The sequence below is a fragment of the Delphinus delphis genome, chromosome 9, assembly GCF_949987515.2.
Source record: "Delphinus delphis chromosome 9, mDelDel1.2, whole genome shotgun sequence".
Classification (NCBI taxonomy): Eukaryota; Metazoa; Chordata; class Mammalia; order Artiodactyla; family Delphinidae; genus Delphinus; species Delphinus delphis.
The window spans coordinates 91,895,579-91,967,667 of NC_082691.1; the positions used below are offsets into that span (position 1 = coordinate 91,895,579).

The 72,089-nt window shown below is 39.6% G+C and overlaps 1 protein-coding gene across 2 annotated transcripts; it reads left to right on the forward strand.

The window, feature by feature from the left end:
- Window positions 1-5,070: 5,070 nt before the first annotated feature.
- AKR1D1 (aldo-keto reductase family 1 member D1) lies at window positions 5,071-36,432 on the forward strand. 2 transcript variants are annotated; one of them, XM_060020965.1, is made up of 9 exons: window positions 5,072-5,233; window positions 12,846-13,013; window positions 16,481-16,597; window positions 19,981-20,058; window positions 24,005-24,127; window positions 29,509-29,618; window positions 30,302-30,467; window positions 33,647-33,729; window positions 36,248-36,432. In XM_060020965.1, the coding sequence occupies exons 1-9, from the start codon at window positions 5,141-5,143 to the stop codon at window positions 36,288-36,290; spliced, it is 981 nt and encodes a 326-aa protein (XP_059876948.1). In that variant the 5' UTR covers window positions 5,072-5,140; the 3' UTR covers window positions 36,291-36,432. The 2 variants fall into 2 exon arrangements, with proteins under 2 accessions (XP_059876949.1, XP_059876948.1); XM_060020966.1 differs by lacking the exon at window positions 12,846-13,013 and having other exon boundaries at window positions 5,071-5,233.
- Window positions 36,433-72,089: the final 35,657 nt, after the last annotated feature.

The following is a 72,089-nucleotide window of genomic DNA, read 5'->3' on the forward strand; positions in this document are numbered from 1 at the left end:
GAAAAGAAGGAAAGAAATGATCCAAACCTAACAGACCTATGAGACACCATCAAGTATACTGACATATACATACCCGGAGTCCCAGAAGGAGAAGAGAGGAAGAAACAAAAAGACTATTTGAAGAAATAATGGCCCAAAGTGTCCCAGATTAGATGAAAATCATAAATCTAAATATCCAAGAATCTCAATGAACTCCAAGAAGCATAAACCAAGAGAGATTCGCAGGAAAACACATAGTCAAATTGTCAAATCCCAAAGACAAAGGGAGAATCTAGAAAGCAGCAAGAGGGAAGTGATTAATCACATACAAGAGATACTGTGTGTAATTAATAGCCCATTTTTCTTTGGAAACTGGAAGCCAGAAGACAGTGGGATGACATATATAAAGGACTGAAAGAAAAGAACCGTCCATCAATAATTGCATATCCGGGAAAACAAAAACAGAAAGAGCTCATTACTAGTAGACCCGTGCTACAAGAAATGCTAAAGGGAGTCCTCCAGGCTGAAATAAAAGGATAATTGAAGCCATATGAAGAGATAAGGAACACAACAGTAAATGTAGCTACATAGATAAATATAAAAACCAGTAATATTGTATGTCTGGTTTATAACTCCTTTTTTTCCCTACATGATTAAAAGATAAATAAAGCAATAATTATATATTTATGTTAATTGACCCACAATGTATAAACATGTAATTGGTAAAAATAACAACATAAAGGGGGGAGATGGAGTTTTAAAGGATCAGAGTTTTTATGTATTGGGTTGGCCAAAAAGTTAATTTGGGGTTTTCCATAAGATGTTATGGAAAACCCCGAATGATCTTTTTGGCAAACCCAATACTACTGAAAGTATCTTGGTTCTAATTCAAACCTGATTCTTACAAAGTTAAAATGCTAATTGTAACCCCAGGGTTACCCTAGTATTACGAACTGTATTGTGTCTCCCCAAAATTCATATGTTGAAGCCCTAGCTCCCAATGTGGATGGTATTTGAAGATGGGGCCTTTGGGAGGTAATTAGATGAGGTCATGAGGGTGAGGTCTTCATGATGAGATTTATACCCTTATAAGAAGAGACCAGAGTGTGCTTGTTCTCTCTCTCTCTTTTCCCCACCATGTGAAGACAGAAATAGAAGTAGGCCTTCTGCAAGCTAGGAAGAGAGCTCTCATCAGAAACTCATTGCCAGTATCTTGACCTTGACCTTGGACTTTTCAGTCTCCATAACTGTGAAAAATAAATGGCCGTTGCTGTAGCCACACAGTCTATGATATTTTGTTATAGCAGCGAAGCTGACTAAAACATCCAGGAAATAACCTTTTTTTAAGTATACAGAAAAGGAAACAAGATGGGAGTCAGAATAGTAAACTAGAAAAAAAAAAATCACTCATAGAACGAGGCAGTAGTGAGGGATAAAAAGAAAATTGAGGAATAAAAAGAAAATAAGACATAGAGAAAACAAATAGCAAAATTGCAGAAGTATATCCTTTCTTATCGATAATTGAACTGTAAATGGATTGAACCCTCCAATTAAAAAGAAGAGATTGGAAGAATCAATTTTAAAAATGATCCAAATATATGTTGTCTAAAAGAGACTTACTTTAAATCCAAGGACATAAATAGATTGAAAGTAAAAGGATGAAAAATAAATTCCATGCAATAAAAAAATGCCAGAAGAGACCTGGGATGGATATACTAATATCAGACAACATGGACTTGAAGTCAATAATCGTGATGAGACAAAGAAGGACATTACATGTTGACAAAAGGGTCAATATATCAAGATATGCCAATTATAAACATATATGCCTCTAACAAAAGAACCACAAAATATATGAAGCAAAAAACTGACATAATTGAAAGGAGAAATAGTTTTACAGTAACAGTTAGAAACTTCAGTACCCCACTCTAAAGAATAGATAAAACAACAAGCCAGAAGATCAGTTGAAAAATAGAGGACTTGAATGATGCTATGAACCAACTGTATCTAAAAGACATCTAGAGAAGACCCTACCCAAAACAGCAGATTGCATATTTTTCTCAAGCACATGTGGAATATTCTCCATGATAGATAGTATGTCAGACAACAAAAACAAATCAAGTCTCAATAAATACTAAATGATCGAAGCCATAAAAATCAATCCTATTTCTATGTATTAGCAATGTAGAGTTGGAAACAGGATTTCTAAAATGCCATTTAGAATGGCTCTAAAAAACTAAATATTTATACCTATACTTAGGTATAAATCTAACAAAACAAATATAGGATGTGTATGGCTGAAAACCTCAAGATGCTGAAGAGTTAAATAAATGGAGAGAAATACTGTGTTCATGGATTCAAAGACTCAAAGGAGTAAAGATAAGAAATTGATCTACAGATTTAACTCAATTCAAAAAATTCTGGCAGGACTTGTGAAGACACAGACAAGCTGATTCTAACATTTATATAGAAAGTTAATAAATAAGAATAGCTAAGATACTTTTGGAAAAGAAGAATAAAGTTGGAGAAATTATACCATTTGATTTTTTAAGTCCTTTTATAAAGTTAGAATAATTTAAACAGTGTGGTATCAGTAAAGGAAGAGACACATAAATCAATGAAACCAAGTAGAAAGTCCAAAAGTAGATTTACCCAAATATGACCTTTGATTTTTAACAGTAGTGCAAAAGAAATTCAGTGAAGAAAGCATAATTTTTTTCAACTAATGGAACTGGAACAATAGGATACCCTTACGTAAAACAAAACAAAACACCTTTACCTAAATATGCTAGATTATACAAAAATTTACTCAGAATGGATTATTGATCTAAATGGAAAAATGAAACTATATAAAACTTTTAGAAAAAAAAATAGAATAAAACTTCTGTGACCTAGGGTTAGACAAAAAAGTTCTTTCACATGAAACTCTAAAACAATACAAAAAAATTGAACGTTATCAAAATTAAAATCTTTTGCTGCATGAAAGACACAGTCAAGAGAATGAAAAGACAAACTACATACTGAGAAAAAAATATTTGTAAACCATGTATTCAGTAGAGAACATGTATCAAGGATTTACCAAGAAATCTCAAAACGCAACACTACGAAGACAACCCCACTAAAAAATGGGCACTGAACCCCCATGTTTGAATAGGCACTTCACCACGAGGAGATATAGATGGCAAATAAGTATGTGAAAAAGTGTTCAACATCATTATCCACAATGCAAATTAAAATTAACAATGAGATACCATGACAAACCTATCGGAATGACTAAAATTATAAAATACCGACAATGCTAAGTGCTGTCAAAGATGCGGAAAAATAGGCATTCACGCGCATTGCTAACGGGGATGCAAAATGATATAATCATTCTGAAAAGCAGTTTGGCAGCTTCCTACAAAGTTAAACACACCACATGACCCAGCAATCCCACTCCTGGGTATTTACCCAAGAGAAATGAAAACTAATATTCATGCAAAAACCTGTACACAAATATTTATAGCAGCGGTATTCACAGTCATCAAAAACTGGAAACAAACCAATGTCCTTCAAATAGAGAAACAAACTGTGGCACATACATATAATGTATATAGACATTACTACTCAGCAATTAAAAACAAGTAAGCTATTGATACAAACAACAACCTGGATGAATCTCAAAGGTGTTATGCTGAGTGAAAGAAGCCAATCTCTAAAGGTCACATACTATATGATTCAATTCACATGATATTCTCAAAAGATAAAACTATAGCAACGGAAAACAGATAATGATTTTTATGAGTTGCTGGTGGGGGAGCTTTTGATTACAGACAAATAGCATGAAGGAGTTCTTCGGGTTATAGAATTTTTCAATATCCCAATTGTGATGGCAGTTACGCAGATCTGTACATGTGCTAAAATTCATAGAGCTAAACACCAAAAACGTCAAAAATAAGAAAAATAAACATATATAGCCAACATCTTAGCACACAAAGGTGCACAATAAGTGTTTGTTGGATCGAATTACAAACAACGTTGAAGATCACTACTGCCCATATTTCACCCTGCCCCAACATAGTTGAAATTATTGTGTCCACTGGCTGATTATGTGTGTGTAAGCAAGAATGAGGTTGTCCTGGAGAGAAGACAAGTCAGTTAGAGACAAACTTCAGGATACTTTCACCATCATGGACACAGTTATCTTTAAGGTCACCAGGTCCAAAACTCTCATACACAACACAATGCTTTGGAGGAAGGCTATAATAAACATGTGTTAATTGTTTCACTAACTGCTACTCCTTTCCTTTTTCTTAACATCTCCAGAATCTCCCCAGGTGGGATTAAGCCCAACCCCAAATTTAAAAATGGCTTCTAATTACATTAAAGCAATCAGTCTTTTATTTTCTTTGACCCCTGTGATTGACTTAGTGGTTGGCTCCAGGAACTAAGAAAGGCAATTGAGGCCGACTGGACACTATTTCTGGATTACTGTGTGAGCTATGACGTAAAATCCCTTTTTTTGTTGGGTTTGAGCCTGGAACCATGTCACTCTAAGGACTGGTTACCATCTTTCAGTGATAAAGAGAAAATCCACTGAGAGAGCAAGGAGGCAGAGAAATGAACTGAGAGTGAAAAACTGGTTCCTGGCCATAACATTTTCCCCTCCAGTCCAGTTTCCCACTTAACTAGGTGATAAAAATACCAGACCCCTTCCCAGTCCTGCTAGCCCAAATCTCTAGGGAAGTCCTGGAAAACTTAGTCACACCTGGAGCTAGCTCTAAGGTTGGAGTTTTCAGGAATATAGACCAATAAATTTCTTTTATTATTTCAGAGAATTTGTGATAGGTCTGTTACTTACCAACCAAAGCATCCTAGCTGACAGAAGCCAGCTAGATTTGTTTCCTTTTATTTTTTAAATCATTTCTTTGCAGGGAAGTAAGCATAAGATCAAAATGGGATATTATTTACATGCCTCTGATAAGTTCAAAGGACAACCTCAATTAGGATTTCCAGAACAACCTGAAAAAAAAAACAGGTTGAGAAATCTCTCTTCCCTCCCACTGCTCCTCCCTCTGGCTCTCCTTTCTTTGATTAAATAGGCATTAGGACACCTTTTCAAAAAGGCTTTTCTGTGGTGTTCAGAAGCATTTCTAGAAATTGAAACCTCAGACTTTCCAAGATGTACCTCAGTGCTGCATATCACCGCATACCTCTAAGTGATGGAAACAGCATTCCTATCATCGGTCTTGGTACCTACTCAGAACCTAGATTGGTAAGCTTATCTCTCTCTGTTGTTTTTTTTTTAATTAACACTTTCCTAAAGGATAATCTGTAATTCATTTTGAATGGATTTCATTGATTTAATTATTGTAATAATGATGCAACCTTGAAGGACTGCTGTTTGGCTGAATAAGTACTGAGCCAATGGTTAAACTAAATCAGTTTATGATTTTAAAGTATCTTGGCTTAAAGAATGGGACCTTTCTGCTTCCTTGACTAAAATTCAGCCTGAATGCTGGTTATAAGGTTGAACTGAAGTACGTAAAATTTCTGAGTTTATGATTTTTTTAAGTTCATATTTGAGAGTTCATTTTTTTAAGTTCATATTAGTTCAGTCCAACAAAATATTTAGTGAAAACCTACCATGTATGAAGCACTAGGCTATAGAAGCTTCAAATATGAAGAGAATAGTGTCTCTGCTGTCTAGGGATTAAAAATCTAATAGAGGAGACAGACTCTAATAACTAATTAATCATAGAACAATGAAGAGTAAATGCTGTCTGAGAATTTTAAACAGTATCTCTCTGAAAACACAGGAAAGGGAATAGTTAGATTTGACCATGAGGACTGAAGTGGGTTTCCATTAAAACACAGAAAAGCTTCTACTTGTAAGAAAAATATCTTTCTGCTTTCCACATTGCAATTCCACATTTAATGCTAATTACCAGAATAAATAGTGGTTATATCTAGAAATGCTACTGAAATTTGAATGATCATGTGTGAATGAACTCTGTTAAACTAAGTATAAGTTAGCTAGGCAGAGAAGCAGAGCTGAGGCAGGACATTGTAGGCAGAAAGAGAAGCACAGAGGCACAAGGATATGAATCTGATTATGTCATGCCTCTGCCTGACACGGTTAAGTGTTAAAAAAATTTTAGCTATTATTATTGTATGCATTTACATCTCCATATCCTCTGATGCACACATATATATATATATAAAAATATATATATACAAATATATATATACATATATATATATATATATATATATATATATATATATATATATATATATATCCTTTCATTCACTTGACAAGGATTACCTGAACACCCAGCACGCATACTATACTGGGAATATAAAGCTGAACAAGACATGGTCTCTTTCCTGATGGATTTTACATCTTACAGGGAAGATTGCACAGAAAATTTTAGCTATTATTATTGTAGTACTCTTTGTAGTACTTTATAGTACATGCATTTTCTAATTTAATCCTCACAACATTATGAGAGAGATACCATTTTACAGATGAGAAAACTGAAGCATGGCAAGATAAAGTAAAATGTCCCAAACTTATAATGGTGAGGAAGAGAACTGGAATTTGAACCAATGCAGTTTTGGCCCAGGTCCTATCCTCTGAGTCCCTGTACTATATTACCTGTTATAAATGTATGTTATGTCAATGCAGCTGCATATTTCTATGACTTTCTATATGTATTTCTATATATGAAAGTATCTAGGAATATATATCCAGAAAGTACCTAGGATGGATAGATAGATAGATAGATAGAATGATACATCTAGGATATGAATCTAATTATGTCATGCCTCTACTCATTTCAATGACTATCAATTATATGGCTCCTTGCTTGCACATCTATCATTCTATCTATCTCTCTGTCTCTCTATCTGTCTCCTGGAACTCAGTGGGGCTCAAAGTGCTGCATCTACCAGTAAATATTATTAAGTGCCTGCTATGTGTCTAGTGATATTAAATGCTACAGGATGGAGACATTCCAAAGCATTCATGTGTCATTTCCCAAAAAGAGTTGTAACTCACTTCAGAAGATAAGACATTACTGCAGTTAGAGAATATGGCATTCGAGGAATATTATTAGAAATGAAGATTGTGCATGCACAAACCACATTTGTGATCAGAAATACAGAACTAAAGGTATGTCTCACAAAATTGGAAACTCTAATGTGAAGAAAAATGCCCACCATGGAAGATTTGGGGGAGGGGTATAGGCAGAGCTAGGTTGAGGGGGAGACGGGGAGTGGGGAGGGTGGAGTATCTCCTAGCTGGAACACTCAGCAGTTTCTGTTCAAAGCCATACAACTGACAACTCCCTCACCATCTACCCAGGGCTGATGAGACAGACACTAGGAGTACCCATGCCCAAGTCGGTCACCAGGAAATAAAAGTACCGAATTAGATTTAACGTCAGAATCTTAGTCCTAGAGATGAAATCTGATGCCAAAATTCAGTCTTCTCTCCTCAGCGTGCCTGAGGTGCTTTTCAAAATCTTTCATTCCACAAGAGATGGAAGGAGAATGACAGGCTGAGGTAACTCATTAACTGAAATGCTTCACATTTCATGTATATAATCAAGTCAGTCAATATTTGTCCTGGGATCCTGTTCCATTTTGATACAGAAGTTAGCAGGCGCCAGGGGAAGATTTAGGCTTGTCTTCAGGGGGAGTCGGGGTAGGAGCAGAGATGAAAGGCTGAGATAAGGAAGACTAACAATAACCTCTCCTCCAGCATCTGCCCATTTGAGACTCCACTGTCACACACGTGACGATAGGAACTGTAGAACAGCAGCCCGGAGGAACATTATTGTGCAGCTGTGTGAGGCCAACCAGCCTAGCTTCTCCTGACTTACAAAGATTTTTTTTCTCTTAATATGCCCAACTTTCTTATTAAGGTGTTTCATGCCTGTGGAGTCAGGGAATTTGAGATGGAACCAGCATCTAGTAGCACCAGGCACTCTGTGCATTTCCTCACTTGACAATCACTAACTAATGAAAACTGAACTGTACAAATTATCTATGCACCATTTCCCTAGGACAGAGTCCCAGAATATTTTCATACAGGGATGAAATAGTCTATAATAGCCTCCCAGCAAGTCTCCCTTCTTCCTGTCTCTCTCCCTATATCGCTGTCTGAGAAAGTCCGATAGGCAAGAGTTTTGAATCTTGTTCGTTTTTCTGCTTTGATAGAAATTAATTTGGTTTTTATGTATATCAGCCCATGAGTTAATAACCAGTATTTATCAAAAACTTCAAGTAAAACTCAAGAATGTTACCAAGTGTGCAAATGACACAAATCTGAGACCAATGGTAAATATTTTGGAAAATGGGCAATAATTCAGTTCAATAAATATTTATTGTGTGCCTACCATGTATGAGGCATTTTTCTAGGTAACACAGGGATTGAAACAATGGACTAGAAACAAGGGATTTGAAATCCGTGAGTGACTGAAGGCAGAAAAAATAAATACACTTATAAATAAAATATAAAGAAAAGCTGAAGTGCTTGTCCAAAGATGAAAGTAACAGTGAACAAATCTAGTTATGGGGTAGATCATGAAACACCAAGCTATAGGGCAGGAGCAGCCTAGATTGGGGTTGTAACTGATCCAGTATCCCTTCCTGGGTGGCTCTGGTTAAGATTTCTATAGCTGTAAACAGTTTTCACACTCTGAAGAGTGAGCCAAAGGCTTTGTATATGGGGCAAAGGAGAGATGAAGTCCAATCTCTTGAGTACTAAGGAGGAGGCTGAAACATCAAGGGGCCACTGTGATGCAATTTTGTAGTAGGGAAGAGAGATTGGTGTCAATTCTGAATACATGGGCAAGTGAGAATTTATAACCAAGGTGCAGGGTTGGAATCTGTGGGTAGAAAATTACTAAGAGGAAACATCAGGAATACGGGGCCATTCTGGCTAAACTGACCTAACAGGATTCTTGCTGAAGACAGGGTGGGGTGACTAGACATCTCCTGGGGCATGGTGGAGGAGGAGGAACCTGTTTTGATATCAAGCGTGATCAGATATGGAGGGTGAGAGGTTGTGGTTAAACTGACTTAGCAGGATTCTTGCTAAGCTTGGACAGAGCAGAGATGAGTATGAAAGTCCATGTTGGAAAAGAGTTCAAAAGAACCTGATTAGAGTTTGGTCCATGAAAGAATCTTTGTCAGAGTTGAGGATGTTCCCACAATCTCTACCTAAAGGGACCAGGGACCAGGCAGGAACCGTAAATAAGTGGCCCTAGAGAGCCAAGTCTATTTCTCAGTTTTGTTCTGCTTTCCCATTTTGATAGTAGATGTAAGTGCAAGAAATGCTTTCTTCTTCTTTGCTACAAAACAAAAACAAAAAAACACAAAAAACATGTGCAGGTAACACTTAGGAGACGATTGATGGTACAAAACACAATAAACAGAGTACCAGGGATTCCACTCACCATTCTAAATGAAGATGGTAATTTCTCCACTACAGCTAATTGTCATGCATAAACAAAAGTCCAGTGTGGCCTGATCTTCTCACATTTTTCAAAGAATATTGTAAAGTAATTAATAATTTTTAAGTAATGGCAACACTTATATTTTTGTAAAACGCTATATGAGCTAGTATTTTAAGAGTCAAAGAAAACAACTCAGCTGGTGTTTGTTTTTACTCTTAGTAGAGTGTGTATCCTGAGTTCTTTGCAGTACCTGTGACCCCTTCACACTCACACTCCTGCCACAGAAGCCTTGGCTCTTAGAAAGCAAATACCAAGAACTGACTTCTGCATTTTATATCATTCCTCTCCAGAGGCAATGAATGCTGCACATCAAGCTACAAAAAATGGTTTGCCGGGGAGGGGGGGGTTGGGGGGGTAGATGGTAACAAAAAAATACCAGGGAGAAAAAAGTAGGTTCATATTTCAAAGCTATTACCCTGCCAACGTTAAAACGAATTAAAATGAGAAGAGGCAAAATACATAGAGATCAAGTGAGATGGCTTCTCTAATAAATCAGGCAAAAAATACTAAGAACTTAAACTTGGTCGGTGGCTGTGAAGAAAATAATTTGGCTGGGGCCTAAAAAAGAAGTAACTTGGCTGAAGGATACAAATCATGGGGTAGACTCTACAAAGCTTGGCAACCAATTGGAACCAATCAAAGGAGAACAAATAGTAGGTCCAAGGCCACAAATGGATGTTTCATGCCCAGGTTACTACATTCTTTGGATCTAAAGTTTTGAACTTATTTGAGTCACTTACCTTTTATTTTTGATCTACTTCCTTATTTTTTTAACATTTAAAATTTTGAAATATATAGAAGGGTGAATACTTTTAAAGCTAACATCTGAGTAACCACCACACAGATCCAAAATTAGAATATACCAACCCCCAGAAACCCTCTGTGTCCCCTTCCCAATTCAAAACCATCTCTCCCTCAAGAGGTAATTTATCTTCTAACTTTCATGGCAATTATTTTCTTGCTTTTTTCTAAAGGTCATATAACTTTTTTCAGGTAGATTGCCTATCTCCTCTTCATTTAGTTGTTCTTGTGGGGTTTTTTCTTGTTGCTTCATTTGCAACATATTTCTCTGTGTTCTCATTTTGTCTGACTTTCTGTGTTCATGGTCTTCTTTCCACAGTCTGCAGGATCATAGTTCCTCTTGCTTCTGGTGTCTGCCCCCTGGTGGGTGAGGTTGGTCCAGGGGCTTGTGCAGGCTTCCTGTTGGGAGAGACTGGTGCCTGCCCTCTGGTGGGTGGAGCTGGGTCGTGTCCCTCTGATGGGCAGGGCCATGTCCATGTCAAGGGGTGTGTGAGCTCAGTACAACTTTAGGCAGCCTGTCTTCTGATGGGTGGGGCTGTGTTCCTATCTTGTTGGTTGTTTGGTGTGAGGCTTTCCAGCACTAGAGTGTGCAGGTTATTGAGTGGGGCCGGGTCTTAGTGCTGAAATGTGGACCTCTGGGAGAGCTCACTCCAATCAATATTCCCTGGGGCTTCCGCTACCAGTGTCCTTGCCCCCACAGTGAGCTATAGTCTACCTTCACCTCCCCAGGAGACCTGCCAAGACCCCTAGGTAGGTCTGGCCCAGGTCCCTATGGAAGTACTCCTGTGTGCTGGATCCCACTGCACGTGAGACCTTGTGTGCACCCTCCAAGAGTGGAGTCTCTGTTTCCCCCGCCCTGTGGAGCTCCTGCACTCAAGCCCCACTGGCCTTCAAGGCTAAATGCTCTGGGGGTCCTTCCTCTCAATGCCAGACCCTCAGACTGGCACAGAGGGCTATTTTTATGTGGGAACATCCCTGTGTAGCCTGCATGGGTTTAATATTTTTTGGTGTGAGGGCTCTTTTTAGTATAGATGTCTGCCACCTCTTTCCTCAGTGTATGCTGGCTGTTATCCCTTTGATAGGAGGTGTGACTGATGTTGTGGTGACCAGAACCTGCACTGGATATTGAGCAGGGCCTCCCCTTTGCTCTCTGGTTGTCACTGCCCTGTCAGGGGTGGGATCTGCTACCTAGTCGTCGGAGTAGAGTCCCCCAGATCTGTTTCTGAGCTGTGTTTCTGATCTGTGGTGTGAGGTAGGTGGGACTGGAGCATTCCTCCTCTGGAGCTGTTCACCTATGGGTGTGCTCTGTTGTGTCACCTTCACCTGTTGTACAAGCTCTTAGATTACACTGTTGTTGGTACTGCTCTCGTCTCCACCTTAACCGTGGGAATGCCTGCAGTTGGCCCCAGTGTCCCTCAGACATTGTTTTCACCAGGCCACCAGCGCAGATCCACTGAAGTCATGTCCCAGGATTGCAGTAAGCATGGATCTGGACCCGCTGTGTGCACTATGGGGGCAGCTCAGACTCTGGCCTGGCCCGACCCCCTGTGTAAGTGCCCACAAAGTCTACAGCTGTTAAGCTAGGCCCATCTTGGCTGCAGGAGCAGCTGCTGTCCATTTAGATGTTCTGCAGGCACTTAGCTTACAAAGCTGGTCGCAGGGTCATCAATTCGCAGATTGTGCAGCTGCGAGGAGAGACTTCAGCTTTTCTTCCTTAGTTGTACAGCCCCTGGGGCTCAGCTGTGGTTTCAGCACCACCTCTGCATGTGGGCCACCCACAGGGGTCTGCTCCCGAGGCTGCCCTGGAGCACACAAGTCCGCCCCGGCGAGGAGGGGGTTGTGGATGCAGCAGCAACGGGGGTCACAAGAGCTCCTGCCCTGGCAGGAGCCCTTCCCCGTGCCCAGGGAGGCAGGGGCCTCATGTGGGGAGAGAGGCTGCAATGGCAGTCCTGCCCCTTGCAAGTCACTTAACAATGGTGCTTCGCTTCTATGGTGGTCTGGGTTTCCTCTACAAGCGTTCCTAGTTGTGGATTTCCTCACTTCCATCCCCTCAGGCTGTCTCCGCACAGTCAACAGTCAAAAGTCTTCTCCCCGGGTCTGCTCTCCAAACCCCACATTTTAGCACCCAGCCCCCATACACACTGGTGACACACCTTTCAGGCTGGGGCACACAGGGCTGTGGCGAGGACCATCTGTGTAGGTCTCACTCTGTCCTGCCTGCCACAGACAGGTTGCTGGGCTCTCCTCTCGTAGCCCCCAAAGTTCCCCTTCTGTCCCAACTGATCTCCTCGCTGTGAGGGGGCTTCCCCGGGTGCGGGAACCTCTCCTCACCTTCAGCTCCCCCAAGGGGTGCAGGTCCCATCCCACTTCCTCTCCTCTTCCTTTTCCCTTCTTTCTTTCATCCTACCCAGTTACGCAGGGGTCTTTCTTGTACTTTTAGGTGTCCGAATTTGTCGTTTTCGCTATAAAACCATGTATGTGCCAAGTGTCCTGATTAAGAATGATTAAAGAAAAGACACATTTCTCTTCTCCCCCAACCCAACCCCCCTATCATTTTAGACCCCTAAGGGGACCTGTGCAAGATCAGTGAAAATTGCCATTGACACGGGGTACCGGCACATTGATGGCGCCTACCTCTACCAGAACGAGCACGAAGTGGGGGAGGCCATCAGGGAGAAGATAGCAGAAGGAAAGGTGCAGAGGCAGGATATCTTCTACTGCGGAAAGGTGAGGTCTTCCCTTCACCCTGCACGACTTACGTTCATGGTGGGTCTGACGTCTTTTCTCTGCTGAAGAATATTGAACTCACCAAACCCTGCAGGCTTGCAGGATCTTAGTTCCCTGTGTCCCCTGCAGTGGAAGTGCAGAGTCCTAACCGCTGGACTGCCAGGGAAGTCCTGAGGAGTGAGTTCTTAACTGACAAATTCCTCAATCTTGCCAAGGATTTAGGGACTAATTAGCCCCATGAAGTTTAGGGAAAAGTTCTTTCTTCATACTTGGGCATTGATTTAAGACAATACGGAAGAGCCAAATCAAAGAAAGTTGATTTGAGGAGTGAAGGGAAGTAAGGAGGTGGTTCATGTTATAATAAGCATGTGTCAAAACTTCTTCTAAAAGGAGGCAGCTTTTTCTTCTGTATATGCCTACTTGTCCATAGATCACTAATTTTTTTGAGATATAATTCATGTACCATAAAGTTCACCATTTTTAGTATATTCACAAAGTTGTTCAACCATGACCACTACCTTTTCCAGAATATTTTTATCACTCCAAAAAGAAACCTCTTACCCACTAGTAATCACTGCCCATTTATCCCTCTCCCCCATTCACTGGTAAACACTGATCTACTTTCTGTCTCTTTAGTTTTCCTATTCTGGACATTTCATACAAAAGGAATCATACAATATGTGTTCTTTTCTGTCTAGCTTCTTTCACTTAGTATAATGTTTTCTACTTTCAACCATGTTGTAGCACATATCAGAATTTCATTTCTTTTTATGGCCAAATACTATTCCATTGTATGGATATACCACATTTTGTTTAGATCACTACCTTTTGAGAAATTGAAATCTCCAGAAATCTATCCATTGAAGAGCAATCAGAAAGGTAAAGCATCGTGATAAAATGAAAGCCAGTGGAAATGTAGGATACATATTTACAGGCAGCCTTGCAGGAATAAAACTGTATAACTTTAGAGAACTTGTAATACAATTCTCCTAAGTTTTCTAAAGAGAACAAAATGGTGCTTCTGACTTCACTCACTCCCCAGAACCCCATCCTCCCTACTCCTTTCCAGCCTCTCCAGGAGTTTGCAGTTTCCCAAGTCACCAGCCACTTATGGGCTATGATTTCAAGGGGCCATGTAGAGCCACTGTCCCAAAATATCAGCCTGAAGCTTCTCACTTTATTATAGCTTTACAGCCTGATTCCTAAAGATTTTGTTATTACAGAGTCTCTCGTTACAACTCACCAAGTGTTTCTGGGGAAAAATAAACTTGAACTCATATCCTGAGGACCTGAGCCAAAGAATCCTGCCCAAAGCTGGAAATATTTTTGAATTTATTAAAAAAAAAAAACACTTTCATTCTTATCTCCTTGGTAAACCGTTAAAGCTGTTGGAATACCTATCATGATGAAAAAATTGAACTGAATTAAATCACCCATTTCATTTCATTTCAAGGCTTGATATGAGTTAACATTTACAAAGCACTTAAAGAGTACCTAGAGCTAGTACTGCATGTTTGTTGAATAAAAATAGATTAAAACATAAAACAGAATTTTCAGTTAGATGAGATTTCACCAATACACCAAAAGGACCCACAGTAACAACAAAAACACGTTTTTCTCTACTCTCACATTGTCTTCTCTATGCTCTGAAGGCAAGAAAAAAATTATTGTCCAACATAGGAAAAAAATCAAATTTTGCTAATTTTGCTTGCTCTTAACTTGTGGCAAAAAATGTACATAAATTCCAAGCTTTTTCTCCCAAAAAATATGTAAGCAAATTTGATGCTCCAAGAAGATGTATTCATTTATCCTGAAGCTCTGGGTACCCTTCAGTATCCCATGTTTTACAGACCTCAAGGGTACACATGCTCCAGTTTGACAACCCAAGGCTTAATCTTTCATTACCTAACACTTTAGAGAACGAGTAATTTCTTTTTCTTTTTTTTCTTATTTATGTTAAGCTGTCTACATTCCTTTTATTTACTTTTTCAGCTTTATTGAGATATAATTGACATATGGCCTTGTATAAAGTGTACAACGCACTGATTTGATACAATTATATATTGCAAAATGGTTACCACCATAGTGTTAGGTAACACCTCCATCACATTACATAATTACTATTTATTTCCTGTGATGAGAACATTTAACATTTATTCTCTTAGCAACTTTCTCGTATATAATACAGTATTGTTATCTATAATCACCATGCTGTTCATTAGATCCCCAGAACTTATTCGTCTTATAACAGGGAGTTTGTACCCTTTGACCAACATCTCCCCATTTGTATTCATGAATAGCTGTTTTGTTTTGTTTTTTCATGAATAGCTATTTTATTGTTTTTTAATATAAATTTATTTATTTTATTTATTTTAGTTTTGGCTGCATTGGGTCTTCGTTGCTACACGCAGGCTTTTCTCTGGTTGCGGTGAGCAGGGGCTACTCTTCATTGTGGTGTGCAGGCTTCTCATTGTGGTGGCTTCTCAGGAGCACAGGCTCTAGGCACGCGGGCTCATGAGCGCAGTCTCAGTAGTTGTAGTGTACGGGCTTAGTTGTTCCGCGGCATGTGGTATCTTCCTGGACAAGGGCTCGAACCCGTGTCTCCTGCATTGGCAGGCGGATTCTGAACCACTGCGCCACCAGGGATGCCCCATGGATAGCTATTTAATTGTTGATCTTTGTTGGAGGACTGGAGGCTGGGGTCTCCCATGCCGCCATTTTGGTGACATTATTGGTTCAGATCTTAGTAGGGATTGGCAGAATTTTCCTGGGGAAATGAGGAAGTGAACCAAATGAGAACAAAGGAGCGGTGAAAAGGGATCTAAACTTTTGCAATAATTTAAAATTTCACCAGCTTCTGCACCACCCATCACAATGTGGAGGATCTGGTGCAGATACATACACAACCATATTTCTTACTCAGATGAAGCACACCTTTTATCAGTGAAATGAAAGTAAAGTGCCAAGCCAGGTCAGAACCACTAGTCAGATACATGTTCCCTAATTACACAGTGAGGAAAAGTGAAAGTGCGAAGAGTCGATTAGGCAGTTAGCACAGAGCAGAGGAAGACTTTATTGCTGAATTAGGTACTCTGTGGTTCAGATGGATCTTGAAATCTCTGGTACTATATTTGGATAAAGTTATACTCTGGATGTCAAGTTATATCAGCTCAACCTGTACTCAGATGACACTGCAACGTAAACATATTTTTGTGAAATGAAATGGGTGAATACAATGTGTATGAGTGTTTGTAAAGACTAAAGGGCTGGGGAATTCCCTGGCGGTCTAGTGGTGAGGACTCTGCTCTTCCACTGCAGGGGGCATGGGTGTTGGGGAACTAAGATCCTGCATGCTGCACGGTGCAGCCACAAAAAAAGAAACAGTAAAAACAAATTTTAAAGGGCTGCATCATTGTTAATAATAATAATGAGGATATTAGTTAACTATCTCCCTTTTTTTCTTTCAGCTGTGGGCTACACATCATGACCCACAGATGGTCCGCCCAACTCTGGAGAGGACGCTCAGGGGCCTCCAGCTAGATTATGTAGATCTTTACATCATTGAAATACCCATGGCTTTTAAGGTAAGTTCATATGCCTAAAGGTAAAGCCTCTGCTCTTTGGCAACCATGGGCCAACATCTATGTACGGGAAGCTCATTCATTACTTAGCACCATAGAATATTATGATGTTTTGTTACCGTAAATCAGATAGTACTGACCTAACCCAACAAATGCCAAGAAAGATTATGTGTAGCCAACTCAGGCCTGGATCCCAAGTTTCTAGATTCATAATCTAATGCACTGTCTGTTATATCCTGTCTTTGCAGCTATAAACGCTCTCCATCAAACCAACAAGTAGTCTCCTAACTGTAGTCCACATTGCAGTTGTCCAGCATCCAGACACACCCTTCTTCCCATTCACACAGTCCCGAAAACATCCCTGCACAACATAATGTAAAATAATAAATACAACAGAAAACCTACTCACACTCCACCCTCTCCAAAGGAAAATAACCCAAAGAGTAGTCAGATTTTTGAAGGCAGCTCCAAGATCAGGACCTCTAGGTGATATCTATTCCTCTAACTCAAATGCACTCCTTCCTTGAACTTTCTCCATATACGGACTCAGTTTAACCACCACCAACACACCCAGTATACACTGCTGAAGAGCAGCAGCTGCTTTAAAGTTTCACTGAGGGAAGGAGAGATTGAAAAACAAAACTGACCACTTGTCCATGAGGTAAACCAGATCCTGCTGGACAGGAAAGACAAGGACTCCCTGCCATTGCAGTGGCCAGAATTTCTTTACACAGCCAACCTGGCTGCCCCGTTCTGTTCTCTGGAAGCACCTTCCTTATTAACTCTCCTCTGTGGTCACATCCAAGATGTGACCTTAGCAATTATATATCCCAAAAACCTCATTTCACAGAAGAGAAAAGCAATGAACTACTAGGATTAAAGTCCATCAGAATTGGAACCAGATCCTGGGTCGCCTGATGCCAATCTTATACGTGTTCCCTTATACTACACTACCCTCTGCCTTATCCTCGCAAGCCTAATAATCGCAATGTCCTGTGGACTACAGTGATTTTTTTATTTCAGGCTCTTGGGATTTTGACCTTAGCCCTTCTCCTCACTCAACTAACTTCGATTCTTATTCAAATGACAGAGTTCTAAGCTGAGTCTTACAGATTTGGAAAGAACCTGTATTTAAAAGTGAGAAAATGAAATTTACTCCTCTGTGGCTAACTAATGACTTGTAAAATCTTTTTGGAGAAGGTAAATAAAGGAATTCTATTTCTATTCTTAAATAGGATCAAGGCTCAAGGACACAGAGAAGGTAAATTTTTAACAGTGAGAAATTACACAGTATAGTGACATTACCTCCCAACTGAACCTGTACTTCCTGTAATTGAGAAATCAGTCTTTGAAGCCAAAATATCACTTGCTTTTTGAATCTCATGATTCTTTTTAAAGAAAAACCTTTCTCGCTAAAATATTTTACCACTTTGTTATTTTTTAAATATAAAGTTAATAAGCAGACACAATTTTAGAACAACAAAAAGTACAAAAAATCATGATAAGACATTTTAAAAAGATGAAGTTATTGCTAAACAGGAATGAAGGTCAATAGCATGGGTTTTTAGAGGGTTGAGTTATTCTTCTAATAATGCCTTACAGTCAGGAGCAGGAAAGGAGGAAAAAGACAATGAGTTTATCCAAATGAAGGGATTAGTAAAGTAAGCACAGTGGAACATCATAGAAATATCTAACATGGGTTCAGACTTGGAGAGGACTTAATTAAAATTTGGGAGAGTAAAAACTATTAATAGTGAGAGTTCATAATGGAGATATAAAGCCATTTCAGGTCAGAAGTAAAATTAGGAAGTGCAAAAAGCAAGAAATATGGAGGGAGTCTGGAGTGGAAATAAGCCTCGTAAGTGTTGAGAAGGTCAAAGGGCTTAGAAATCAGAGGTAACCAGGGTAGTTAATATGAATGATTACATGGCTTTGAGGAGAAAGGAGTCTTTTTCCTGCTCTCGGTGAAATAGAAGAAAATTGAGGTGAAATTATCTTTGCTAAAGAGGGCATGGAGAAATTGTTATCACCAGGTGAAAGATTAATTCAGGTGAGATGGCAAAGCGAAAAATTAGGGAAAATTTTTAAGAATATAATGGATTTTATCCAATTGCTTGATTTTCAACAACAAAAAATTCCTATTATCAAGGTCTACAAAGACTTCTATGCCACCAACCAAATCCAGTAGACACTTTGTCCTCATATTTTATTTGATCTCTTCCAGCACAGTTGACTACTGCCTCCTTCTTTAAACATTTTCATCTCATGGCTTCTATGATATCACCCTCTGGTGATTCTTTGACAGCTTCTTCTCTGCCAAACTCCAAATGTTTTGCCCAGTGCTTTATCCTCAATATTCTTGTCTTACTGAGCCGTACTCTCTCTATAGGTGATTTCATCCAGTTGCATGGATTGAATACCATTTTATATGCTGAGGACTCCCAAATTTTATCTGTACCCATGATCTCTCTCTGAGCCACTCTCTGAGACTTCTCTGTTCTCTTCAAATATCCACTTGACTGTCCAACAGTCATTTCAAACTCAAACTATCCAAAACAAAACTCTCAATTCCTTGTCCAACCTCAGGAAATGATTACCACCATCCACTCAAGGAGTCTAGAAATTATCTTTTATTTCTATCCCATTTCCAGGCCCATAAGAGATGGGTCCCATTTTTAAATATAGCAAAAAAGGAGAAATCTGAAAGACAATTTCCACACCATAGTCAATCTTCATTGGGAAAGTATCATCCAAAAGTTAGAGGAGGAGGTTTGACACTTACATAGTGTATGAGGTAGAAAAAAAGATGCTGAATTCCTGGAGGGCCCAAAAAGGGTAAGAAAAGAACCATGGGGCGATTAGCCAGACCTGAGAAGTAATGTGCTATGCATTTCCCTTATACTTAAGGAATATTGCATTCCTCAACTATACTTAGCTGAAGAATTTCCTCCTCTCAGCCTTAGTGATGACCTCTGGTTTCTTATAAGAGTAAGAAATTTGCTGTCCTCAACTTTGGCCAGGATAGACTATCCAAACACTGAGTCTAAAAGTCCTAATTCTCAACTTTTACTTTTCTTCAATGAGAAATTTTATCATTAAGAGAGAACTTCATGGCTTAAGAACAACAATAATCTGTCAATAAATAAAGAATAATGAATGCTGGGGTGAGAGAATGAGACTAATGTGTCATATATGTTGGACAAATGAATTTCTGGACAGTTCCACAGGGGGAGGGGGAAAAAAAAATATATATATATATATATCTTGAATTGGTTTCCCAGGGCCCGGGTATATTGGAATACTGACAACTTAAATTCCATCATTTCAATCCCCAGATATAAATAAAGTTAACTACACTTTTTCATTTTCTTTTTCTTTTTTAACAGCCTGGAGATGAATTCTATCCTAAAGATGAAAATGGCAAATGGTTATATCACAAGTCAAATCTGTGTGCCACTTGGGAGGTGAGTTCAAGTGGGCCTCTTATGTTAAAAGAGTACATTTTTAAATTGTGATCTGGTTATTCCTATTCGATTTACGGAGAGTTGTAACCTTTACTCCCAATGAAAAGTAGTAGTCAGGTATTTCTAACCACGAGCAAAGATGTATAAAATCTCCACTTCTGAGTGCTGAAAAGTGTTTGATTTTGCTTTGATGGAAGAGAAGAATGCCAAAGATAAGGAAGAGAGAAGTGTGGGAGGAAAAATAAAGTAAAGGAAATAAGTTCTACTGTAACAGTAAATAAAAATATATAAATGAGATAAACTCACAAATTTTTGGTTTCTCAAATTGAATTTTTAAAAATCAGTAATATGATGTCTAAAAGAAACAAATGTAAAATAATATATGAAAAACTGAAAAGCAATTCTGGTGCCATTTCTGAGCAGGCTGCTGGCTCTTTCCCCAAGATTATAAGAGTGAGAAACTAGGGGAAAATAATGCGAAAACCCTTATGGATTTAGGTGGGAGGCAGGTACAGATATTTTGAACTGGTTTGTTTATGAGGTTATACGGAAGCTTTTACCTAGAGTGAAAAGCAACTCAGCAACCACTAAGATAATATAGGAGAGGAACTATCGGAGTTATTTTTGCTCTTATTTCTCTCTTGCTATAGCCTTGGGACACACTCCACACATGTAGACACTTAGGACTCGTGTTCAGATGTCTTCAGGAATCAAGTCAGAGCAGCACTGGAATCTTGCACTTGTGAGAAGCTGATAAAAACATAAGTCTCTGCCTGACCTCTGGCAGTTGTTTCCTGCCTCTCCCAATTCAAACTCCAAAGGCTGGAAATGATACTCTAATGATCGTCTCATTCTAATAGACTTCCCCCTGTTTAGGTTACAGCTGAGGATCTGAACTGTGGCTTGTTTTGAGGGGTGAGGAGGCACTGACTGTGTTTTCTACTGTCTGGGGCTCTCCACCCGAAAGACCATACACTCACTCCTGACCTCATTGGAGCTGACTAGGATTGGAGTTTGGCATTCTCCTCTAAGGGACTGCCTCACAGTGTACCTAATATCCTCAGGAGAAAATGAGCTCAGAGCCCAAAATAACAAGGCATTTATTTCGCAAGGAAACAACATATCTCAATTACATATCGCAACAAAAACAGAACAGAGGACCAAGAACTTTTTAATTAGCCAATTAATATATTCAAGGAGATAAAAGAAAGATATCAGCAATATGAAATAAGAACAAGAAAACTTTTTTTTAAAACAAGCAAAAATAATAATTATGAAAAATAAAAACAGTGCAGTAGATGGGATAAAAATAGAATGGGTACAGATAAGGAAAAGATGATCGGCTTAAAAGATCAGAATGAGGAAATCTCCCAAGTGAAGAAGGAAAGGACAAGAAAAAATTTTAAATGTGAAATATGAAAAGCTAAGAGATGTAAATCATAAAATTAGAATTTCCAGTATCCACACAATAGAAGTCTTAGAAAAAAAGAAAGAAAAGGAAGTAACAATTGAAGAAAAAACCCAGAGATGTTGAAAAGGCATGAATTACCAAAGAGGAAAGAGAAAGAAACCCATACCTGGATGCTTTATAGTGAAATTTCAGGATGTCAAACATAAAGAGAAAATGTTAAAACTTCCGGAGTATAGCAAACAAGCCAGTAAAGGAGACAAAATGAAATGATAAAAAATAATCAGTCTAAGAGAAGGCAGGAAAATAAGAAAAAAGGGGAAATGAATAGATGGGAAAAACAGAAAATAAATAGCAATATGGGGGATTTAAATTCAGTGGTGTCAATAATCACAGTGTATGTAAAGAGCCTAAACAACCCAGTTAAAATGCAGAGGTTTTCAGAATGGATAAAAGGCAAAACCCCACCATATATTATATACAAGAAACTCATTTTAAATAATAAGACACACAACTAAGCCCATGCGCCACAACTACTGAGCCTGCGCTCTAGAGAGCACACGCCACAACTACTGAGCCTGCATGCTGCAACTACTGAAACCCGCATACCTAGAACCCGTGCTCAGCAACAAGAGAAAGCCACCACAATGAGAAGCCTGCACACCGCAACGAAGACTAGCCCCTGCTCACCACAACTAAAGAAAGCCTGCACACAGCAGCAAAGACCCAACGCAGCCAAAAATTTTTTAAATAATAAATAAATAATAAAACAAATAGGTTGAAAGTAAAAGGTTAAAAAAAAAGTGAAAGTCTAGAATAAGATGTACTAGGCTGACAGTAATCAAAAGAGAGCTGGAGTAACCATTTTAATATCAACAAAAATTTCAGAGCAAAGAGTGTTACCAGGGATAAGGAATTTTGTTTTATAATAATAAACGGTTCAATCCTAAACATCTATGCACCTAAAAACAGAACTCCAAAATACATGAAGCAAAACTAAGAGTAGTGAAAAGAGAAAAAGAATAATCTAGTCAGAGATTTCAAAACCTCTCTCTTGATAATTGAGATAATAAGTAGACAGAAAGTCTATAGAATATAGGAACTTAAACATTATCAAACAACTTGACCTAATTGATATTTATAGAATACTTTTCCAAAATATAACAGAATGCTATTTTTCTAGTGCACATGGAATACTTCACAAAATAGTTCATTTTCTGAGACATAAAATGGATCTCAATACATTTAAAAATATTCTTAGGGCTTCCCTGGTGGCGCAGTGGTTGAGAGTCCGCCTGCCGATGCAGGGGACATGGGTTCGTGCCCCGGTCCGGGAAGATCCCACATGCCGCGGGGCGGCTGGGCCCATGGGCCATGGCCGCTGAGCCTGTGCGTCTGGAGCCTGTGCTCCGCAGCGGGAGAGGCCACAGCAGTGAGAGGCCCGCGTACCGCAAAAAAAAAAAAAAAAAAAAAAAGATACTCTTCATGCAAAGTAGGCTGTCTGATGACATTGGAATTAAATTTGAGTCAATAACAAAAATATATCTGAAAAATATATATATATATATCTGAAAAATCATCATATATTTGGAAACTAAGAAGATACGTGTAAATAACCCGTAAGATAAAGAAAAAATAACAAAATCTGAATCTATATGTAGCAACACACAATTGGAAATGGAATTTTTTAAAAACAATGTTAAATATTTAGAGATAAATTTAACAAAATCTATGCAAGACATATAGTTAAAACTACAATATTTTACTGAGAGGATTTTTGTTAATTTGAACAAATAGAGAACTGTACCATGTTCTTTGATGGAAAGATTGAATACAGATAATTTGTTAATTCCCCCCTAATTCATGGATAGATTCAGTGCAATCCCAATGACTATCCCAAAGGAAATTGAAAAGCTGATTCTAAAATGTATAGGGAAGTGCAAAAACCATAATGATAAAGATTTAATTTACTAAGAAGATATATCAGTCTTAAACACATATCTACCAAATAAAATATCTTCAAAATATATAAAGCAAAAATCGATAGAATACAGAAAGACACTGGTAAATCCACTGTTACAGTGGGAGATTTCTGATATATTTCTCTAAATTATTGAAAAGCCAGGAAAAGCTAGACCTAATCTTCTATATAATGCATGTGTATGTGAGAGAGAGAAACAAGAAGGATCTGTATCCAAAAATAGGAGAATATACATTTTCCACACATACCAGACACATAAAAATTTTCAGGTACTGTACCATAAAGAAAACCTCAACAAATTTTAAGAAATAAGATCATTATTATCATGCTGGTATACATTATGAAAATACAAGAGGAAGATATGATATACAACATTTCCCCAAAATCATTCAATTACAGAATTCCTGCCTATCTCCTCCACTTTTCTTTAGTTCACAGAATGCCTATTAATATACCCGGGGACTTTACTTTTTAAAGAATGCACAGTCACCTTTATAAATGTTTATTCCTGCTTGTGTTGAGATTTCTTTCTTGACCCATTTGCTCTTACCCTACAGGCTTTAGAAGCTTGCAAAGATGCTGGCTTGGTGAAATCCCTCGGTGTATCCAATTTTAACCGTAGGCAGCTGGAGCTTATTCTGAACAAACCAGGACTTAAGCATAAGCCAGTCAGCAACCAGGTACAGCTTGACAAGGGGAGGGAGGGGAGGGGGGGGTGTGGGGAGTGGGGAATGTGGGAGGATCCATTACTCAACAGAAAGAATCCTGGACTAGGAGTCAGGGAGTCTTGTGGTCACTTTACGTGTATCTCATCATTAGACCGTGGGCAAGTCAATTTATGTCTCTTAAGAAAAAAGATTTGAAAGTCCAAATCCAAAAAGTAACCCAAACTTTTTCTGAAGAAAAATAATAATGTAGGGGAACAAAACCTACCAGACATTGACACACAGAGTATTTAAAATAATGTAAGGTTACACAAGAACCAACATACAAATAAATAGAAAATAAGAAATACCTTAGAAACAGTCTCAAATAAAATAAAAACTTAATGTAAAATAAAATAGCACAAACTAATGACAAAGGAATTGATTTTTCAGTGAATAGTGTGGGGAAAATTGATAGTTATATAGTAACAAATATAGATCTTTGCCTCATGTTATACTCCAAAGTGTCCCTTTGATCAGGCGTTAAAGAAGAAACAAGAAATTATTTGTGAATACTACAAAAGAATTTTAGTTTTCTGGAGCTATGGATAGAAAGGGAAGCCATGGGAAAGTTATAAAGAAAACCAATACATGTAATAGTGTAAAAATGTTAAACACTAAAAATTTTAGAAACAAAGAGCAAACAAAATTAGATGATTATATCTAAAAATATAACAGAAAAAGGGGATCATGTCCTTACGAATTAAAAGCCTAATAAAAATCAATGAGAAAAATACTAAGGCTCAAAAGAAATGAACAGAAAGTCACAGAAGACAGATTGCAAGACTGATAAACATATGAAAAATATTTAGCTGCTCTAGTAATTATGGAAATTTAAATTTAAGTGTAATTTTGTATTGTGTATCAAATTAGCAAAGTTTCTGTTTTATTTTTTAATATAGTGTTCCATGTAAGCAAGTGATGGAGTGCTGGCAAATGCAAATTGGTTCAACCTTCCTGAAAAGCAATTTTGCAATAAGTAGCAAGCGTCTTAAAAAGTGTTTAGTTTTCTATTTCTAGGAATCCATCCTTGTGAAAAAAAATCAGAACACCCATATGTGTGTTTGTCACAGCACTTTATGTGTGTGTTTGTCGCAGCACTGTTTATCATGGCAAAAAAAAAAAAAAAAAAAAACACCAAAAAGGAAACAACATAAATATGAAAAATTCAGGGAATGTTTACATAAACTTTAAAACATTTATAATATGTGAAATCTTAACAAAAAATGTTCTTGAATCACTCTTGAGGAAAAGAGAAATGGCCACGATATTAAGTGGAAAGACCAGGATACAAAACGTAATACAGTTTGAAGGCGATTATATTATTTAAAAAGTGCAAATATTGGAAAGAAATACATCAAAATGCTAACCGTGGCTATCTCTGGCTGTGAATTTTACAAGTAAATTTTGTTTTCTTCTTTATGCTTTTCTGTATTTCAAGTCTTCTGCAGTGAGCATATATTACTCTTATAATCACAACAAAATACCATTGTTAAATGGGGATATGACATCCTCTTCCCTCTACTTCATAAAACATTAAGCTGCACTAAAAAATGCTCTTGGAACTGGTAAATATTCACAAACTTGGATTATGGTGGACTTGTTTGTTGAATTCATTGTTATTAGAAACTCAAAAGGATTCATAACAGAAAAAATGAATTACCTACATCATGACAGTAGCCCACAGCTAAATAGAAGTGTTGCCATATTTAGAAGTACCACTTCCAAACTGATACCTCAGCTAGCGCTATATCATATGCTCTCAGGAACAGAGAGCAACAACATTTGCCTTCCTCGTTGATCTCAATCCATCCCTTTATTCCTAACCAATCCCCTACCCAGCATATCCTTCACATCTCCTTCCTGCACCCCTAAGAACAATATTTTGTTCTAAAAATGTTGAAGTGACAAGCAGCTTTCTTCTTACAAATGCACAGAGACAGATGGTGATTTTCGACCTGAGAATGAAAAATAGTGAAAATTTGACAGTGTGTTTCCTCATGCCAAGGAGGAAATACCCTGATCTGTTGGCACAAGAATGTCGATCAGCTTCACAAATATACCCTGAAAGAGAATCAAGGCTTGTTGGAAGATCATAGCCTGAACCTATTCATGTGTCCTGTCGTGTCTGAAAGCAGAATATGTCAAAACTCTAGAGCTGGCAAGGTCAAAGTGCAGGTCTCCCAGCCACCAGCCATGACCCTATGCCCTGGTAGGACCATCTCTACTCCAGAGATACAAAATGAGCAGCTTTCAACCCAGGAATATGGTGAGCATATTTTGGGCATTAGACAGAGTGGACACATTTCATGTGCAAGGGATACATACCTGAAGGCTTGCCTGATTCAAAATTCACATATTTCAAAACTAATTTTCCCATTAGACTAAATCTAACGTGAAATTTGCAAAATTTTATATTTTTCATTGACTTCGTGAACAAATTGACATAGAATATAACCTCACTCTATAGTCGTTCTCAGAGCTTGAGCAATCCAAGATTCCTTAGTACTCCCTATGATGTCCATCTGAAGCAATGTCCCTCCAGGCTCCGCCCCTGGCTTAGACTGTCTGAAAGCCTTCCTAGCGTCATACAGTGCTCTCCCAGCCCAGTTCAAAGGGGACTGTGGATCTATCTCAAGCCATTTAATCTCATACAAAGTTGCAACACCTAACTCTAGGAACGAAGGAAAGAAGGGAGGTAAGGAGGGACGGAGGGAAGGAAAGAAGAAGGGAAGGAGTAAGGAAACTTTCCACATTCTTCAGCTTTTCCTGATCCTATTCACCATGCCTAACTCACAGGTGTCCTGACACAGAAATTAGTAAATAGTTGTTGAGTGACTTCATTAATGAAATGAAAATTCAATGCAGTTTTTCATGGAAAGACAGAAGAGGTTGGGTTAATTAATGAAAGGACTTTTGCTATTTTCCTTCATGGATTCTGTCCAGCTTCTTAACTTCACCCTATGAGATTTTGATATCTAAAACTACAGCATTACCAAAGGGTGTTGTAAAACCCCGGACACACCAAGACGCTGACGACTTACATCGGTTTTACCTAGCAAACAAGGAAAAGTAAATACTGCAGCTCCACTGGCTCATTCACAAAGGGCTCTAAGCAGTCCCTAGCAAAGAAGAAGGCAAGTGTGCTTAGGTACCCTTCTCCTTAGAAATAAGGATGACATCAAAGCCCTGCAACATCAGGAACCATCACCACCCTCTACCTTAAACTGAGCATCCGCTCCCAGCCAGAAATGACCAGCTGTACCCCATACGAAGCCCAGCCTACAACAGTCTGCAGCATCAAGAGTGATGTTTCCTAAGATTCTGGCTTTGTCCTCGCTGTATGACTCTTGTTTTCACTCATTCAACAAATGGTCATCAAGCACCTGCCTTATGCCAGGCACTGTGCTAGGTTCTAGGCATGCAAAAGTGACCAAAGACAGATATAGTCCTTGCTCTCGTGGATCATACACTAATGAAGTCAGCAAAGTTATATGTAATTGGAAACTGAGACAGATGCTCTGAAGAGAAGGAGTGTGACTCTCTGAGGTCATACGCACTTGGGTCATGTTAGCCTACCCTCTCCCACTCCCACCCTCACCTCCATCCCTAGAATTTCCTTCACTGAGTGGTCCTTTAGCCATATGCCCTCAAGTTTTTTATCAAAAAACTATCTATGCAAAGATCTTTGTTATATTACATATTATATTATATATTTGAGTTTATATTACATTAACTCAAATTTTTGTTGAGTACGGTTTCTAGTATGTTGCCCAATGCAACTTTCTGTAAACTCCTGAATTTGTTCACAGAATGGATATTCCTGTTTGTTTTATTTTTTAATTGTATTAGCCTTATTATGTATACATTTTGTGTTTATATATATATATGTATACACACACACATATATATGTATATAGGTAAATACACATGCTATATACACATGTGCGTACACATATTTAGGCCAGAGACCATAACAGCACTCCAGCTGATTAGAAAGGAGTCCCTGTGGGGAGAAGTAAATGTGTTTGGTGCAGGCAGGCAGGCACGAAAGTAAGGAATTCACACTTAGTCTTTAAGTGATGACGTGACCTGATAAAAAAGAAAAAAATTGTTTGAAAAGATTAGTGTACCAATAAGATAGAAAATGAGAAAGAGACCAAAGGGGGAGAGTGATGCTAGGAGTGGGAGAGGGTAAGGGAAAGAAATACAGTCCACCCTCCATAGCCATGGATGCAGAACCCGCAAATATAGAGGGCCCACTGTACTGCACCATTTCATAGAATGGACTTGAGCATCTCTGGATTTTGGTGTTTGCTGGGGTGGGGGGTGTGTCCTGGCACCAATCCTACGTGAATACCTAGGGACTACTGTACTGTGGACACTGTGTGTCACTTTTTAGAATTAAGAAATGTTCCCAAGTGGGAGAGAAAACAAAAGTGTCTTAGGGAAAAGGAGGGATCAAGATTATGAGGGGGCAGGGGAAAAAGAAGAAATGGGAGAAACTGACAAGGGGGAAAAAGAAAGTTTATCAAATTAGAAAAAGGAAAGAAGACCCACCTCTAAGAGTTCCAGTTTACCTTTCCACTTCATCAGTAGCATTTTCTTGTGCCTTCTAGAAATGTAACTTGTCAAGTATTTAATACTTTAGATAGTGAAAATAATAATTATATACTTAAAATATTTTAATTAAGACTTGGTTGATTTTAATTAAAAAGAAAGCAAACACGTAGGTCAAAAACTACCATAGTGTTTAAGAAGAAACTTTGAGAAGAACTTTTGTTGACACATGTGTTTTTAGTGCAGGAATCCTGTCAGTAAGGTACAGAAAATGAAACTAGGCCTACACTTGGTGTAAAGAACTCTCCACCAAGAAGACAAAATTCATCTGTAAATTTAGTTTTATACACACTCTACCTCTTGTGAAAATATTCTTAGATGTTTGATAGTGAGGGACAGAGGGCTTCTGCAACATGTCACTTCTATTTACCAAGACTGTAATGTGAACCTTGAGACTGCGTGTTTGTTATGGAAAACTGTATTTGCTAGAATATTTACTATAAATAATTGAATCTGTTCACTTAAAGTTTTAAACTGATAGCTGTAAAAATTGAATTTGTTCCCCAGTTATTTTAGGATTAACCCACAGATGGTGACCTCACTAACCTTGTTTTAATTCATCTCACCGATATATAAACAATGTAAACTTCCTTGTTGGGAAAAATATGTAAGATTTGCCTTGCTATCCAGAATACTTTTCAATCGATTTTATTGAAGAACTTTTTACAAACTATATAAAATTGCATTCATCCAAAAGCCCTTAATTTTGTGCTCTGCTCTCCAATGCAACCACATAGGTTGAATGCCATCCATATTTCACCCAGCCAAAACTCTTGAAATTTTGCCAACAACATGACATTGTCATTATTGCATACAGCCCTTTGGGGACCTCTAGGAATCCATCCTGGTAAGTAATGCTGTCTGTCTCCTCAGGAAGTATATTTCCTTGGTGTAGAGTATGAGGCTAATGTAAATTCCTTGACTGAAATGACTCTATTCAGCTGTGTGATCTTAAGGAAGTAATTTCTTCAAGTCATTCTCCACATATGCAAATTAGAGCTAACAAAACCTTCCTCACTGAGGTGTTGTAATAATTGATTAGACTCTACCTGTAGAAGTGCCTACCAGTACCTTATTATTTGACAAAGAGTCTCTATGGCCATATTCCGAAATTTTTGAAATCTCTGTATTCAGTGGCAACACTTCTACTGTGATGCATTCCACAGACTTAAGTAGAAATTCTTCTACTCTAAGATGATTCCAAGAGTTGTGCCTTTGTTTCTTCTACTTCAGTCTTCTTGCCTTCCCCTGTATGCCTACTTCCAACCCCATTCTCTCTATAAGATCCATCAAAGCAATATTATTTACCGTCTGGAAGAGGCAGCTCTGAATCTGCCTGTCTTGATCTTCTCAGACTAAGAGCAAGTCTTCTGAATACTCTGCACTCAGAGAAGTTGGTTACAGGTGACCTGAAGTGTTCTGGATAGGTTACCAGGTGAATGGGGGTCAGAGGAGGAGGGTGATTGGTAAACCACTGGTTCTCATTACTCGGACTAAATATGATGCATGTTTCGATTTTTTTTTTTAAAGGGTGAATGTGTCTTCCCCACCTTTGTTAAAGGATGCACTTCTAAACTCACTGGGGAAAAAATACAATAAGACAGCAGCTCAAGTTGTTTTGCGTTTCAACATCCAGCGAGGAGTGGTTGTCATTCCTAAAAGCTTTAACCCTGAAAGGATCAAAGAAAACTTTCAAGTAAGAGAACTGCTTCTGGAAATGTAAAAAGTAGGGTATTATTTTTTTTAGAGAGAATTTTGTGTTCAGATTATTAAGAAAGTTGCAATGCCTTCATATGTTATTTTATACCTGCTCCCCGACCCCCTCCGCCCACACCTGGATTTAATTTTAGCTGAATTTGAGACAATTCCTAGTAATTCAGGTATTTCTTTGCTGCTTGTAGGCTATCTAGCTCCCTTATTTCTTCTGTTTCCTTACCTATTGACTCTGGACACTACCTACTCCCTTCCCCACCAGCACAGCAGGAATAGAAGGTATAAAATTGGAAATTCATAACAGTCAACTTTCCACCTTCTTAATGGCTCTGGAAAAAGTTGGGGACAAATTTGGAAATTATTGAAGAGGATCATTTAGACTTCATAAATGCCAACCCCCTTTATTTCCTCTATAAGTAATCTGTAATCAGCATTATATATATAGGTGAGAAAAGAGGCCACTAGACAATGGAGTGATTAGTTTACTGTGCTACTTCCAAAGAATAAACTGCTAGGTAAATGCAGCCATAGAGAAGTACCATGTAGAGTTAATCAGTTACCCATCAGTTAATAATTTAAATTTCAAAAGTAAGTTGTTTTTTGTCTTACTCATAATTAAAGATAAAAATGAGATAGTATTTATCCCCTCAGATAGGAAAATAATCAGAATGTTAACAGTGTGTGGGAAAACAGGCAGTTTCATATAATACTATTAGAAACATAAAATGATGTAAGATTTGGAGAAGGATGTCATTTTTCCAGATCCATCAAAATTCAAACATACATGTCCATTGACCCAACAATCTTTTTCCCATAGATGTATTTGCATATTCATGCACACATATACAGATGTTTATTACAGCATACTTTATCAGCTAAAAAAAACTGGAAACAATTTTCAATAGGATATTGTAAAACAAATTATGATATATTTGTACAATGAAACAGTATATAGGCATTTTTATTTATTTTTCTTTTTTAACAGAACTCTACTGAGGTGTAATTGAAATGCAATGAACTGAACATAAAGTATAAAATTGGGAAAGTTTTGACATATGTACACACCCATGAAACCATCACCACGATCAAGATAATGAACATATCCAGCACCTCCGATAGTCTCTTCATGCCCTTTTATAATCTATCCCTTCTGGTCCCCAATCCCAAGCAAGCACTGATTTTCTTTCTATCCCCATAGGCTAGTTTGCATTTCCTAGAATTTCAAATAAATGAATTCACACAGTATGTGTGCTTTTATATCCATTTTTAAATAATAAAGTGAAAATATAAGTACTGACATGGGAAGACATCCATGATATTAGACAATTATCTTCAGAGCTTTTTTGCTACCACATGAAGGAATGAAATTCAAATTTACCAAAGAAAAAGAGACATAATTTATTGGCTCTCATAACTGGGAAGTCCCTGGGTAGGTCAGACATGACTGGACACAGGTATTCTAATGATTTATAAAAGGATTGAGTTCTCCTCACCCCCTTTCTCCACATGGTGGCACACACAGATTAATATGGGTTAATCTGTTACCCACATTTAGTAAAGATGATCACAGATAAAGGCTTCTGTCTCTGTCAATCCCTGCTTGTCCTTTTATGGGTCATTGGCTACTCCCATAATAATCACTGTGTCTAATGAAAAAGATACCTTGATTGGTCCCCTGGGCTACATCCCTATTCTTGTGCTGAAGGAGGTGAGGTCATGTGACAAATAGCCCTACTAGGTGCGGGAAGGTGTTAAAGAAAAAGGAAGCTTGTAAGGATTTCTTTTATAAGTGACTGGTTCATTCATGACTGTTTTTATGTTATAATAAATTTCCTTCTACAATCTCATAACTCCAATTCTTGGATAATAAATAATCAAAGGAAAGAATGCTCTGAAAAGACCACTTGGAAACAATGCTTGGGGGAATGACTAAGTAAATCGTATTACATCTATACTACGGATATAGTAGTTAAATAAATAAAGTCAGTCTATATATTTTGACAGAAAAGATCACCAAGACATATTATGTGAATGAGATAAAGCTGCAGAATAATAGAAATATGATACAATTGCATTTTGCTGTTGCTGTGTTGAATGTTTGGAAGGAATCTGTGGGAAGGGGAATAGCACTGGGGTGGTGGGTATCAAGAGGCACTTTTGTTTCCTTTACTCCATACATGTCCATGTATTTCTGTAGTGTTTCATTTCTTTACAAAAAGCATATATTCATGTATTACTTTTACAATTAAAATTTATTCATGTAGGGCTTCCCTGGTGCGCAGTGGTTGAGAGTCCGCCTGCCAATGCAGGGGACACGGGTTTGTGCCCTGGTCTGGGAAGATCCCACATGCCGCGGAGCGGCTGGGCTCATGAGCCATGGCCACTGAGCCTGCGCGTCCGGAGCCTGTGCTCCGCAACGGAAGAGGCCACAGCAGTGAGAGGCCTGCGTACCGCAAAAAAAAAAAAAAAAAAAAAAAAAAAATGTATGCATGTAAATTACTAAATTAAAAGTTAAGGGATAGAAAGATAAAATAATAAGAGAAATTATAAACAAATCAACTGTTAAAAATATAAATAAGCTAAAATAAACTATTAAAATGTTCATAAAGGACAATTATAAAACCAAGGTACAAACTGTACAAGCTAAAAAAAAAAATGAAAAAGTAATTAGAATTAAAAGGTAGATAAAGAGACATTAAAAATGACAAGAGAAAGGATTAATATGATGAACCAAAGCAAATTAAAAGTTAAAAAAAATACATAAGCAAATTTAGAGACTAGGGAATATTTTTGTTTAAAAAAAAAAAAAAAAGTGCACGAAGGCCATAGTCCAGAATCAAAAGTTCAGCATCTTATACCAAAATAATAAGAATTCTTCACTTTTAGATTTTTAGGAGATGTTCTGAATGTGTATTGTTTCAGAACATTTGAAATTTCTTGCAAGGTGTCCCCAGCAGGATTGTCTTAAAGACAAAGGGCAGAAAGAATTCCACCTCCACATGGGTGGGGTGGCCCCCCGCACTAGCCCAACTCCTCTAAGACATTTGCAGAGATGTTCATAAATCTTTGAAGGGCTCCCACTGCTGGCCTCACTCCCTGATCCCAAGCTTGACCCATCTTCTACTATTATAAATGTCTGTTTTTTTGTTTCTGTTATTTCAGATCTTTGACTTTTCTCTCACTGAAGAAGAAATGAAGGGCATTGAAGACCTGAATAAAAATGTCCGCTTCGTGGAAATGCTCATGTGAGTTCTGGGGGATCATTAATCAGGTTCTGTGCAGTGATGTTGGATTGTCAAGCGTCAACCAACAGGCTCTCATGAACCGGGACCATGTCCATGGAAGGCACAAGGGTAAAGGCCGGTGGGCAGCATGTTCTGAATTAGGAACTTCCTACAAACCTGCATTTTTGCTTAAAAGAATATTTTTGACATTTATGACATTCCCATTGGTTAGGTTAAGGCATCACAGGCTAAAAACATTGAGGAGAATTAAATCAGTTTTCGTTATGTTAATACAACAGCAGCACAGATATGCAAACAACATATTTATTTCTTCCTTAGAAATCAAAGTGGGCACAAATTAGAGCAAAGCTGTCAACAAGAACAATTCCTGGGAGAGAGGCATTAGAGTGCAGTAGAAAGAGCACCAGGTTGAGTTTTAGACAAATGTTTGCCTATAAGATTTGGAGCTTCTGGCTTCACCTATTGTCTGACTTCCCACAAGCAAAATTCCTTTGAAGTGTTGCCAAATTTAAGTATCAACTGAAGTAACCCTTTATTCTCTGAATATTACAGAGCCTTAAAAATAAAAAAAAAGAATATAGTTCATGTATATATATACACACGTATATATTTGTATACATACACACCCACATTTTTTCTTCTTAATCATTCTTCATTAATATTTCCAGTTCTTGAAATCACCTGGATAGTATTCTTCTTTTTACAATCTTCTCTTTGAGTGTGCATTTAGAAAATGCTCGTTAAGATGGTTCGTATAGTTTGGGCGCTTATCTTATCGGTCCCACTATTTTTCATGAGTCAGAAAGTGCGGACTATGCTAACACTGAATTTCTGAATCAATTTCTGAATTAATAAACAGCTGTCTAATGTGAATTTTCCAGGGGAAAAACTATTTGAAATCAAGAAGCACCTCCTAGCCTCAAGAACATAAAAGTAAACACAAACACAGAACTAACCCTTACACGTTAATTAACAGCTCTTGAAGATAAACTATTTCTATTGAATAAATATCATTAAATTAAAAATAGTAAGAGATAGCCAATCCTCCAATATGCTGTTTTGTTTTGTTTTTTTACAGTTGGTTAGTGACATTATTTGGTTTGACATTTTATTCATTTATTTATGGCTGTGTTGGGTTCTCGTTGCTGCACGCGGGCTTCCTCTAGTTGCGGTGAGCAGAGGCTACTCTTCGTTGCGGTGCGTGGGCTTCTCATTGCAGTGGCTTATCTTGTTGCGGAGCACGGGCTCTAGGCGCACGGACTTCAGTAGTGTGGCACGCGGGCTCAGAAATTGTGGCGCACAGGCTCAGTAGTTGTGGGACACAGGCTTAGTTGCTCCATGGTATGTGAGATCTTCCCGGACCAGGGCTCCAACCCATCTCCCCTGCATTGGCAGGCGGATTCTCAACCACTGCACCACCAGGGAAGCCTGACCTTTGACATTTTTAATACCTAATTCTAGCAACACTGGGAAAATAACTCATCACATCTGGAAATAACTAGAAAAATCAGCAAGGAGAAACAAAGATTAGGCCCCATTGATCAAAAAAATGTATCATTTAGGGATGCTGGGCCAAGGTTCTGCTGCTTTTCATCTGGCTGATCCTTGATATTTGAGAGCCTTCTCTGGTTTTGTTTTATATTTTGATTTAAAGCTCATAGTACTTGCAGAGAACTAAATCTTAGGTGTGCTTCAGTACAGGCACACACACACTCCAGTCCTTCTATAGACTGTTTCGCCATTTTTATTTAAGAGGTAGCTTCATCATTATCATCACTGTCATCATCATCATGGAAACTTACTTTGCTGGTCATCAACTTTCTAAATCTCAAACTTTCAACTCTCAGGAGGCCTAGTGATAGGGGCAAGTAAAAACTCTGAGAAGAGACTGACACTGATTCATGATAGAGTTTTTTTGTTTGTTTGTTTGTTTTTGCGGTACGCGGGCCTCTCACTGTTGTGGCCCGGAGCACAGGCTCCGGACGCGCAGGCTCAGCGGCCATGGCTCACGGGCCCAGCCGCTCCGCGGAATGTGGGATCTTCCCGGACCGGGGCACGAACCCGTGTCCCCTGCATCGGCAGGCGGACTCTCAACCACTGCGCCACCAGGGAAGCCCCATAATAGAGTTTTGAAGAGAAATGCTTATGTGGTTTATTGAAATGGGAGGCAGTTTATATCAAGAGAGCAGAAGGAGGAAGAAGTTGGGACAAAGTGTGTAAGTAGGCAGGTATTGCTCACCTCCTGTGCTTTTGTTTTAAGAAAATGTTAATGTGGAGACAACTAGCCTTCTCCCCCCAATCCCCCCACCCCACACTTACACCCAGGGTGCTATCTGGGGCTTCAGTAAAAGGTGCTGGCTTAAGGGGAAACAGGGGAGGAGAATGGGCACGAAACAGAAATGGAATGAGTAAGAGAAAGAGGGAATGGTCGGTAAAGTTACCAAAGAATGCTAGTAACACATACAGCCATGCAGCATTTGAAGTGAACTTTTTCCCTTCGGGGGAATTGTTTTGGCAGGTGGTGTGACCATCCTGAATACCCATTTCATGATGAATACTGACTTCAGAGAGCTCCGCAACAGATATTTTCCCTCTATGTGTGCCAGGACTTTGGGCTGGGTGGTTCCTCCAGCTATGGAAATCAAAGGAGTTTACTATCCTCAGATGAAATGGTGATGGAGACACACTTAACTTTTGTGTAGTGTAAGTGACTTTGACTTAGCTATGTGGGGGGAAAAAAATAGGTTTAAATCTGTTGAAATAACTTGGAAATTATCAGCTAATATTTTATTAAATCAATGTCTTCTGGGTTTCAGAAAGAAAAATATTAGGCTTTAGAAAAGACTTCAAAGGCAACATATGAAGATAAATAACACATGAATTCGGATACTGCTGCCATGGGTAGTCTGAGTTCTTTAGCAGTTAACAGGGCAACAGCAAGGATGGAGAGCTGGACCATGCCAGTGTGCTGGCAGTGGTCTTGATGGTTTGGACCATTGACTGTAATACAGACACAGCCAAGGTAAGATCCACACATGCATTATTAACAGGGAAGTGATTTGCTTCACCTTGAGTAAAGAGAGAGGGCTAAGTATAGAAAAGTCTTACTATAGAGCTAATTAAACACCACAGCGGTCAACAAAGCCATACTGATTTGATTGTTGTTTGTTTCCATCCAATGTGTGTTCGTGTAGCTTTTATCCAGCTTGAAAGATGGATAATTGCTTGTTCTCTCTTGCATGTTTTAAAGGGCCTGAGCTTCAGTAAGCTAGTGATCTATGCTAACACTGCCTGCAACTCCTGCCCCCATTCATTATATGACCACCATTATGCAAAGTGGCTTGAGACAACCTGCATACCCTGTATTGTAAAATAGTCCACAGACCATTATTTCAAAGAAGACATATAAAAAGGAAGCTTTAGGAAACATATTGAAAGAAGAGGTTTTATAGAATCATTAGACTTAAGACTTTGAAAGTTATTGGGATAACTGAATTTTGAGAAAGTAGCAAGTTCAAAAGAACACTGATAATTTTACTATATGTAAATTTTTTAAGTGAATAAAATGATTATTAGAATTCCATAGTAGAGATGTACCTATTTTCAGTCCAGCCAGAGCAGTATATTTTATTCATTCATATTAAGTCACTCTCACAGGGCAAGAGAGCGCTTCAAAACTTCAAAACATCAAAACAAACTTATGTTTGTCCAAGATCAATTGCTTATAATCTTCCATGATCTGAAAACGTACATTTCTGAGAAACTATCGTTTTAAAAAATTGATCTCTACTTATTGTTTCCAATAATTCTAATATGAATACTTATAATGCTATTCTCTGGAAAATATCTCATTCACAAGAAATAATAAAAATGATGATTTATTCTACCACATGAATCTCCATTTTGTTGCTTGAGGTGGGGGGAATCATCTGAATTCATTTAAATTAGAGACCTTTGGTTGAATTCCTACTGTACATTTACCACTGGGAAGATAGGGAAGATAGGAAGAAAAGGGAGTACCATAATGAAAGAACAGAAACTCAAGTCCTGACCTCTACTGTCAAAACTCTTCAAAATATTTCAGGGGGCTGGTGTGGAAGAAGGACCACACCTATCAAACCATTTTTTAAAGACAGGCATTGGAAAAGAGTCCCACTATTTGTCAGGAGAAATGTATTTCTAAAGATTGGAAGAGGGGAATTCTGTCTTAGTCTTAACAGAGATGGAGGAAAAAGAGTTGGAGACAGAAAACAGAAGGTCAGGAAAGAGTGATCCTGGTCTGCATGAGTTTCTGCATGTCACTTCTCCCTTCACTCTCATTCCTCTCAAGTTTCCCAACTATTTTGGGATAAATTGTATGCCCCCAAAATTCATATGTTGAAGTACTAGCCCGTAGTACCTCAGAACGTGACCTTATTTGGAAATAGGGTCATTGCATATGCGATTAGGTAAGATGAAGTCATACTGGAGTATGGTAGACACTAATCCAGTATGATTGGTATCCTTATAAAAAGGGGAAACTTGGACACAGGCAACACACAGGGAGAGCACCACGTGCAGATAGAGGCAGAGGTCAGGGTGATGCTTTTACAAAGATGTCCAGCAAACCACCAGAAGCTAGGTGAGAGGCATGGACCAGATTCACCCTCATAGCCCTCAGAAGGAACCAACCCTGCCAACACCTTTATCTCGGACTTGTGGTCTCTAGAACTGTGAGGCAATAAACTTCTGTTATGTAAGTGGCCAGTTTGTGGCACTTTGTTCAAGCCGCCCTAGCAAGCAAATATACCATCTCTCAGTCAAGATTTCCAGTCTCTCAAGCTGACACCAGCAGTAAAAATGGCCTTACTTAGTCAATGCTTTACTGAGCTCAGGTATTGATGACCAATATTTTTGACCTTCTTGGGGACTTTTGCAACCCCAAAGATGTTTGTTAACCCAAATCAATCTCTTTCCTAATCAGAGGCCTCTAATGGAATATGGAGTAAGATACATCAATAGTTACATAACCTGCCTGGAAAAGGAGAGGAGGCCAACAGCGTACCCACTGATCCATAAAAACACATGGACCAGAAGAGCAAGGACTTTCTGCCCCAGCCCGCAGAATGTTTTTTGTTTGCCCATCACTGACTATTCTCCTTGGAAGACCTCCCTCAGGCACTGTCTTCCATAATGACACAGAGGTTATTGGAAGAGGCCACAAGAGGCACATAGGCACCAATCCCAAGTCTGCAGGCTTCAACACTGCGACGTGCTGCACACTTCATGACCACAGTTATGGAAATGTAAAAGGTTGAGGTAAATTATATTTCCCAGGCTTGGTATTTCTCTGGAACTCCCTTAAAATTTCAAGCTTTCACTGGTGACTTCAATTTCTGACCATTCCAAACTAGTAACTAAATCATGATATCTTGTGGAGCCCTGGTCCTTGCATGTGAACCCTCCCGGAATCTGAACTGTACCCACCATGTTTCTACCTCCAGATACCAAATCCCCAAGTTCTCACTTCTCTTGATGGGGGCAAGGGGTGAGGAGGGATAGGATAATCTCCTCTGGGCACTGGTATTTTAGCTAGATTGAGAGCTGAAATGCAGAATATGGTGGGAGGTATGGTGGGAGTAGCAGTGGTCTTGACAAAAGTACATGGACTTTTCAGGTCCCCCCTTAAATCTGGCCATTGGTAAATCTTCCTACAAAGACTATGTGGCATCCTTAGGAGCATGAGGGCCCCTTTAATTCTGTCTTGGGGGTTGTCAGGAAGAGATAAAATTGCCAAAGGACAATTTGGAGCTGGGTAGCCCTCACTTTATGTCCTGCTGAAGTTGGTCACATGTTGGTCAGAGAGGAGCAGCTAGTGGAAATGATTGAACATATGTTTTTAAACTGTGTTGTGTGTGTGTGTTGCTATTTGATATGTACTATTGAGCATTTTTTATTGACATTCGTATATAAGACTATTGTGTAGTTTTGTGTATACTCTTTAGTTTCTATTATCAAATTGTGCTCCTTTCATTGTTAAAAGGAGAGAGTGAGATTTTCTTTCACACTCTCCACTCTAGAACAAATTAAATTTAAATGATTTATTTCCTAAAATATTGGTGGAATTCACCTGAGAATTGCCTCTCTGTCAATAGAGAGCCTGTACATTTTCTATTTCATCTCAAATCAATTTTGCAAATTTATCTTCTTCTATAATTTATCAATGTCACGTATTTAGCATATGGAGGTATATTTGTTCATTTAGTCAACAAGATTTTTGTGTGCCACTATGGTAGGCTCTATCCTTGGCAGTTGGGATATTTCAGTAAACAAAAGTCCCTGAGCTCTCATACACGCCCGTACTCTTCCAATTCCTTTAATTTTCCTAAACATGTGGTCACCTCCCTCTTGCAATTCTTCTTTTGTATGTCTATGGTCTTGTTTTGTAATTAATGGTTTATCAAGTTATTTTTTATTTTTTCTGGATTTCATTTAGACCAAATTTCCCAAAGGAAAGAAAATTCATTGACTACTTCTGTCTTTCTGTTTCTTAATTCATTCATATCTCATTTTCTTTTACTTATCTCTTGTCTGTTTTTTATAACTCATCCATAGACTTCTAACTTCTTAGGTTGAATATTTATTTCATTGATTTTTGTTAGTTTTTCTTATATAGTAATATAAACATTGAATATAATGAATTGTCCATTGAGTACTGTTTTAGTTAAGCTTTCTTAAGTCGATTTTGTAATTTTACAGATATTCTGAGTTTGGGGTTTGCTTTCTTCTTTAATCGTTGTTTACAAGAGTTCCTGTCTTAGTTTAATTTCTAGTGTTAGAGCTTTTTTTCTAGCTTTTATATTCTACTTTTAATCATGCTGAGCTCAGATATCATCAGTCAATGTTTTCAACATTTCATGGAATTGTGACAAGATACATTCTATTTTAAAGTATTGAGTTGGATATAACAGACATATAATCCTGTGTTATACATTTTTATCATCTAGTATTAGAAGAGCTATTTGAGTGAGTGGTTCTTTCTTTTAAACAGTGATTCTTAACTAGGTGTTAAGAGATTTGGCAATGTCTGGAGACATTTTTGATTGTTACAACTGGTGGGGGTGGGGAGAGGTGATATTGGCATCTAGTAGGAAGAGGCCAGGGATGCTGCTAAACATCCTACAATGCACAGAACAGCTCCCACAACAAAGAATTATCTGGGCCAAAATGTAATTTTTGCTGAGATTGAGAAACCCTGCTATCAGAAGAGTCTTTCTTGATAGATGTTAAAATGTGCCGATTCCTAATGCCATAATTTCAATATATTGCATATAACTGAAAACTAATCCATTTAGCCTTGTTTATAGTGCTTGAAGTAAACTGTCCACCTTTTACATGGACAGTTTGAACAAACTGTCCAGCTATGTTTTTTTCTTGTGTATTTTATCTTTTCTCAGATTATTAAACTGCTAATGGATGCCATGCTTTTAGTATTTGAGTTTAAAACACATGGGCAAGTGAACCCCAATGAAAATAAGTTAATGCAGGAAACCAGGCTTTCCTGGTGACTCAGTGGTTAAGAATCCACCTGCCAATGCAGGGGACACGGGTTCAAGCCCTGGTCCGGGAAGATCCCACATGCCGCAGAACAACTAAGCCTGTGCACCAAAACTACTGAGCCTACACTCTAGAGGCTGTGAGCCACAACTACTAAAGCCTGCATGCCTAGAGCCTGCACTCTGCACAAGAGAAGCCACCGCAATGAGAAGCCCGCGCACCGCAGGAAAGAGTAGCCCCCGCTCGCCGCAAATAAAGAAAGCCCGTGCACAGCAAAGAAGACCCAACGCAGCCAAATATAAATAAATAAATTAAAAAAAAATAATTTCTTCAGTATGAGTCAAGAGAAAAATTGCTCTAATAACAGACCACCATTGAAAAATAGAAGCAATCTGAAAGATTAGATTAAGCTGGTAATCTACTTTCATTCTTGTCCCAAATTTCTTTCTTTTTTTTTTATTTATTTATTTATTTATTTATTTATTTATTTATTTATTTATGGCTGCCTTGGGTCTTCCTTGCTACACACGGGCTTTCTCTAGTTGCAGCGAGCGGGGGCTACTCTTCCTTGCGGTGCACGGGCTTCTCATTGCAGTGGCTTCTCGTTGCGCAGCACAGGCTCCAGGCACGCGGGCTTCAGTAGTTGTGGCACATGGACTCCATAGTTGTGGCTCACGGGCTCTAGAGCGCAGTCTCAGTAGTTGTGGCGCACAGGTTTAGCTGCTGTGTGGCATGTGGGATCTTCCCGAACCAGGGCTCAAACCCGTGTCGCCTGCACTGGCAGGCAGATTCTTAACCACTGTTCCACCAGGGAAGTCCCCCCAAATTTCTTGAAATAACTAAGCAGAGAGCCAATTAAATAGACTAAGTCTATAGCACCTCTCTAAAATAAAGAAAGGGTACCATCACTGAACCCCAAATCCTTAAGATAAGAAAGCCGAGGTAATTGGATTGACAAAGAAGTAAGAGTAGACAACAGTAGCCTAACGTACTTGCCGGAAACAACTGCTACAAAGGTAATAGCAATTTTAGACATGCTTCAAGTTTAGAATAAAACAATAATAGTAGAAGTTCCCATGACCTCACATCTGACAGGACTATCCCCTCCATACAAACAGTTCTGAGGGGCTCCCAAAAGCCATGTTTGTTTTATTTATTTATTTATTTATTTTTGGCTGTGTTGGGTCCTCGTTGCTGTGCCCAGGCTTTCTCTAGTTGTCATGAGCAGGGGCTACTCTTCGTTGCAGTGCACAGGCTTCTCATTGTCGTGGCTTCTCTAGTTGCAGAGCACGGGCTCTAGGTGCGCAGGCTTCAGTAGTTGTGGCACATGGGCTCAGTAGTTGTGGCTTGTGGGCTATAGAGCTCAGGTTCAGTAGTTGTGGCGCACCGGCTTAGTTGCTCCGTGGCATGTGGGATCTTCCCGGGCCAGGGCTTGAACCTGTGTCCCCTGCATTGGCAGGCGGATTCTTAACCACTGCACCACGAGCGAAACCGGCCATGTTTGTTCTTCAGGCTGAAACCTATTTCTTTCTAATCAAAGTGAATACTGTTCCAGAAGAGAGGAGGTAACTCAATATTGAGACTGGAGAAACAGATCACAACCTGGGAAACTTCAAAAAAACACACAAAAGGTAGGATTAAAAAAAGAAAAGAGCAAAGCTGATTTTGGCATTTACCTCCAGGATAAAGCTATGGAGTGGGGGAGGCAGAGAAGAAGTGACAATGGCAGGAGGATTAAAGGCTACCCGTGGCCATGTGAGAACCAGCGTATATAACTGAAGCAGAACAGATTTTACTACCTCAAAATACTCCACATGGGCAGAAGAATTATTTTGTGCTGAAGACAATTGAGAAGAAACAGATAGAAGAAATCTCTGTCTTCCCCCGATTTGCCTAAAAGGAGGAAATAAACTTACAAAGTGTCCCTCCTCCCTCTCTACCAGGAAGGACAAAAGTTGAACTGCTAGAGACAACTTTAGATCCTTATCAGTCTGGAGATGGGACCAGAGGAATTTACATAACAAACTTTGCTAACTAGACCTTATCTTCTGTTAGTCTCCCATATATTTGTCCTCCCATGATTTGCTGCCCCTAGACTCAAAGTCCTTTTCTTTTGTCTTGTCACTTCTCAAAAAATATATTGCTCTTTTGTTAAGAAGTTATGTAAGACCTAGTTCTAACCAAGCCTTTGAGTTACTCATCTCTGGGAACTCCCATGTGTAACATGCATGAATACATATGTCTGTAAACTTCTGTTTGTTTTTCTCTTGTTAATCTGTCTTTTGTCAGTCCAATCTACAGGGCTCCAGCTGGAGAACCTAAGATGGGTAGAGGAAGAGATTCGTCCTCACCTATAAGACTATGTCAGGTAGAAGCTCGTAGTTTCCTTTTAATAAGGGAGGCAAAGAAGCCAATGACATGAGCAATCATCATGGAAGCCATAAGACCGGTTGTCTCCTCTTGCCAACTCCACCTGCCTTCTGGGCACGAAGCCTCTGAAAGAAAAGTTAAACTCTAAGGTGAACTATGGAAAACTGAGGGACAAGAGCAGAACACAGTTTACACCAGCCAACTCCAAAGAAGACAGCAACAGGGCTTTGCCTAAAACGGCCTTGAGCAGTTGGTAGTCTAGGAGGCAGAACCATATAGCTACGAGGCTCCAAATGCACTGCTGATATTCAAAATTCCAGAAGCATTCTTCAAAGGTGTGTGGCATGAAAAGGACGGCCCATATACACAGGTGTCATCAGTCACAGCTGCACCTATTAGCACCATCAATTTCCACCTCCATTCCCAGGCTTTTTAAACTGGAAACTGTATTTTGACCAGGTGGTAGACCCTGCCAGGAATGCCTCACACGTATTTCCTTTGGGGTAAGCCCCTAAACACAGGTTTTTAACTGAGTAATGTTAAAGAACAGCTCTGGGCTAATACCTAAGGATGTTGCACGTATCCACACAGGCACTTAGGCAAAGCTTGATCTGCAGCTGATCTGAGTCTTGGCCGAACATCCTGGGTCCTCTGAAAACAAGAGTGTGCTGGAGGCGTGTGAGGAGCTGCTACCAGGCCGTTTCTCACTCAGTGCCCTATCTGCCAAGAAGGAGGCCACAGTGAGGCAGTTTCTCATCTTCTGCCAGGTTTTGATGAGGCCTGAGACCTCTGACTCACCCCTTGGGGTCCAGCTGCAGACTATAAAGTACCTTAGCAGCAACATAGCAGTGGCCCTTCAGCAACAGGATAGACCATCATTCATGTTGCAATCATCTGGACCCTTTTGTTTTGGTGTTGCCCTACTCCAGAGACTAAAGGAAGGAGATTGCCATCATCATAGGGAAATAGAAACTGGACAAAAAAAAAAAAAAAAAAACAGCGAGATTATGCTACTATAGAAAAAAATTATAAAACTACTTAGATTCCAATAATGATTCTCCCTCAAGGGTCCTGCTGGTACGTAATTATATCTTTGTTTCTTTAACTGATCAATATTCCTAATAGTGACGCCATTTCCATATTAGAGTCTCCTGCTTTGTCACCGTTGCAAGTCTAGCTTGCACAAGAGTTGGTAAAATTTCCCATATTATAATTTTTTTTTTTTTTTTGCGGTACACGGGCCTCTCACTGTTGTGGCCTCTCCAGTTGCGGAGCACAGGCTCCGGACACGCAGGCTCAGCAGCCATGGTTCACGGGCCCAGCCGCTCCGCGGCATGTGGGATCCTCCCGGACCGGGGCACGAACCCGTGTCCTCTGCATCGGCAGGCGGACTCTCAACCACTGCGCCACCAGGGAAGTCCTCCCATTTTGACCAAAAATATGTCTTATCTACCTCCAGGAAGAATTAATAAACCAGATTATAAGAGTTATTAAAATTTAATGGAGCAAGTTTTTATTCCAATTATCCAGTGAAACAACATTAATATATCAAATATTAATATAAATCTGAAGAAAAATGCAAAGATTTCTAGGTTTTTTTTTTTTTTTTGCTTTTTTATGATTTATATGTAGTCTCTAAGGGGGAAAAATGTCTTGCTAAGGTAGTAACAGAAAAAAATGTTTTAAGAGAAGCTTATGATAATTGGTTACTTGGAAATATGTCAAGAGCAAAAATTGTTTTTAAAAAACTTAAAAATTTTAATAACTGGTACATAGTTATATAGGGAAAAGTTTTATATAATAAGATGATACCTTGGATAAATTAGACTGGTTTAATCTTTTGGTTTAGAAATAGCTATATTTTCTCTGATTTTACCAGTATAATACTATTTAGCATATTTTCTTGGGTTTATTTTCTAATAAAAAAAGCGAATTAATTTGAGTTTTCTAGATTTCCTCTACTGATTTTAATGGTCAAATAAGCCAATTCATAATAGATTATAAAATATTAAAATTATGTGTCAAAATAAATTGAATTATAATAGGTAATTCTTTATAAGAGGGATTCTTACAATGCTATAAATCATATAGACTAAGGTGTCAGCATAAATTATAATATCCAAATCCTTACTTTTAAATACTTAAACTAATATTAAATTGTGTTAATCACTGAGTTATATTTGGGTCCCTGAAAAATTTCTAGGTAAGATAAAGACAAAACATTGATCACTAAACGTATTAGTTTACCCTCTTCCTTATTTTTACAAAAACTATAGAATGGCAATCAGCAGATTAAAGGATGAACTTGCCCTTAAATGAAAATATACATGAATATTTTTGCCAACTTAAAATTTGATAAGACGATAGTGTGGATGAAAAATTGTTGCTCACCATCTGCCTCTGCAGGGATTAGGTCACTAGCCACTGCAGTCCTTCAGCACACCGCGAAAGGGGTTCAGGGCGGAGATCATGGAAAAACTGGCAGAACAGGCCTTCAGATAGTTAGATGTTTTCAGAAGAAGGTTTTATGAGCCTAATTTCTTACATCTTCTCATATCCAGAAAAGCACTAAAATCATTAACAGGGACATCTGCTCCTCATGAATAGCATTAACTTCCAGCAAAATGTGTGCTTGATTGCACGTCTCCCCCTTCACTAAAATCTTGTATATACTGACCTCCTTCTTTACCTCTTCAGAACAGTTCCTCAAATAAAAACGCAGACTTAGAGAATGGACTTGAGGACACGAGGAGGGGGAAGGGTAAGCTGGGACGAAGTGAGAGAGTGGCATGGACATATATATGCTACCAAATGTAAAATAGGTAGCTACTGGGAAGCAGCCACATAGCATAGGAAGAACGGCTCGGTGCTTTGTGACCACCTGGAGGGGTGGGTTAGGGAGAGTGGGAGGGAGACGCAAGAGGGAGGAGATATGGGGATAAACGTATACGTAGAGCTGATTCACTTTGTTATACAACAGAAACTAACACAACATTGTAAAGCAATTATACTCCAATAAAGATGTTAAAAAAAAAAGAAAGAAAGAACAGTTCCTCAGAGCTGAGAGGCTGTCTCCCTGGCTATAGTTCTCATTTTATCCCAAGTAAAACAACTCACAACTCTCATGTTGTGCTTTTTTTATTTCAGTTGACGGTAGATAATTAGTACTTATGGACAAACATAGCTGTAGACCTTGTTTCTTCTCATTTTAATTTTCTCTGTTAATTGGGTACAAAATTTGGTTGCTATAGTTAAAGATCTCAAAAGCCCTCTCTTGGAAGCCAGATCCTAAATAGACCTTCCTTTCTTAACAGGTATTATAGCAACAGCCCCCAGTCTCTGGGCATTTCAAACTATGCTAAGCCTCTTTTCACTATTAATTGATAAAAGTCAAGCTTATGTTTTAGGGTAGTAACTCCAATTTAAAACCCTAAACTTTTCTCATTCTAATTTGATACTAAACTCTGATGACAATCTTAATATGATTTTATTTGGTATTAGGAATACTTAAGGTAATTTCTAAATATTTTATTTAAAATATTATGTTATTAACAAATCATCCCATTCAGATAACTGACCCAAGCATGCCACATTACCAGAGGCTTAAGAATTAACATCTATAGGGCTTCCCTGAAGGCGCAGTGGTTGAGAGTCCGCCTGCCGATGCGGGGGACACGGGTTCATGCCCTAGTCCGGGAAGATCCCACATGCCGCGGAGCGGCTGGGCCCATGAGCCATGGCCACTGAGCCTGCGCGTCCGGAGCCTGTGCTCCGCAACAGGAGAGGCCACAACAGTGAGAGGCCCGCATACCACAAAAAAAAAAAAAAGAATTAACATCTATATACTTAATAGTAGATATTATGCCTTTAAAGTTGCTTATGAATTTGCCATGCTACAAAAATAAAGGAGTTTTCTAACTTCTTTGTGAAGCCCAAGAAAATTATTGGAGATTATCCAACATCAAAAAAAAATCTCGGGCTTCCCTGGTGGCGCAGTGGTTGGGAGTCCGCCTGCCGATGCAGGCGACATGGGTTCGTGCCCCGGTCCGGGAGGGTCCCACGTGCCGCGGAGCGGCTGGGCCCGTGAGCCATGGCCGCTGAGCCTGCGCGTCCGGAGCCTGTGCTCCGTGACAGGAGGGGCCCCAGTAGTGAGAGGCCCGTGTACCGCAAAAAAAAAAAAAAAAAATCTCATTATTAAGCTTAAAACCAACGAAGAAAATGCATTTTCTATTATTATGCAAACTAGTGACTCTTACTGGTTTTCATCCAAAAGAGACTAAACATTTATAGTCAATAGATAGTTATGTAATCTAGTTTCTAGAAGGAAAAAAACCTTATTGATAAAATCTTCCATTATTTGTAATTTTTATAAACCCCTAATAAACTGAAGCTGTAGGGCAAGAACTGAAACCCCTACCTAGTGAATCATTTGAACATTTACAAATGAATCTCATTTTTTTGTTTCAAGCTTTGATATATATTTTTTAATGATTATTTATAAATAAATATTTTGGTTGAATTTAAGCAGTCTTTTGCCAAAAGACTAACATGCTGATATAAAAACAAAGATTTCATTTTCCCACCTGGAAATATCAATAACAGTGAAAGCTCACTTTACAGGTAAAATATTTTTTAAATGTATGCAAAGTATTCACATTTAACTGAAAAATCCACATCATTTTCAAAGCTCTAAGAAGAAAAAGGCAAGCTAATGACATTTTAAAGTCAATACTGCCCAGCTTCCAAAGAAGCTTACTCTCCCTCGAATGATAATGGGATCTTATCTCAAAATCTCTATGGGGACTTCCCTGGTGGTGCAGGGAAGAATCCGCCTGCCAATACAGGAGACACAGGTTCAATCCCTGGTCTGGGAAGATCCCACATGCCGTGGAGCAACTAAGCCCGTGCGCCACAACTCCTGAGCCTGCGTTCTAGAGCCTGCGAGCCACAACTACTGAGCCCACGTGCCACAACTACTGAAGCCTGCGTGCCTAGAGCCTATGCTCTGCAACAAGAGAAGACACTGCAGTGAGAAGCCCGTGCACGGCAACAAAGAGTAGCCCCCACTCACCACAACTAGAGAAAGCCCGCGCGCAGCAACAAAGACCCAAGGCAGCCAAAAATAAATAAATAAAATTTTTAAAAACTCTCCATGAACTCTCACTATATTGTTACTAAAATTACCTTTAGGCTTGGCTTGAGTTCTCTACTGACAGATTCTGCCTTGATGCATCCTGATCTCATTGAGTGTTATTATTTAGCTCATTTATGTGCTTAGTTATCTACCCAGCAGCTGCCAGCCACACATCCAAAAGGGAAACCAATAATACACCTCTACAGACTAACTAGTTTAGAAGCACTACCACATGGATGAACCTTGAGGACATTATGCTAAGTAAAATAAGCCAGTCACAAAAGACAAATATTGAATGACTCCACTTAGAGGAGGTACCTAGAATAGTCAACTCACAGAAACGGTGGTTGCCAGGGGATGATGGGGCAGGGGGGTGGGGAGGGAGATGGCGGAATGAGGGGTTAGTGTTTAATGGATATGGAGTTTCAGTTTGGGAAGATGAAAGCTCTGGAGGGGGATAGTGGTGATGGTTGCACAATGTGAGTAATGCCCCTGAACTATACACTTAAAAGTGGTTAAAATGATAATATTCGTTTTATATATACTATACCACAGGAAGGATAAGGAGAAGGAGAGAGAAGAACTTAAGATTCTACAACCTGGCCATACAAACCTGCTAGAGGCCTGACCCTGAAACCCACTAAAAGGCTCCAGAAAGAGACCACGACCAAAGCAGACAGCTTCCTGTGAATTCTGTAATTAAGATTCTCTGACTCAAGATGACATTGGGTGCAGACAGTGTCCCGCCAAGGCCTTCAAATCAAGACTCGTAATCAGGATATAGGATTTACATTTGAGCTTAGGTTTAATAATCATCTCACCTCCATTTCCTTCCTCCTTTCACGTTAATCTTTTCTGTGGGCAACACTATCAGTTTCCAACTGTTAAATTTGTTGTCCAACCTTCCAAAGTATTTAAAACAAAGCCTGATATCAAAACTTATCAAAAAGGATCTAAGACACTGGATATCACTGATTTATTTTTTTTCTTTTTTTAAAAATATTTATTTATTTGGCTGTGTTGGGTCTTCATTGCTGCATGGGAGCTTTCTCTAGTTGTGACGAGCAGGGGCTACTCTTTGTTGTGGTGCACCAGCTTCTCATCGCGGTGGCTTCTCTTGTTGCAGAGCATAGGCTCTAGCTGTGCGGGCTTCAGTAGTTGTGGCTCGCGCGCTCTAGAGCGCAGGCTCAGGAGTTGTGGCGCACGGGCTCAGTTGCTCCGCAGCATGTGGGATCTTCCCGGACCAGCGCTCAAACTCATGTCTCCTGCATTGGCAGGAGGATTCTTAACCATTGCGCCACGGGGAAGTCCTGATTTCACTGATGTCTATGAGGATTCTACTCTGGCGAGAAGTCTCAAAAACTACAATGTATGATCCATAATTTAGTTTTGATGATAAACCAAATAACAGTTAAAATACTCCATCAAGACAGGCACATCAAAAACAGTTTATTTAAATTTAGTGAAGCTACTTTTCTTGCTAGGCTTTACGTTCCCAATTTTCTGTTAATATCTGTGGCTGTCCTCATCCCTTTGTGCCCTCCTCCACCAGGTGTGAAAATAACCAGGTGTGAAAATGTTGCTGTGTAGCCATCCCATTATCCCAAGCTGACACTCAACTGATAAGACTGTGTCAAGAAGAGCCTAACCCGTTATGGACAAACCTGTTTCACTTGGAGCTCATTTGACCAAAAGGGGGAAGCTGAGAAATTCCTGTGAGGAAAGTGGTGCAGCCGAAGGGTGGGGCTAACCAAAGGACCCAGGCAGACATTACACAGAGACAGCTATTGTGTGTACTCCATGACTAAACTCCCAAATTCTTCTGGAGAATCCATAAACCAATGAAGTTCTTAGATACCCATAGTTGGCCTTCTTAAGGACAGAATATCCAGACCGACCCCATACTAGCTGCCAGCTAGCTACCCAGTGGGGAAATGAAAGTATAATAAGGCTTTTATACTGAATATGAAGTAATTTGACAATAGCCTGTTTTATGTTAAACATGCATGAGGAAAACTCTAGAGCAACCGTTAAAAAAAAAAGTGCAGAGCTAATAAGTCAACAGTAGAGATAAATGTAATAAAAAATATTCAGTAAATTCAAAAGGCAGAAAAAGAAAAAGGGATCAAAGAACATTTGGAGCAAATAGAAAGCATATAGCAAGATGGCAGATGCAAACCCAATCAAATTCATAATTATATCTAATGTCATTTGTTTGAGAATTCAAAATAAAAGGCAGATATTGTCAGACTAGATAAAAACGTAAGACCCAACTATATATGCTGTCTATAGGACACTCATTTAAAATATATCTTTGTAAACAAATTAATGAGATCATTTTATACTTGTTAGGAAAATTGGGGGATATTGGCCTTAATGAACTGCTGATGGAAGTGTATTCTACCAGTACAGCCATTTTGGAGAGCAATCTGGCACTTGGCCAAATTAAGTCTGTAATACCCTGTGGTTCAGCTCTTCCACATCTGAGTATTTATCCCAAAGAAATCCCCATCCATGTCCATAAGGTTTCATGCACAAGGATATTCATGGAAGCATTGTTTGTTGTAGTTGGATGTCAGAAGCAATCTGGATGCCCATGGCAGGGGAGAGAATGAGAAAAATACGGTAAATGCACAGAGTACTAATGCAGCCAGAAGAAGCACCAGGCTAACTGTAAACACAGCAATATGGATCTTTAAAACATAGTGCTGAGAGAGAAAAATATAAAAGAATAGGACACAAGATGAGATCTGTAATGATACAATTTACATAATTAGAGGCATGTATTCTAAGCAATGTTATCCGTGTTAGAGCAATACAAACACAGAATATGCATTTAAAATATTAGAATGGGGCTTCCCTGGTGGCGCAGTGGTTGAGGGTCCGCCTGCCGATGCAGGAGACACGGGTTCGTGCCCCGGTCCGGGAAGATCCCACATGCCGCGGAGCAGCTGGGCCCGTGAGCCATGGCCGCTGAGCCTGCGCGTCCGGAGCCTGTGCTCCGCAACTGGAGAGGCCACAACAGTGAGAGGCCTGTGTACCGCAAAAAAAAAAAAAAAAAAAAAAAAATTAGAATGGTTACTTATATAGAGAGAGGAGAAAATGAAAAGGGATAAATAACAATACACAAATACATATGTACATATGTAAAAACAAAAGAGGTGCCTCACACTCCCTAATAATATTAACGTGCCATAAAACGAGGCTTGTGATTAACTCAACCCCCTGTACATAAAGTCTAAGAAAAACATATATAAAATAAAATGTCACATAGTTGAATCTGTCAGTATTTTCCTTTAGACATTCTGACTTCTTTACCTTACCCTAAAATTATATAAATCACCTCTATTTTTCTAATCATTTCTAGTTGCTTTGTGTGTTTGCATTTAGATCTTTAATTCATCTGAAAATGCTTTTGCATTTGCTATGCAGAATAGTCATAACCATATTTTTAATGGAAATCTAGTCCCAATGCAATATATTCAAGGAGCCGTCCTTTCCTCACTGATTTTAAATGCTCCATTTATTATACACTTAACTCCCATATGTACACAAGTCTATTTCTGGGTTCTTTTTTATTCCTCTGATCTATTTGTTTATTCTACTCAAACTACTAACTACTGTTGCTTTATATTTTAGTATATTTAGTATATGTTAGGTGTTCCCTATTATTCTTTTTCAATAATTTCTTGGTAATTATCACATTTTTTCCCTTCAGATCAAAAATAGATCCCCCCCAAATGCTCTATTGGGATTTTGTTTGGAATCACATACAATTTACATGTCATTTCGAGAAATACTGACAGCTTTATATTATATCTTCCCACCCAGGAACATGGTATGTCTTTGTATTCCAGCTTTTGTTTTATGTCCTTCAGTAAAATTGTATAGTTTTCCTGAGATAAGTGTTCCACCTTTCTTGTTTAACTTATACTTGGTAATTTATAATTTGTTGTTACTATAAATTTTTTAAAATTTCCATTTCTAACTGGAATACTATTATAAAGAAAAGCTGTTGATTTTTGACTATTTACTTTGTATCTAGAGATCATTCTAAATTATCTTCTTATATATCATAGTATTTTTTAATATGTTGAAGTTTCAATTTTTAGAAAGTAGGTGATTGGTAATTGCTTTCCTCTCAGAGTGAGCAGGGGGGAAAAAAGAAATTTTAGATTAAACCATTTCTCTTTTATTTTACACACACACACACACACACACACACACACACACACACACACACACACACACACTGGTGAGCAGAACGTTTACAATACTGTTTAAAAACTGGAAAATTTTAAAGCATTTATTTTACCAACATATAAGGTAAAGGCTGTATCCAGAAGTAAATATAAACATAATGAAATGAGGTATTCAAGAAAAAGAAAATATTTATGTATAAAATTAAGCAATTTCTGTGGGCCAGGCACAGCACAGAAGCTTGAAGTTTAATGTAGAAAAGCATTAATAATATTAAATTATTTTAAATAATAAATGTACATAAATTTATACCAATAAGCAACAGTGTATCAACTACAGGCAATCCTCCCTTTGCATGTAGGACTATTAAAAATAGTCCATGCAAGCTAAAACTATGCAAAGCAATCTTAATAATCAATAGGAAAAATTAAAATTGCCTGTGATGTTTAAAATTTTTGTCAAAACATTGAAAATTCTCTTATCCTTAATTATAAATGTAGAGTAAAATTGAAAAAAAATAGAACTAATATTCACTATGCCATAATTTAAAATTTTAGTAACATTGAGAATTCAAGTGTTTTATTTCTTTGTAAAAAAAACTCGATCAAGAGTAGTTTGAACAGGGGGTTTCCCTGGCGGCGCAGTTGTTGAGAGTCCGCCTGCCGATACAGGTGACACGGGTTCGTGCCCCGGTCCAGAAAGATCCCACATGCCGCGGAACAGCTGGGCCCGTGGGCCATGGCCGCTGAGCCTGCGCATCCTGAGCCTGTGCTCCGCAATGGGAGAGGCCACAACAGTGAGAGGCCCGCGTTCCGAAAAAAAAAAAAAAAAAAAGTAGTTTGAACAGTTTTTGCCTTTTCTCACCTAAATTATGATACAGAGCAAATATATTTTCTGTATTTTGGAGAATTGTACTATTTCTTTTCTAACTTTGGATCAGATACCAACATTTTCTGTTTTCAATGTCATATATCATATATTATATGATTCCATTTATATAAAATGTCCAGAATAGGCAAATCCGTAAAGACAGAAAGCAGATTAGTGGTTACCTGGGTTTGGGAGATTTGGGGAAATGCGGAACGGCTGTTAATGGAGTTTCTTTGGGGGATGATTAAAACTACTGGCACTTCTACCTGGACCGGAAGGGAAGCCAAATTCCCTGAAATTCCCTCAACTGATTTGTCTACTGAGATTGGGTCAATCCTCTCCAAAAGGGTATTTAACTAGGGCCCTGACATTATCAAGTGTAGTGTTTTTCAGACTTGTTTTTAGCAGCAGAACCCATTTGGGACCCCAATATATAAGAGAAATAAAAGCTATTTTTAATTGACATAATGCAATTTATAAATTCAAATTTGTAATATTTATTATTATAAAGTCACTTAATTAGAATAATGAGGATGTTTTGATAACCCCCCAAATTTTAAGATATTAAGTGTTACAGCAATCTCTAGATCAAATTTCCTTTTTTTAATTGCAGAGTATTAAAAATCCTGACACATTATAGGAATAGTTGAGAAGAGTAACAATTACTATTTTTTTTCTTATTTTTTTTACCCACCTTATTTATTATATTGATAATTGTTTCCTCAGCTCTGGTAAAAATGACAGCAAAATAACATATACAATTTTGAATGCTCATATCATTAATGTGAAGTCAGTAATCACTTTTTAAATAGCTCTTGAAATTAGAAAGTACCACATGAAATGTTGATTTCAAAGTTAAATCACTGGCAATTGCTAAACCTAGTTGGTGTCTTTATCATAGATATACAAAAATCAAACATGAAGTCCCTAAAATTTATAGTAAAGGCTGAAAATTTTATATGCTATTATCATTATATAGTATGTTGTATATTTATTTATTACTGCATAAGGACAACTACCCAGTAACTATGAACATTCTCAAGGAAGCCCAAGACAAGTACTAAGAACTTCTATATTCTATTGTGGAACAGGATAAAAATTATTATAGTTCGTAATATATATTAATAATTTATATATATAAATAAAACTTGGACACAACTCAACATTAAAATAAAGTCATACAGCTATTATTTGCCATTAGCACTTTTAGAAGGAAATAAGGTACTAAAGATTCTGGATGCCTTAGAATTGGTATAATCTAGTGTTCTGTAATTATTGTTTGAGTTTGTTGCTATTGCAATATTGTATGACCTAGCATATTTGGGGAGCAAATTTGCCCTGAAGAGAGGACAAAGATCTTTGAAAATGAATGTCCATATAGCAGTGTTTCCATGACAGTATAAGAATTATTTTAAAAGGAGGAGGGGCTGTTTTTGTTTCCTCTCCCCAACTGAACCCCTGCCTTAAGTGATAAGGCTGTAGACTCCAAATCTATCAATGGATAAAATAGTGCAAATATTGCTTCACATCCAAAGCTAGTACTATTTCTCTGAAGAACTGTGGCCATAGCTCCATCTCCAATCTAGGACACCACAGACCTGCTCTTTCAGGCTGAGAACACCAGGTGGCATATGGTGGCTGAATCAGAGCCTTGGTAACCATGGCAACCAGCTACCATTCCAGCTCTGGGCAGCTGCCATCTTTTATCCAAAGCAGTGTTTTGTGCACACTGGGGGTTTTGCTTTGAAATTGTTGTACTATGTGCTTTTCATTCTTCACAGAGTCAGGGTTTCTACTTCTGGGAAGGGAATTCCAGTGCCAGAGATAAATACCTCGAGTCAGTTGCATTAATTTTATTTTCTGTGCATTATTCATTGTGTCTGCATAAACCAGACTATGCACTGATATTTGAGAAGGCCACGCCTTTCACAGCAGGCTTTCTCTAGGGAGGCTAGACTTCACTGAAGGGAAATGCATGAGGGAGTGAGTGACTCCTCTCTGGACCGAGGTTAAAACAAAAATGCCCAGCTCAATGCTTGAATCCGTTGTAGGTACAACGACCCTGAGAGCTGCCTGGACAAAAGATGTCTGCTGTAACTATCACTGATCTATAGACGGAAGATGTCTGTTTGCCAACCTACTGGAAGGATGTATTTTACATAAATAGTATCTTCCCACAAAATGTGTTTTGTGTCTGTCATGCAGTAATGAACCAAATATTTATAAATTGGAGACTATCCCTTTCCCTTTCTATCAGTCAAAAGTAATGAGATTTTCCAGGTTAATCATCAGGCGTTGCCTCTGGTGATTGGCAGTATATCACAAGCCAGGCTGCCAAAAGCCATTCTCTTTGCCATTGGGAACAGAGCCGAAAGCAGTTATGTTATCCAAATGTCTTCTCTAAATTCCTAAAAGGTTCTGTACTGAACAGGGACTCATTTATAAACACATCTATTGCAGCCTGGTGTTGTTTCTGGCTGTTAGATAGAGGGGCCATATCTTAAGTGTGCATTCTTTGGATGAAAGATCCTTCTTATAGAATTAAAATCCTGTTAAAAATACATTATTTTATGTCACATGAAAAATGAAGAATTTACACTGTATATGTAATGTAAAAATAATCATGAAGGGTGGAAGAGAGGAACCTCTGCTAAGAAAATGACTGAAAAGAAATACAATAAATATTAACAGTTTTGAGACTGGATATTTTTTTCCACTTATGCATTTTCTACTTTTTAATCAAGAGAATTTACTACTATGTCATAAACATGAGAACATTAAAATGTATTTTGGAACGCATTTTAATTTCATTAAAGCAATCTCATTGTTTTTCACTGAACATGTTACAAATGTAAAATGTTTAACATTTTATTTGAAAAATTATTTGAAATCATGAATGTCCCCAAAAAATCATTTTAATTCATTTTAATTGTTAAATAAATTTTAATATATTTGCACTAATAGACCACAAAATTTTTCAAAATTTATAAATAAAAAATACTCAATTTTTATCTAGTATTCTCTATGAATTAAAGTATTATTTAAGGGTATCAGAAGAGGGGAGTTAATACATGTATTATATGTCAAACTCCGTTTCCTGTTATTTTATGAAAATATTGATAAGAAAGATGATATATGTATTTATTGAGAAAGTTGCTTGTAATTTGATAAATTAGTCATAGGGATTTTCACGCATTTACTGGTTTCATACTATTGCAGGTTTTTCCATCTTCTACTTAATAAGAAGAAAAAAGACCCTGATAAAACTGAACCAAAAGCAGTAGGGGTACACCATCCATGCAGGCTAATAATTTGCCACCACTTCATAAATATTTCTCCAGTGTTTATTTGCAGGAGCCTGTGTCACTGACTGGGGGAAGGATGGCGGAAGGTCTCTGGGCAAGTGACCAGCTCACTTTCCTCCAGAACAGTGCCACTGCAGTAACTGCAACTTGTACACCATACTCAGCACAGTGGAATTCTGTGGGGCAATTTTGTCTAGAAGCACACTTAATAATATGGAAATATATTCAAATTATGTCATTAAGTGAGGAAAAATTATGATATTGAGATCGATGACAGATAGACACACCCTCCAAGTGATTAAGAACCATCATCTCTGTCATCACTTAATTAGTGCAATTGCAAGTAATTATTTTCTGATTTTTTTACACATTGCAAATATTTTCTGCTGGATTGTTGCCTTTTAACATTTCTTCTGATATCTTTTGTCTTACCTCAGTGTTTTGCTTTTATCTAATGAAGTCTCTCAATCTTATCTTTTTTTGATTCTGGGTAGGCTTCCCAGAATTAAAATATTATCAGTTTCTTCTATGATTTTTAAAAGTGTCTATGTCTATTTCTTTAATATATATAGAATGTATTTTTTTATGTACTGAGAGGTAGAGTTAATTTTGCAATAAGGAAAAAGCTATTATTATTCTTGAAGGGGTTCAGAATTTTCCACCCCAAATTATGCCACTTTGGCATGTGGATTACTTTGGGCTAGGCAATCAAGAGCCAGAAGATTCAGGAAAAACTCTTAACTGCCTAAAAGAAAGTATCAATTTCCCCATTTGTGGGAAAAATCTACATTAATAAAAGAAACTTCCATTAGAAAGAATATCTGTACCAGGAAGAAAGCTACTATCAGAGATAACTTTTTTTCACCTGAGATTCTTATTTGCATAAAAGGGAAAGCTTTATTCACCACACATTTTTTCCTGTCACTGTCCTATGAATTGCCTCCCCCACTTAGAAGCACCACACCCCAATCCCTTTCCTTAGCTCAGGATGCTATATAAGTCTCAATCCTCTGGCAACATTTGAAATCTCATATTTTTGTGGGGCTTCCGTGCATATATATGCAGTTACTTTTTTTTTTTCCCATCCTGTTAAGCTGTTTTATGTCAATTTAATTCTTATATCAGTCACAGAAGCTAGAAGGGTAGGAGGGAAATTGTTTTTCCTCCTCTACACTATATTTTATTACACCTTTTCTAGATTTGTTCTTTATCTCCTAGTTCTGCCAGATTCCCTGAATCAGATACATATATTTAAGTTCTATTTGGTGCTATGAAGAAATCTGAGAAAGAAGAAATGATTTTTAAAAGAAATGCAAATATTACAGATATTCATCTGGTCACTTGCATGCATTTGTGGCTGAAGACCATGAAGGATACAAGGAAGGGGCTGCAGTGTCGTTTCAAGTGTACCTCAGTCAGTTTGGTCATGCACGGTTATTACTTGTCTTTTTTTTTTTTTTGTAAATTTATTTATTTTTTATGTTTATTTTTGGCTGCATTGGGTCTTTGTTGCTATGCGTGGGCTTTCTCTAGTTGCGGCGAGCAGAGGCTACTCTTCGTTGCAGTGTGCGGGCTTCTCATTGCAGTGGCTTCTCTTGTTGCGGAGCACAGGCTCTAGGTGCATGGGCTTCAGTAGTTGTGGCGTGTGGGCTCAGTAGTTGTGGCTCACGAGCTTTAGAGCGCAGGCTCAGTGGTTGTGGTGCACGGGCTTAGTTGCTCCGTGGCATGTGGGATCTTCCTGGGCCCGGGCTCAAACCCATGTCTCCTGCATTGGCAGGTGGATTTTTAACCACTGCGCCACCAGGGAAGCCCCTATTACTTGCCTTTGGTAGATACGCATGCCTTTCAATAATTAGAGGCAGGTGACAACTACAGGGACCTCACTTCCAGATGGTGTGTTATAATGAAAACAAGTCTCAGATCGCATTCTGCCACATGTATAAATATTTAGCAATCAGGTCCCAACCAATCACATGACCTGCTTACTGAGCTAGATGAAGTCTCAGCACTTGGGCCTTTTACGTGCCCAGCATCCTACAGGCACTAGAGGCAAGGAGAACAAGGTTCCAGCTTTGTGGCAGGACTGAGCTCTCAAATCAGAGTCAGGTGAAAGAATCCTCCCATTACAGCCCAAAACACACTTTAGCATCCCAAACATGGAGAGATAATCCAAAGCGTATAAACTGTTCGTCTGGCCAGATTTTTTTAATGTTGTTTACGCAAAGGCAAGGCTATGCCTAAGACATGTTTAGCCAATCCACATAATTGAAACTCATCTGAAATTCATTTCACCAATGAGAAATTATTTCTAACCTCAGTATGCTAATTAACAAAGCCCCTGGGATAGACAGAAGATAAAGATGGCTGGAGCCTGTAACCAAACCCCTCCGGAATGTGGCTTCTGAATGGAGAATTTCAAATTTAACCTACCACCCCGCAGCGTGTGTTTTCCCAATTAGGGTTCTTCAAATATCGCGTAACCGTTCCTAAGAAGAGAATAAAACTAAATTGAACATATCATACCACACTGTCTATGCTGAAACAATTTAAATTCATTGTAAGGATCATGTAATCACAGACACATACTGCTCACTATTTCTTGGGGCTATTCATATCTCCTAGTCTGACAAGGTAGTTACCTACCCTTTCAGGGCAGCCCCCAGCAACGGTCCTCTGGCCTGGTGTCCTTCTAGCCAATAGAACGAGGCAGAGTTTGGTTCAGAAGCAAAGGAAAGTTTTACTCTTTTTTTTTTTTTTTTGCGGTATGCGGGCCTCTCACTGTTGTGGTCTCTCCCGTTGCAGAGCACAGGCTCTAGACGTGCAGGCTGAGCGGCCATGGCTCACGGGCCTAGCCGCTCCGCGGCATGTGGGATCCTCCCATTCCGGGGCACGAACCCGCATTCTCTGACTTGGCAGGCGGACTCCCAACCACTGCGCCACCAGGGAAGCCCGAAAGCTTTATTCTTTGGAGAGGTACACGCTCCAGAGAGGTTGCGGGTCGGGCTGCTTTATAGGGATCTCGTTAGCCGGGAAAGCGGGCGGAGCTCTCGCGAGGCTGGCTCAGCGGCGTGGCTCTCGTTCCAGATCGCAGTGCAGGCCGCAGCGTCTCTGCGCACAGTCTGCTGACGCCATCTTGCACTGGGTGTCGTTCTCAGAGCTTCTGCCCGCGACCAGCCCGGCTGAGGTGCCTGCGTAGCGGTTTCACAGGAGGAGGTCTGGTCTGGAGCACCAGCTGAGAGGCGTCTGCCCCTGGCACCCTATGAGACGAAACACAGAGGGGAAAAAAAAAAGGTTAGACTTTATTACCCAGATTCTATTTTTACTCCCCAGGAATTGTTAATGGGCTTTGCTGGTGACAAATCCCTCCTGTCTTCTGTGCCGCTCCTCAATCTTGAGGGGCACTGAGGGGCGACGGGTCCGTCTTCTATAACTGCTTCCTGCTAAGTTTGGGCGTCGGTTGTTATAACCCCGGGTAGAGGAGCAGAAGTTGTCCCCAGCAGCCCTTAGATCTGTTTGGTTGTCACCAGGCCTCAACTGTGACTCTTCACATCGCCGAGTGACCACCACTTGGAGTTTTATAGATTCTAAACTTTTGGAGACAAAGGACAGCAGACAATTTAGGATGCAGGCCCAAATATTAGCAAGAGAATAATGGTCATGAAGGGGCCCAGGAAAGGTACAAACCAAGTGACGCTCCGGAGGGTCTGCGTTACTCCCTCCACATATGTTTGGCCAGATTAGGCGGCCTGGTTTCTGCCAGCCAAGTGGCTTTTCCCAGTGGTCCGTCTGTGCTTTCTCCAATCAGGCCACTTTCATCAATGCAAAAACTGCACAGTGTATTTTCCAGCACACAGACCCCTCCCCAGGCAGCTAACAGATAATCTAAGGCAATTCGGTTACCCAGGACTATACCAGCCAGTGAGCCAATGGACTTTTGTCATAGCTTGAAGTTGAGGTGGGTCTTATTGGCCACCAACACCACAATGGCTGTTACGTTTTTTATGTTGACAGAATTATATAAGATTCCCCTGGCCGAGGTCACTAGAACCCCTCTGAGAGCAATGATTCCTGCCATTAGTAGTCTGCTCTTTGGGGGCACACTTTTGTTGGTTTTTGGAAGAGAAGCTTCAGATCAGAGAGAGGTTCGCACAAGTAATCAAGGGGGTCCGTTGCCCCAGGTTATCAGAGGCTGGGGCTCGGGAGCCCTCTTCACTCAACTGTGGTGAACCCATGGAGTGACCCCCTGCAACTTCAGGGCAGAGTAGGTGGTTAGGCTCACCAAGGGGGGTTTGTTCCACTCAGGAGTAAGCTGGTCTCGGGGGTTGCTAATTTTCCAGGTTTTTAGATACACCCAGTCTCCAGGCCGGAAGGGGTGGAGGGCTGTGTCAGTGGGTACGGATAGCACCTGGTTACCATATTCTGTGAGGGCTTTCATGGTTTCTCCTACCTGGAGGGTGTACTTGAGTTGTTCCATTTCAAGGGGGCTAAGGTGTCCCTTCTCTGAGGCTTCGAAAATGGGTCTACCATATGTAAGTTCAAATACACTTAAATTTAACTTATATCTTGGAGCAAACGACATGCATAGCAGGGCAGTTGGGAGTAATTTAATCCAATTTTCTTGAGTCTTCAGGCATAGCTTGGCTAAGGTTCATTTTAAGGTCTGATTGGATCTCTACTTTTCTCAATGATTGGGGTCTCCAGGCTGAGTGCTAGGTCCATTTTATGCCTGGGGCACTTGTCCCTTTTGCCATTTGTGACATGAATGCTGGACCATTACCACTTAGTCGGGATCTTGGGTATTATCTCTTTTAGTAATACGTTAGGCACTTCAGCTGCCATTTCAGTTCTAGTGGGGAACACCTCTACTTACCCTGAAAACGTGTCCACTGGCACCAAGAGATACCTGAAATTGCCTAGTACTCTCAGCAGGACAGTGAAATCAATCAGTCGGTCTTCCCCAGGATATGTCCCTATGGTCTAAATGGGCCTTATCTGGGGACCTCTGAGGGCTCTGATGTTGGGTGTGTTCCTGTTTAGATGAGGCAGGTCTCAACTATCCAACTGATTATATTTTTCATGCCAGGAGTTACCACGACCTCAACTAACCAATTACGTATACAGGGCTTCCCTTCTGTAATGAGTTCCTTGATGAGCCTGCCTCATGGCTTGACAAGCTGCAGTTTGGGAAAAGAAGTATTTCCCGTGTTCATTAACTAGCCACCCCTGGCCTCCTAGATCTCTGTTGCAGCCCCATTTCTGGGCTTTGTCTCATTCTTCCTTTGTATAGACTAGGGAGTAATTGGATAGATCTGGCCTTTTAGGTATGAGGAGTAATTGCCAAGTTACTGGTTCTAGGACCGCCCTTTGGCAGTTGCCTCTGCTTTGCTGTTTCCCTTTATTACCTCTGTATTCCCTTTTTGATGACCCCTCCAGTGAATCGCCACCACTTTTTTCAGGAGTTGCACTGCTTCTAGGAGTCTCAATATGTTTAAGCCATGTTTCACCTGCTTCTTCTCTGCAGTAAACATACCTCTTTTCTTCCAAATAGCCCCGTGTGCATGTAGGATGGCATAGGCATGCCAGCAGCCTGTGTAAACATCTAAGATCTTCCCTGTCCTGAGCCCTGGGGCTCAGGTGAGGACCATCAGCTAGGCCTTTTGGGCTGAGGTCCCTGGGGTAGGCTTCATGCCTCAATGACTCGGGTCTGAGATGTCCCTGCATATCCCGCCATCCTTTTTTTCTCTCTCATAAAATTGCTCCCATCTGTGAACCATTCCTCTTTGGCGTGTGGGAGAAGCTGACTTCCTGGGTCAGGGCAACTGGAGTATATCATGTTCTATACAATCATGCTCCAGGGGCCCCATTCCTGTGGGTAGCAGGGTGGCAGGATTTAGGGTGTGACAGGTTTTTATGGTAATGACAGTTGTCTAAAAGCATAGCCTGAAGCTGAATCGAACTTCCGGGGGATAGCCGCTCTGTTCCCTTAGAACTTACTAAAGCCTGACCCTGGTGGAGAGTCCAAATAGTGACTGGCTGACGAAACATTAACTTTTCAGCCTCTGTTAGCAGGATTGAAATAGCTGCTGCTGCCTGTAGGCAAGGAGCCCATCCCTTAGCGGTTTTATCTAATTGTTTAGAGAAATAAGCAACCACCCAAGTAAGGGGTCCCAGTTTTTGATCTAATACCCCAAAGGCAATTCCCCTTCTGTCATGAATGTAAAGGTCAAAGGGTTTAACTAAATCTGGGAGGGCCAGAGCAGGGACCTGAAGTAATTGCTTTCCCAATTCTTTTTTTTTTTTAATTGAAGTATGGTTGATGTACAATGTTGTACCAATCTCTGCTGTACAACCAAGTGACTCAGTTATACACATACAGACATTCTTTTTTTATATATACATTCTTTTCCATCATGGTTTATCACAGCATATTGAATATAGTTCCCTGTGCTATAGGACCTTGTTGTTTGTGTTCTCAATTCTTTTTGTTTTTTGGCCGCACTGTGTGGCATGCAGGATCTTAGTTCCCTGACCAGGGATCGAACCTGTACCCCCAGCGTCGCGAGTGCGGAGTCTTAACCACTGGACCGCCAGGGAAGTCCCTGCTTTCTCCATTCTTGAAAGGCCCCTTCACATTCTGGAAGGATGAAGATCCTTTTCTTTCAATTTTTCATATAAAGGCCTAGCTATTAGACCATTAGGTATCCAGATGTGGCAAAGCCCAGCCATTCGCAGGAAGCCTCTAAGCTGTCTTCTAGTTTTAAGAGGGGCAGGACTGCAAATGGCTTCATTCCTTTCCTGGGGTCGGCTTGTCTGACCTTCTGTGAGGATGAGGCCTATGTAGGTAACCTTAGTTTGTGATATTTGAGTCTTTTTCTTGGACACCTTATATCCTTTATCAGCTAGGTGGTTCCGGGTGGTTACAGTGTTTTTGTCAGAGGCCTCCTTAGTAAGGTTGGTGATCACAATGTCCTCTTATATATGAGGGAACCCTCCCCCAGATATATTGATAGATCTTTAAGGTCTTTAGCTAAAGTTTCCCCAAAGATGATGGGGGAATTTTTGAACCCTTAGGGTGGGACTGTCCGGCAGTATTGTTTTTGTTGTGTGTTTGGCTCCTGCCACTCAAAAGCAAAAATTTCATGTGACTCTGGGGTGATTAAAATACAGAAGAAGGCATATTTTAAATCTAATACAGAATACCAGGTCCTGGTGGATTGTAGAGGGGTCAGCAGGGTGTAGAGATTAGGGCCGACTGGATGTATATTCTCTGTGGCTTCACTGACTGCCCTGAGGTCCTGTACCATCCAGGGTTCCCCACTGGGTTTCTTTATGGGGAGAATTGGGAGTATTACAGGTGGATTGGCATGGCCTAATAAGGCCCTGGTCAACTAGGCCCTGTATAACAGGGGCAATGCCCAACAAGGCCTCCTGACAGAGAGGGTACCATTTTCTATTGGGCCATGTATGTCTGGGTTTTAGATGGACCATCACAGGACTGGCTCCTTTAGCTCGTCCCACCCATCCCGGGGCCCAGACCTCAGACCTCAGGATTTCTTCCAGGGAGGTCAACTTGCTATGTCCAGGGAGGTTTGTCCTCAGCCATTATCATCTTGTGCCCCTTGTCTAGGGGATGCCAGTCTCCATTTTGTCTCCCATTAGGTGGATAGTAATTCCCAATTTATGTAAGGTATCCCTTCCTAGCAGAGATATAGGCATTTGGAGACATATAGGAAGGAATGGGTGAGCATTCTAATGGCTCTATGAATGCCCATTCTTGGGCCTTCCCTGATAACCCCATAATTTTACAACTCTTGTGACTGTGTTTGCCTGATCTGGTGTTCAAAACCAAGTAAGTGACACCAATGTCAACTAAGAATTCAACAGGTTTTTTTCTCTATGTCCAGTGTCAGCCAGGGCTCCTTGGGGGTCAGTTGGAGTGCCAGCTTAGGAGTCCCCTGGCCCTGGCATTCTTCTTCTATTTGGACCATCTGCCTTCAGGGTAGTGGGCAGGATCTGCCACTTCTGTCCCCCTTTGGGGGCAGTGAGGGCATTCTCTCTTCCAGTGTCCCTCTTGTTTACATATGGCACACTGATTGGGTCCTAGTTTCCTTGGTTTGCTGTCCCTCAGTGGGGGCCAGTGGTCACTCACCAGAGTGAAAGGTCTCTGTGGGCAGTTAGTCCAGATTCCTGTGCTGACCGGTTGACACTAGAGGGCAATAGCCAGTAGGTGGGCCTGCCTCTGGGTGTTTTTATCCTCTTACTTTTCCTCCTCTATATATCTGTTTTTAAACACGCAGTAGGCAACCTCCACCAGGCAAGAGATAGGGGTATCTGGTTCTATTTCCAGATTCTGAAGTTTATGCATAATGGCGAGGGCACTTTGGGAAATAAAATATGCCCTCAGGCTTGTATTCCCTTCCAATGACTCGGGGTCAGTGGTACTATAAATTCAGAGACACTCCTTGAGGCGCTCTAGCAATGCCGAAGGTTTTCTGTTGGCTCCTGGTTGTTCTCCTTTACTTATTTATTTATTTTTTTAATCTTTCGGCTGTGCCACACAGCATGTGGGATCCCAGTTGCCCAACCAGGGATCGAACCCATCGCCCCCGCATTGGAAACATGGAGTCCCAACCCCTGGACCACCAGGGAAATCCCTGATTTGCTTTATCTTAGTCCAATTGACAGGTTTCTTTCCTGCTGCCTGGATTCCACTTAGGTCATATTTTTATAATGTGTCAGCCTGTCTTTTACCTGCTTCTCCATTGTCTCAGTCCCGGTTGGGTTTGTTATCTAGGACCGCTTGATTCCCAGGTCTGAAAACGGCATGACCTACATTGTTTCTGTTCTCTGTATGCTTCCTCTCAGGTTTTCAAAAAGACTGTGGCCTTTTCTTCCTCATTAGGAGTACATTGAGGAGGCTCTAAATGTCAGCCCAGGTAGGGTCATGGGTCTGAAAAATTCCCCTAATCAGATTCAGGAACCTCTCTGGATCTTACCTCAACCCCTTGCTATGACTTTTCCAGTTATACAGATCAGAAGTGGTAAATTGTTGTATACCTGGATGAGCCCTCCTTCTCCACTGGGGACCAGCCTCAAAGGGAGTACTTTTCCTTGTGGGTTGTTGGACCCTATCTGGTAATTAGTCCCACTCCGTTTATGTGCTGAACCACGTTCCAGGAGAGGAGGCTGATATGGAGGGGACTGCTTAGGTCTGTGGCCCAAATCAGGTTATACGAAGGAAGGGGGTAGGGAGGGAGTAGTAGGAGGAAGGTTAGGGAGGAGATCAAGAAGGTCCTCAGCGGAAGGGTCAAGGACTGGTATTACCTCAGTGGAGAGAGCCCACAACCTTTTTGAAGGCCTTTGTTCTGAAAAAGCCCATGAAAAACGACATAGGGAATTTCTTTCCATTTCTTTTGTTTCTGGCATAGAAGTTCCGGTTGTAAAATGGTATTGTAATTTAGAGATTCACTGACATGCCAACTTTCTCCATCTCCCAGCTAATATTGGGACCAGGCTGTATTACATAGGAAGATTAACTGTTTTCTGGTCAGGGGATGATACCTGAAGAACTTACAGTTCTTCAGGATTCACCCTAATGGGCATAAGTATGGAGGACATTTGGTTCCCCATACCTTAGATGTTCTGTTTTAGATTTGTTTCCAACTACTGAGAGGGAGGTTGGAGTGATTTGTTGGCGTGCAAATGCCACAAGATTTGGCTCAAATAAGACTTCCAGTTCAGGAAATTTGGAACCAATACCAAACTGTTAATGGGTTCCTCAGAAGACCCAAATAGGAGATGTCCAAGTGGCGTGGATGCTGATGTTACTTGGAGACGCCCCCTTGAATTTGTAATGACCCGTGCTAGAGACGGTTAGTCCCTCCTCAGTCAAAATACCCCGCGTGGGAGGTTAGATGGCACTGACTCAAGGATAGAGCAGCTTAGCCTCTCTAGTTCCTAGAGTGTCTAGCAAGTCCAGAGCCTGGTGGGTGGGTCCAGGTGGGAGGGCCACAATCAGTCCCATCTGGGTCACCAAAAATTTGTTACCAAACCTCCCGAGTTGGTCCCCCCAAAAGGGTTCACTCGCACCAATAGAATGAGGCTGAGTTTCATTCAGAAGCAAAGGAAAGCTTTATTCTTTCCTCAAGGAATGCAGAGGCACGAGCTTGCACTCTAGAGTCCATGCTCTCCCTTAAAGGCCATTGGCGGGGCTGCCTTATAGGGTTCTTGTCAGCAGGGAGGGAATTGGACTTCTTGAGGGTCAGGCACAGCTGTACTGCTCACAGCGATCCAAAGTGCTGGGTGCAGCATTTCTACACACAGTACGCTGCCACCATCTTGAATTGCAGTGTTGAGCACAGCACTTCTGCACACAGCCCACCAAGCTGAGATATCACGCACAGCCATCTCACACAAGGAACTCTGGTCTGAAGTGCCAGGTGCAGGGCCTCTGCACGTGGTACCCAAGTGAAACTAGACTAAGCACAAACGAAAAAATGTTTTATTTTTTCTATTTTATTACCCAGATTCTATTTTTATTCCCTGGGAATTGTCAGTGGGCTTTGTGGTGACAGCAACACCAGTATTTGTGATTACAAAAATAAGACTCATCACCTGCCTTTAAGAATGACATTTGGTTTAGGCTTGGAAGTCACCATAGAAGCCCAAGTCGTCTTTTGTCTTAACCTTAGCTGTTATGAATAATACTCTCCTCTCAGTGTAGTCCATGATTCTCAAGAGGAGTTGGGATATTGGGGAAGGATCCCATTCCAAGTTTGGCTTATCAGAATCTCCTAAGGGAAAGACCTCTCCATCCTGTTAATCCTCCCAAGAGGGAAAGTTACTATTCATCTTCCCAAACCCAGCACTCTTAGATTGCAGTCCCATCGGACTCTTCTCTGGAGTCTGTATTTCACCATTCCCTTGACCTTAATCAGTAACAAAAGCTTTATAATACTACCATGGCATTGCTCACCCCCCACCCTTTCCCCCACCCTTCCCCCACCCAGGTTTATAAACTCCTTAGCTCCCTTGCCTCTGGGCAAGTCTGTCTATAGCATCTCACAAAAGAAGAAGAAAGAAAGAGTAGAAAAAAGAATGTCTAGCCCTAAGCTTCCTTTTGCATCTGTATGCTTGCTGGTCTCTGAATCCCAGAAGCAGTGAAAGGTAAATAAACCTCTGGTCTATTCTTCCTTTGTTCTCTGAACTGGGACTTCACTCCCGAGGAGATTTTCTTCTCAGATGAGATTTGGAAAGGTCTTTTTTCTTTGCTTAGATGGTTTGAACTGATAATTTGCATCTACAAAGGAAACTAAAAAATACTGAATAGCTCTTAGAAAACACTGTGGAGACACTCCTTAGGATAATCTTGCCTCCACTCTGAATGAGAAGAGACCTCCAAGTGAATGAAAACCCAAAAGCAAAATTTTCAATGCTGAGTTAATTTTAATATTGTCCCTGGATAACTCTCTCTAAGGTCAAACAGAATTTAATTCACCAGCCTTAAAATCAGTACCCCCTCTCCCCACCAAGGAAAACATTTAGATAATTTCAAGATAAACAAAAACATAGGATTAAAAAAAATTAACCTAGTATTACAAAATAACCCAATATTACAAACAATAGAAGAGTAAGATGGGAAAGGCTCATGTGAAATTCTCACACAAGCCCACCTCCAGTTGAGTTACTTCATAAAGCATAAGATTTTTGAATAAAATATACACAGTTTATTCTGTTTATTCTCATCAGTTCAAACCAGAATTGACTTTCATAAGAGAAATAATACAACAAAAGATAGCAGCTGAACTAAAATAGATAAAATAAAGAGATGATACAGATGAAAGAAAAGCAGGCATTACTAAAAAAAAAAATCAGAAATAATGGAGCAGTAGCAAAATCAAAGTTATAACACAGAAAAATTTTCTGTCCAAAGAAAACAGATAATGCATTGTGAGAAATGACCACGTTACAGAGAAGGGGGCATTGTGAACAGAGCAGTGCTCATACATACCTGGGGGTAGTTTTAAATTCCAAACACAAAGGCAGCAGGGACTCAGCCTGCAGCGTCCTGCTGAGGAATTTATGAGGTTCCTTGGCCGCTTCATCTAGCACCTAATCACAGAGCCACTTTTACCTGAAAATTCTCCTGTTTCCTTACACACAACCATCAAACACTTTATAAAAACAGAGCTTCAGGCTTCAGGAAATACCAGACAATGACAGAGTTCTGTGGAAGTCAGAAAGAATCAGCTTTGATCTTATCAGACTGGCAATAATGATAGAAATGTAAGTTACACTTATGTCTAATAAGAGGCTTGATGAAGTCCAGAATGCTGGGCTGGCCATTATCTTTCTTAGTACAAATGAGAAAGAGTTGGCTAAATGATATTTACATTCTGGTGATAACCATGAAAAAAAAAGGACTTGTGACAAGGATTCTCTCCTTGGGCAGCTTTACTGAGGTTTTTCTAGAGCCTCCATCTCAGGTGCACCTGCTGATGTTGGCCTTCTGTGTCCATCTTTGAATTGTCCAGTTTTAGCAAGAATCCTGCAGTCGGTTTAGCCAGAATCCCCACCCTTGATATCTAATCACCCTCTGTATCTGATCAAATTCCTCATTCCCCACCATCCCCCAGGCAATATCGCCCTACCCTGTCTTCATCAAGAATCTTGATAGGTCAGTGTAGTGAAGAATTACCCATCTTTTAATAATTTTCCATTCACCGACCCCTTCACCCCCACCCTGCTTCTTGGTTATAAATCTCCATTTTCCTTTGTTGTATTCAGAACTGAGCCCAATCTCTCTCACTGCAAAATTCTACTACACTAGTCCCTGTACTTATCAAGGTAGTCCTGAATAAGATCTGCCTCTGCGTCTATAATAGGTGTTAAGTTAATTAAACAAGGAGGGTGTTAGACTAAGGTGGCTTTAATGCCTTAGTAGCCTATGTAAGCAAACCCAAACCTAAGCCTAAAATGCCTCAAGGTTAAGAAATCAAAACGTACAGACAACAGATCACGAACAGACAAGTAGTCTTTTCCAAATATGCAAACACTTATTATAGCCAGTCAGATAACTTCCTTGCTTTGCTTCCACATCTTCCCTATAAAAGATGCTTCCACATCTTTCCCTTAGCTCCTGCCAATGGGGTGCTCCTAGCCACTTCAGTTCTGGTGCTGCCTGATTCTTTTTTTTTCCCCCCAGCTTTTTATTTTATTTTAAAAAAACTTCATTGAGTTATCATTGATGTATAATATTATATGTTACAGGTGTACAATACAGTGATTCACAATTTTTAAAGGTTATACTACATTTATATGTATTATAAAATATTGACTATATTCTCTGTGTTGTACAATAATATATCCTTGTAGCTTACTTTATACCTAATAGTTTGTACCTCTTAATCCCCTACTCCTATATTTTCCCTCCTCGCTTCCCTCTCCCCCCTGGTAACCGTTAGTTTGTTCTCTATATCTGTGAGTTTGCTGCTTTTATGATTTATTCACTGAAGTGTTGTATTTTTTAGATCCCACATATAAGTGATATCATATAATATTTGTCTTTGTCTGACTTATTTCACTTAACATAACACCCTCCAAGTCCATCCATGTTGTTGCAGATGGCAAAATTCCCTTCTTTTTTATGACTGAGTAGCATTCCATTTTATATATATATAATATATATACATATCACATCTTCTTTATCCATTCATCTGTTGATGGACACTTAGGTTGCTTCCATATCTTGGCAATTATAAATATCAATAATATGAACATTGGGGTGCATGTATCATTTTGAATTAGTGTCTTTGTTCTTTTTGGTTACATACCTAGGAGTGGAATTGCTGGGTCATGTGGTAGTTCTAGTTTTAGTTATTTTAGAAATTTCCATAATGTTTTCCACAGTGGCTGCATCAGTTTACATTCCCACCAGTGGTGTACAAGAGTTCCCTTTTTCCCACATCCAAATAAACTTTAAAATTTAATAAGTTCTGGTTTATCTTTTAACACAAGTGTTACAAATAATATTTTCTTTGACACTAGGTAGGGCAAAAATATCTCCAATTAAGTATGTTAGTTGAATATATGTTTGTCTCTGCTCATCCAGAAACTACTGAATAATAGTAAAGTCCTATGAGTCACAAACCTGAAAGGGCAAAGAGAATAGGCGAGTAGGGGAGAAGTGTTGTCAACCAAAGTTTGGGAGCTGGAATGAAAATGAAAGATAGGTAATTTGCTTACCAGGCCAGAGAGTGCCTGAAAGGAGGGCACAACGGTATGTGGAAGTGGAATATAAGCAAACTGACTCACAATGGTTTTGTTTTGCTTTTTAAATTTGAGTTTATTTAAGCAAAAATTGATTCATATCAGGTAGTGCCAAACCACAAGTGGGTAGGACTAGTGCTCCTGATTCACAATGTTGAAGCCCAGACAGTCTCAGGAGATTTGAGGCACCAGGGTCCCCCAGAGGTGGGTTGCAGATGGTCTAAAAACAGAGGAAAAGTCTGTTTTTAAAGTAGTTGGGTAAAAGCAGGAAAGAATGAGGTAAAGTGGCAGTGATCCTGTGTGTGGAGTTTGCCTCAGATGTAAGCTGCAACACAGAGCGAACTGACAGAACACTTACCTGAAAGTGAAGAGCCCTGAACTCCTACTTTAAGCTACCTGTGGATGACAGCACCTTGGAAAGCTACCCTTAGATGCTCTCTGAGCACAAGCCCCGCCAATGGTGACCTCAAAAGGAAATTGATAGAAAGATTTTATACAGAACAATGCAAGCCTCTTTGGTGGTTTCCATTCCAATATGTAAAAGAGCTTGGAAGTCATCACTCCCAACCTCAAAACAAGAAAAAAGCTGTACAAACTGAAAATCAATCATTCTTCTTAAAACCATCAGAAAATTGAGGTTACAGGACAAATTCCCACTCCAAAAACTGAAGAGACAA

Bases quoted from the DNA above. Each gene is read 5' to 3' on its own strand.
- AKR1D1 (XM_060020965.1), top strand. From the start codon at position 5,141: ATGTACCTCAGTGCTGCATATCACCGCATACCTCTAAGTGATGGAAAC. The intron at 5,234-12,845 runs GTAAGCTTATCT...CTATCATTTTAG, and splicing joins CCTACTCAGAACCTAGATTG to ACCCCTAAGGGGACCTGTGC. The intron at 33,730-36,247 runs GTGAGTTCTGGG...TTGTTTTGGCAG, and splicing joins CGCTTCGTGGAAATGCTCAT to GTGGTGTGACCATCCTGAAT.